The sequence below is a fragment of the Megascapheus bottae genome, chromosome 25 (genome assembly GCF_031878675.1).
Source record: "Megascapheus bottae isolate mThoBot1 chromosome 25, mThoBot2.hap1, whole genome shotgun sequence".
NCBI classification, from domain to species: domain Eukaryota; kingdom Metazoa; phylum Chordata; class Mammalia; order Rodentia; family Geomyidae; genus Megascapheus; species Megascapheus bottae.
Window position 1 is genome coordinate 948,113 of NC_143533.1, and position 66,510 is coordinate 1,014,622.

The following is a 66,510-nucleotide window of genomic DNA, read 5'->3' on the forward strand; positions in this document are numbered from 1 at the left end:
ATAGTTTGTAAGCATGCCTTACTAATGCCCGTGCCTTTCATAACTGGGCAGGAACTTGTCAATCTTCTGTGATAGTGGGTAGTTTAAAGTCCTAATTGAGCGAACTTTTTATTTGACACCATCCACAGTTTGTGGATCTGGGGCTTGTGTCTCTATTAATCTGTTTAGATCTGACAACTGAAGCATTGTTAAGGTTGCAGAAATTTAGTTCCCCAGACAATCAAGAAAAAGCCTTTGCAAATGGGTGCTAAGTAAGTTACACTATTGTAGCCAAAGATGGTTTGTGCAGTTGTTAAATGTTAAATATGATCTCTAGTTTGGAGTAAATTATTGTTCCTGATATCTAATCCTTGCAACCCCTTGATAATACAGGCTAGGCTTCTTAAGGTCCCTGGTCAAGCACAGAGACAACGCCCCTGAGTCAGCTTGAAGAAGTCACAGAAGCTGAATCTCTGCCCATCAATCCCCGTTAGATGAAGGTACCAGAGTCATTTTTGGAAAATGTGACAGGATAAATTAGAGGTATAGGAAAGAGTAAAAATTGCACTTGTGTTTCTTTTAAAATAAAAACGGGGGGGGGGGGATATGTTGGGAGCCAGAGTGGAATCAAACTGTACCTTGATTTGCATCAGACAATGGCTTTATTGTCTTATTGTTTTATGGCCTTATTCTGTTTAAATGACCTGAGATTTACCATATGAATGTAACAGCTGGAAGTTCCCTGGTTTCAAGAAGGGATATAAGCCTGGAGTTGACAATAAACGAGGGGCAGTTTTTGCCTGGGCTGCAGACCTCCCAGACCCGATGTGTTTGTCTCTCTTCTATTTTTTCCAGTCCCTGCCCCCTATTTCAGGAACCCCAATTTGCTGCCGGTAGTCCCCGGCAGTCTCTTAGGGATTTTTTTTTTTCCCTCAAGTCTAGTGCTCTACCACTTGAGCCACAGTTCTGCTTCTGGTTTTCTGGTGAATAATTGAAAGACTTACGGATTTTCTTGTCCCTGGCTGGCTACTGTGATTTTCAAATCTCAGCATCTTCAATAACAAGGATTAAAGGCATGAGCCATGGGTGTCTGGCTGCTGCTGGAAGAAAAGCCGTGGCTTAAGTAGTAGAGCACTAGCCTTTAGGTAAAAATCTCAGCACCAGACCCTGAGTTCAAGCCCTAGGACTCACACCAAAACAGATTAAATAGATAAACCAGGTGCTAATGGCTCAAACCTGTAATCCCAGCTACTCAGAAGTCTGAGAACTAAGGGTCACAGCTCAAAGCTAGTCCATGCAAGAAAGTCAGAGAGATGATTATCTACAATAAACTACTCAGAAAGAGCTGGAAGTGGGCTGGGACTCAAATGGTAGACCGCAAGCCTTGAGCATAAAGCTCAGGGACAGCCATTCAAGCCCCATGACTTGCAAAAATATTAAATAAAATAAATGGACAACACCAAGGGTTATTAAGAGCAGAGATAGATACTTATCTTAAAATAAATTTTAAGTCAGATCCTGCCTTAATATAGCTCTGATGTCAAGGAGCTCAGAGTCTCCCTTTGAATAAGACATTCAGTCCATCAGTGTCTCCTTCTGTTTGCTTGCTTGCTCACTCCATCAAGTTCTTTCAAGTTTTCTTACCATTGTGACCTGCCCAGACATTCTTAATCAAAGTCGAGGACCCCAAGTGGAAGGTCCCTGCTTCTAGAAAGAAACTTCACAAACCCTCATCTAGAATTAGTATCAATTACAGGTAATGAAATAGAATTATTTTTCCTTGTGCTTTTTAGTCTTTTAAAATGCATTACATGAGCATGTACATATTGACTATGTATGCATTATATGCATATAAATATTAACAAGCACGTATATTTAAAAGTAAAATCTTGTGAGAAAAAGGAAAAAAAAAATTACCTCGCCAACTCCAAATCTACATTCACAGTAAAATAATACTTCACATTACACACACAAACATAAACTATTTTCTATGGAAAACCATATAACTATACATGATATATGTATATGTAATCGTATATGTAATCATGTAAAACGTAGTATATGCACATATTTATGCATCTAATTCACATGCATATATGTAAATATATTCATGTCTGTTCTTAGAAATTGTCAGCAAAGATGTGCAAGGATTTATCTTCAATTGATCATGACATTTATCCTGCGGAGAGGAAAGAGGGGGATTTATGTGAAAATTTTAGACACAGTTCGTGTGTAACTGTAACTGTAGGCACCATTTTCCGGTCACGGCCAGTGTCATCTGCCCCCCTCCCCCCACCCCATCCCCCGACACCCCCAGTCACCCTGCTGGGTCCTGCGGGTAAACCAGCTTCCAAGTACAGCTTTTCCCTCGAAAAGCCACTTGGGACGAGGTGGGATCTAAACATTGCAGCAAAATATTTAATTGCGTCCACATGTCATATTGCAAATTCTACCCGGATCCGGGAAGACACAGGTGGAGAAGCTCGAGTCTAAAGAAGGGACATGCTTACAAAACCATTAAGGAGTATCTTAGAAGCAGTCTCCGCTGTTACGGTAGCGTGGCCGAGCGGTCTAAGGCGCTGGATTAAGGCTCCAGTCTCTTCGGGGGCGTGGGTTCGAATCCCACCGCTGCCAAGTGCACCTTTTGGTCTCGGCTGCTTGGAGGCCGCGGCGTTTTTGCCTCGGTACACGAGCGCCCCCTGTCGCGGCGTCCGGGCGGAGGCCGCCGAGACGGCCGGCGGGGGGCGGGCCCGCGTGCGCGCCGGGGCGGGGCATTGTGGGTAAGAGGAAGCGCGAGGGCCGGCCCGCTCCCCCCACGTGTCCGCCGGAGTTTCTCCACCAGCAATATGGCCGCTCCCTGAGAAGAGGTTCCGGCCGCCGCCACCTCTGCAGCTGCGGCTCCCTGGGCCGTTGTCGCCGTCCGCGCGCGGCCCCGGCGGAGAGGTGAGTCCGGCACCGGCGGCGGCTCGGCTCGGGGTCGGGCCGCCGCCCTGCCGAGGCCGGATCAGGCCTGGGCTTCCCGAGTAGGCCGGGCGAGGCCCGCGAGGCGCCGCGTCGGTGGGGCTGGGAGACGCGGCGGCCGGCGGTGACTCCGGGCGCTCGCCGCGCCCGGCTCGGGTCGCCCTGCGGAGGGGCGCTGTCCCCGGCTGCGGCGGCCCCGGCGCCCGGCGGCCGCAGCGCGCGGGGCGGCGGGCGTGGAGCTCGGCCTCCGGCAACGTGGCGGACGTCCGCCCCGGCCCGAGCCGCTCCTCCCAGCCGGAGCGGACCCGCCAGGTCCAGCCCAGGGCTGCCCCAGGTACCCCCGGCCCCCGCGGGCCGGAGCGCGGAGAAGCGATCGAGGGATCGCTGCGACCGAGAGGTGGGGAGGATCGCATTCCTGTCCGCAGTGCCGAGTGGATGGAGAAGCTTCCTGCGCGGCCGGATCTCCTCGTTCCCCGGGAAGAAAACAGGTTGCCACGTCGTAACAGTCACAAGCCTTCGCCCTAGGTGCTGTCTCTTCCCCCCTGGTTCCGGGGGAGCCCTGGCGTTTTTTTATTTTGCCCGTGTGGCGCATGAAAATAGGAAAGGAGAGCAAGGTCCGGTAAGGTAGCGCCGAGCAGGCCTCCCACAGCGCTCCACAGAGGCGGGACTTGAACCCGTGGAGTCGGGTTCTCGAGCCCACGGTCTTATCCACTAGACCATAGTGCCTTTTATCGGAGGTGCGTGCAGCTGTGTGGTTAAGAGTGTGAGCAAGGCCGGTGGCCATCACCTAGACCTTGTGACTGGTGTCTTGATTACAGAATTACCTTGGGCACTTTATTCTCGGAGCCTTGGCATTCTCCTTTTTTAAAGGAGAAGGTGGTGGTAAGTCTTGATTTATATAGCTAAGAAAAGGCTTAGGTGTAAAGTTTCTTGGCATCAGGCATTTCCAGGTGTTGGGAGAAGAGTGAGTTAAAAAAAACAGTCGTCCAACCACAAACCTGATGATGTATATAATTAGTGTCTCTTTGTGCATACGACTGCAAGCTCACGCACAAGGACTTGAACTCAAGGCCTCCTGGTCTGACTTGGCTTTTCCAGGCTCTACGATTTGAGCCACACCCCTGCTGAAGGCTTTTTGTTGTTAATTGGAGATTGGAGTCTCACAGACTTTCTCCTGCCTGGCTTTGAACTTCATTCCTCATACGGAGGCCTCTAGACTAGGTAGAATTACAGGCTCTGTGTCTTGGCTCTTATCTGTGCTGGAGGAAATGGCAAGCAGAAAGAAACCAGTTTAGATTCTAGTGCTACAGACCAGGAACCTCCAAGTAAATACACAGGGAAGTTCGTGATTGTGATAAGAACCACTCAGGAAATAAACAGGCTTTGGGTGTGGCTAGAAGGGATTGGTTAGGGGTTCAGGCCTGGAGGGTTGATGGTTACAGCTAATAACCAGGAGTCCTCTCCAGGAAAAGCCCTGGGGAAAAAGGTGACTGCTGTGCCCGTCCTGTGGATGTCAGAGCTTAGCCTGTTGGAGGTCTGGCAGGTGGCTTGACTATCAGGCTGGGTAGAAATGGTTAACAGGTTTTTAGAGGGCTCTGGGGACCACGGGGGGGGGGGGGGGGGGGAGATAGTTTACATTGTATTTTCAGGCATAGAGGAGAGGGGGTGACTTGCCTTATAAGGACTGGCCTTTGCTGAATTAAAAGTAGGAAAGAGGATCTTAGGGAAGATGATGAGATCATGATTTATTAGTGAAATAGGCAATCACTTAAAGGGATCACCAGCAATTTCTGTGGGGGGTGTGGAGAGTGTGCCAGTCGTGGGCTTGAACTCAGTGTCTGGGCACTTATCTCTGAGCTCTTTTTTGCTCTAGGCTAGTGCTCTACCACATTGAGCCAGAGAATTACTTCTGGTTTTTTGGTTGTTAATTGAACTTTCCTGCCCAAGGCTGACTTTGAACCCCAATTCTCAGATGTCAGTTTCCTGAGTAGTCAGGGGTCATCTTGATCCATCCCATTCTGGCCTGGTTTTTTGTTTTTTGTTTGTTTTTGCCGGGGGTGGGGTGGAGAGGTAGTTTATTGGAAGTCATGTCAGCATCCTGTGTAGGGGTGAGCCACCAGCTCCCAGCTAGCATTTTTATTTTGAATGAACAGTGGTAGAAATGGCGTGGTGTGTGTCCAGGTGGGCAGTTGTGGGTGCTCTCGTGAAACCTTGCGTCAGGCATACCCAAGTGTGCTCACCCTTGATACGAACTTTGCTATGCCCAGTCTCACGCTGAAAAGTTGGAAGGTCACTGAGTTGGATCTTGTTGGCTGGGAGACTAGAAATGATCATCTTTAATTTTCTTCGTGTGTGTGTGTGTGTGCACTGGAACTTGAACTCAGGTCTCACTTAGCTTTTTCCAGTCAAGACTGGCACTCATCTACTTTGAGCCACTACTTTACTTCTGGCTTTTTTTTTTTGCTGATTAATTGGGGCTGAGGGACTTTTCTGCCCCAGCTGGCTTTGAACCTCCATCCTCAGCTCTCACTCTCCTGAGTGAGCCACCAGATAGCCTAAGATGATCACCCTTGCCGTGAGTCAGTCAGGTGTGGGATCCAGAGGGAGGCACAGTAGCCCTCTAGCCAGAGGGCACTCCTGTCCCTTGCCTAGACTGGCCATACCCTTTCCATGTGTGTGCTCAGTACCCTGGCTCACTTGGCCACAGGGCCAGCTGCAGAAAGGAGAGGTGCTTGCTCTACAGATGGACATGGAACAGGGCGAGCCTTCCACGCTCCTGTGTCCTCTCTGCCCCAAACTGTCCATCTAATGGTTCAAAGTTCTCCAGCCCTTCATTGCAGGTGGTTGTGATGGCTGTTCCCCTCCAGTCCCAATTTTTTCCTGCTCCGGGTTTTTTTCTTCTCTAAATCCTCCCACAGCATACCCATGCTCCACCTTGCCCTAACAAGTAGGCGCATGTGCTAGGCATTGGGGCACAGCACAGGACAGAGGAGACCAAAGTCCCAGCCTGTGTGCAGCCCTGGTGGTGACTTGTGTTTTGGAGAAAGGCAGAGCAGAGGAGTGGGGGTTGTGAATAGGGAGGTTGAGGTGGTCTTTAGGGACAAGGTGACATCTGAGCAAAAGTCAAGGAGATGCAGGAGGGATCCAGAAGGTTTTCCTCAGACGCAGAGGTGTTGTAGGAGGGGACAGGTCTGAGGGACAGGGCGGAGGACTGCATGGGCCACATGGGATTGGATGGGGCCTCCAGGATTCTCAGAGGAGAAAAGTTAAGGGTGATACCATGGCTTTGGTCTGGGGTGTATCTGTGATAAAGAAGGTCTGGGGGGGCAGCTAAGGTGACACTGAACTAATCCTGTGAACATCAGGGGTCAGGGCATTCTTGTGCAGACGCTGAGGGGTATGGACTGTGGGGGGTTAGGGGTGCGCGGCTGCCTTCCTCTGTTATATACTACCACCCCATGCCCTGGGCCTCTCCCCTGTGGGGACGCCTGCAGCCTTCCTTCCTGCAGGGCTGGCCACTGCCTGCTCAGCCCTCCTCACTCTGCTGTCTGCTTTGTCCCAATGCTTCCCTCCCCTGAGCAGCCCATGCCCCTTTCTCTGAATCCCCACTCAGTTGTCACCCCAAGACCTGCACTTACGGGTCATTGGATCATCCTGTACCGTCAAGCCACCTCACAGATTCCTCACACCAAGTTCCTGAAAGTATGGGCAAGCTTGACAACTCCCCTGTCTCTTGTCCAGCCTGGGCATGGAGTTTCTTGCCCGGGCTGGTTTTGACCTCTGTCCTTTGATCTCAGCCTCCTGAGTAGCTAGAATTACAAACCTGTGCCCCTAGCACCTGGCTGAATCTCTTTGCTTGCACCCACTGCGCGGCTGTGTGTTTCCTTCCCTCCCCTTCCCTTGGTCAGTGGAAGAGTTTGCAGTTGGCTGTCCACTGACACAGGAGCTGGTCAGTGTTGGTCTTGGGCCCCCACTCCCTATGCAGTGTCCAGCAAAACAGGTGGCCCAGCAGTACCGACTGGCTGACCCCCAGGTCTCTTGCTCTGCTTTGCAGATAGAGGTGAGGACTGCGAGAGGCGTGGCTATCTCTAGTATGGCCAATGAAGAGGATGATCCAGTCGTACAGGAGGTAACCGCTGCTGTCCACCCAGGGCCGTGGGCAGTGCTCCGAGCCCTACCACGTGTCCAGGCCAGTGTGGGAGCTGTTGCTATCCTAGTACCCTTAGTCTCTACCTGTGTAGCTGAACACTCCTTTCCAGGTCTCTAGTTCACTGTCCTTACCGCCGGGGCCTCCCTGGTGGCCCTGACTTGGACTCACTGGTGGTTCTGCTCTGTGCCAGTCTTTGAGCACTGTGGCTGAGCTCTTCCCTTGGTGCTTCGGGAGGTCAAGCCCACGACGTCTGGAGTCTGGCTTTGGGGTGGAAGTCTTAGACACGTATTCCGTGATTCTTCCTTATTTGGGGCTATTGCTTACTGTTTTTTGGATTTGAATTATGCATTTTAGCTGCAGCTACACTGTAAACACCAAGCTATGATGGGGGATGGGGACACTGGGTGCTGGACAGAGGGGCATCCGGGAGATGGAGAGCAGAGCCAGCCCTGGCATGCCTCTACTCAGATGCTCTCCCCTGAGTCCGTAAGGATGGCCCTGGGCATGTATGCAACTTGGTCTAAGTGGAAGGAGGAACAAGTGCAAGAGCCCAGGGGTAGGAGAGGGAACGGACCACATCTGTAGCTGGGAAACAGAAAGGAAACATGGGTGGGCTTGGTCAGGCAGGTCATGAAGGGACTTGCAGGCTGCTTTAAAACATGGTGACAAGTTGATCCAGAAGGGCAAGGGGCGGGGATCTTATTTTGGTGGGTGCTTTCCTAGCTTGGAATGAATTTGCTTGGCAAGTGACTCTTGTCCTGGTTACTGAGCACTGTCAGGAGGGAGGACTTCACGTGCCTGCTTGAGACCTAGTTCTCTTTATTCTTGGCTCTCTCTGAGCCACTACCCCTAACTGAAGTTTCAGGAGTGCGTTTGTGGCCACGGCTGGGGCCTGATGCTCTCTGCCCTGTGCTCTGGCTGAATCTTCTCCCCTTGTTCCCAGATCGACGTGTACTTGGCCAAAAGTCTGGCGGAGAAGCTGTATCTGTTTCAGGTAAACGTGAACCTCAGAGGTGACAGGGGAGCCAAGCCAGCAGGCTGGCCTGGGAAATCCGGGCCTGTCTTGGAATTCTCCACCCGAGTACAGTGTAGCTCCCTTCCCAAGTGGGGGGAGGTGGGGGGGGGGGGAGGCTGGTGTTGTCTCTGTGGGAGGCAAAGCCAGCAGCGCTCACATCTCAGACTGTACATCCAGCTGCCTTGGAAGTTTCCTGAGCTCAGGTGATACCTGCGTCAGGGGATCCTGTGAGGACGGGGCAGGGGGAAAAGCCACAGTGGGGGGGCCACAGAAGGTACCTCAGTCCTACCCGTCAGTATGCTCTCCTTTCTGGGCTAGTAACTTAGAGTGGTGAGTGGATTGCTTGATTGATTGGTTATCAGTCAGTCACGGGCTTTGAACTCAAAAGTGAATTTGAGTACTTTAATCCTGTGTTGCAGTAAGAGCAAGGGAGGCTCATGGCTGCCGTGGGCTGGGACAGACAGGTGGCAGTGATGGCATCGGCTTGTGCTAGGGAGAGGTCTGAGGTTTTGACTCATAGCGTAGTGATGACAGGGACGTGTGGGTCCTGGGCTGGTCACATGTCTACACCCCTGGCTGTCCTGGGAGCAGGACAGGGCAGAGGCCTGCCAGCTTCCAGAACCTGTACCCTTCCCCAGGGCCTGCAGCCCAAAGTTGTCGGAACTCTTAGCAACCTTCCTCGGGCCTTCTGTGTGGTAGGAGAAGGGCCTGCCCGCCCAGTGCTGGTCTTTCTCAGGGCTTCTCTGGACTCTAGCTTGTCACAGCAGCAAAGATGCCCTCACACCTGCTACCTGCCCTGTAGCCGTTGAGGGAGCTTGGAGGACCAAGAGGTAGCAGAACCCCAAAAGAAGGCACTTATACTCCTGGTTCCATGTGTCAGGCTCCCTAGAGGCTGGAGGGTGGGGAGGGACAGGGACGGCCTGCGCTCCAGCCAGCCAGCTGTGGCTCATCTCAGGGTGTGAGCCGTTTGCATAAAGCCAACTTTACACAGGGCATGAGGCCCAGGGAGGGTGTGGAATGGGGCTGGTGAGTAGGGTGCCACCCCCCTCTCCCCAGGCTTGATGTGGAGAACATCACATAGGTGTGATGGGGTCGCCAGTGGCCCAGGCCTGTCGTCAGTTCAGGGAACACGGCCAGGCCAGCCTTGTTTTCTGTCTCTCCTCCCTAGATGTTCCCCTTCTCCCAGTACCTGTAAATGGAGGGACCTTGGCCCTGGCTGTGCTGTTAACTCTTAGGCCCTTGGCTACCTGGTACCTATTTAACTGCTGATGCGGGGACAGGTCCCTCAGAAGTGAAAAGCACACTGAAATGGCTCTGCAGAAGGTGGCTGAGAAGACCCAATGCCATGGGGCCGCGGGTGGAGGTTTCAGGGTGCTTCCTGTGAGCCCTGGGTACTCTGGACTCTGTTAGAGTGACTTTCTTAGCCAGAGCTGCTGGCCAGACAGGATGGATTGATGGCTTCCTTCGTGCCCTTCCATCCCCAGTACCCCGTGCGTCCAGCCTCGATGACCTACGATGACATTCCACACCTCTCGGCCAGGATCAAGCCCCGGCAGCAGAAGGTGGGCTGCCCTCGCCCCCGGGAACAGTCAGGAAGGCTTGGGAGGGGGGTGAAGGGGCTGATGAAGCTGAGAACAGCAGCTCTGCGGGGAAAGACTGGGATCCCAGGAGAGGGGGGAGCGGATGGGAGGGTACAAGCTCAGGCCCCCTGGGCAGGAAGGGTGGGAGGAGGTGTCCTGGCTGAGCAAAGTCTGACCACCACCAGAGGGATGGTGAGGAGACCCGGGCTCCTTTGTCCTCAGAGTGCATGGCGAGACCTTCTCCCAGTGGTGCCATAGCAAGTTCTGCTTCTTTTCACCTAAACTTGGAGATGGGGTGTTTCTGAGGAATCCCCCCGAGTTTTAAACATCGGTGCCTGATTCACATTTTTGGTATGGAAAAGGCTGTGAACACCCCCATACACACCTCCAAGAAGTCACTGTGATGTTTCTGCTGCAGTTTGAGGTGGTGGCCTCTTTTGTGGCTTGAAGCCAGGTGCCCACGAGGTGGGGGCGTAGGGGCCTTCTGGGCAGAGGCCAGGCTGGGAATTCCTGTTGAGCTGTGCATTGGGGTCCTCACAGGTGGGGGTGGTGTTTGGTATTCCCAGGTAGAGCTGGAGATGGCCATCGACACCCTGAACCCCAACTATTGCCGCAGCAAAGGGGAGCAGATCGCACTGAACGTGGATGGCACCTGCACCGATGAGACCAACACGTATTCCTCGTGAGTCCCCAGCCTTCTCCTCCCCACCCCCTACCCCCAAGTCCACTGGGGCCAGATCGGAGTCTGGGTGAGGCCTCAGGGATAGATTGCTCCTCTATCACCACCCCTCCACGGGCGCAACACTGTTCCCAGCTCCTTAGCCAGCCCTTAGAGCCTCTGCCCACCACAAACAACGCTGTGGGCTTTGCTTGCTTGCTTGCTTGCGTTCTTGCCAGTTCTGGGGCTTGAACTCAGGGTCTCTGGATGCTGTCCTTGAGCTTCATTTATGCTCAAACCTAGGGCTCTACCATTGGAGCCATTGCCCCTTCCAGCTGTTGTGGTAATTTACTGGAGCTGAGAGCCTCATGGACGTTCTACCTGGGCTGACTTCAAATCACGATCCTCAGAGCTCAGTCCCCTGCGTAGCTAGGATGACAGATGTGACCCTGGTGGCTTCTGGGTTTTTCTATCTATTGACTTGCCGTCCAAGGCAGACAGGGGCTGCCCTTAGCCTTGGTGCTAGTCCGTGACTGGTGCGTTTCCTAAGGTGGGCTGGGCCCTCCAGGCCCCTCTGGAGCTTGACATCATCCTCCCTGTGCTCCCTCCCAGGAAGCTGATGGACAAGCAGACCTTCTGCTCCTCCCAGACTACCAGTAACACGTCCCGTTACGCAGCTGCGCTCTACAGGCAAGGTACGGGGCAGGAGACCTCGTCCAGTCTGGTGTCTGGCACCAACCCCCCCTGAGCTAGACCCTGCAGAGCCAGCCACTTAACCAGGGCACTGACAGGGGCTACGACCTCATAGGGCTCCAGGCTCATTCCTCTTGGGCACAGATACTTGAGAGCAGTGTCGTATTAACTTTGAGGTTAGGTGGTAGAATTTTGTGCAAGTTATTTATGACCCAGCAGCTCTGTTCATGAGAGCCCCAAAGTGGGAACAACCCAAAGGTCACCAGCCTGTGAAGGAGTAAACACAGCAGCAGCATTAGCTGGCCTGTGCCATCCTGACACCCTGGCAGCCCTGAACTCGGTGGACGAGGCCAGGCTCAAGAGTGTACACCCTTTTTTGTGCGAAATGGCTAGAATAAGCAGAACCCTAGAGACAGATCCACTTGGCTTACAGGCTGGAGGGAAGGGTGAAGTATGAACTGACTGGTTCTTTATGGGGTGATGAAAATGAGCTAAAATTGGCTGGCACTGCTGGCATGGGTGTAAATATATTAACACATCCAGTTGTACACTAAATAAAACTATTGTGACCCCCAGGAAGTCAGAATAAAATCAAAAGCAGGATCATGGAACTATAGTCATGGCCTTTTCTCTTCCTCATGGCTACCTCTCCACCACGTGAGCCATAGCTTCTCCTCTGGCTTTTCGGTGATTAGAGATGAGTCCCAGGGATTTTCCTGCCAGGGCAGAGTACCCCTCCTCAAATTTCAGCCTCCTGAGTAGGAATGCAGGTGTGAGCCACCGGTACCCAGCTTAATCTTTTATTTTGAACTATGTATCAAGGTTGTAGATTTTTAGAGCTACATTTTCTGTAGTCAAAATCACACACTCTTGCACAGTTCTCTAAATGGGCAAGCACTTCTCCAGCCTCATAAGCATTCCCAGATAGATTTCTTAGGAAGATGAGTAGGAGAGAGAGAGAGAGAGAGAGAGAGAGTGTGTGTGTGTGTAAGTGTGAGTGTTATGGTGCTTGAACTCTGGGCCTATGTGCTGTCCCTAAATTCTTCAGCATAAGCCTACCACTCTATCACTTTGAGCTACAGTGCCACTTCCAGTATTCTGGTAGTTAATTGAAGCTAAGAGTTTCAGGGACTTTCATGCCCTGGCTGGCATTGAACCACAATCCTCAGACCTCAGCCTCCTCCTAAGTAGCTGGGATTATAGGCATGAGCCCTCAGTGCCTGGCAATGGGCAGGCTTTGGGCAGGTTAGGTAAAAGGATGAAAAGGCAAGGAGCTGGGTGACAGTGGCTCACACCTGTAATCCTAGCTACCTGAGAGGCTAAGATCTGAGGATGAAGTTTGAAGCCAGCCCAGGCAGGATAGGCCATTGAGATTTTTCCACAAGAAAACCAGAAGTGGAGCTGTGGCCCAGAATGGTAGAGTACTAGCCTTGAGCAAAAAAAGCTCAGGGACAGTGCTCAGGCATAGAGTTCAAACCCCTCGACCAACATATAAATAACGAATGAGGGCTGGGAATGTGGCTTAATGGTAGAATACTTGCCTAGCATGCACAAAGCCCTTGGTTGCTTTCTCGGTACCACATAAACAGAAAAAGCAGAAAGTGGCACTGTGGCTCAAGTAGAGTGCTAGCCTTGAGGAAAAGAAACTCAGGGACATTGCTCAGGCCCTGAGTTCAAGCCCCGGGACTAGCAAGAAAAGAAGAAGAAATCCATTTCCACGTGGAGTGGGATAGTGGGAGGTATCTGGTGAGGCTTGAGGGGGAAAGTGGGTGAGATACCCAATAAAACTGGGACAAGTAATTCCAGGAAAACAGGGGGGACTGGTTGGAGGTAGCCCTGCAGGAAGTGGCTTTGAGCAGGAATTTTTAGGAGGCTGTTTGGCTGTGGGCCTAGGCCTTCTGGACTTGGGTGACTTGAGCCAGCTGGGTGTGTTGGCTTTGGTTCCTAGAGGCAGATTCAAGCCCATCTTCCTCTGCCAGGTGAGCTCCACCTGACGCCTTTACATGGCATTCTACAGTTGCGGCCTAGCTTCTCCTACCTGGATAAGGCAGATGCCAAGCACCGTGAGAGGGAGGCAGCCAATGAGGGTGAGCCCTGGCTTCCTGCCTTGCTGTCTGTCTTCTGCCTCTGGTTCTGGTGGGTTGGCTTGGGTCAGATTGGGGACATGCTTAACATCCCTCTATCCATGTTGAAGAAACCCAGAAGTCTCCCAGTCCCATAGGACCTGGGGTAAGGACTGTCCTCGAGACTGCTGTTTAGATATCTGCCTGGGATGATGGCTGATGAGTTCCAGGCTCCAGACAGCCTCCCCAGGGCAGGGCGGTCCTGGGGCTGGGCGGGGCCAGCAGAGCTGTGGTCAGTGGCTGCCTGCTTCCCTTGCAGCTGGGGACTCTTCACAGGACGAGGCGGAAGAAGATGTGAAGCAAATCACGGTGAGCTCTGGCCCTGGGCGAGGGAACAGCTTGCACTGAGGGATAGTGAAGGGCCCCTGCTCTGGGTGGGCGGACAGTCCTTCCTGTTGGCTGGCTGGAGGCCGGCTGAATCATTGCTCTTAACAGAGCAGCCTTGTTCTGTGTGGGAGGGCTCGAACTCAAGACCTGAGCTGCTTTTTCTCAAGGCTAGTGCTCTGCTGTTTGACTCACAGTTCCACTTTGGGCCTGGACTTTCCCTCCTGAGCTGGCTTTGGATTATAATTCTCAAATCTCAGCTTCCTGAGTAGCTCGGATTCCAGGCATGAGCCACTGGTACCAGGATCTCGTGGTCTTAAGTAGGAAGTCATGCCCAGGGGTCCCCTTGTTTATTACCTGTGTGATCCCACTGTGCTCAGTGGTGCCGGATGATGAGTCACCACCTTCATGCTTATTACAGCCCTTGAGAAGATGAGAACGTCAACCTCCTTAAGATATGTTTGAGTGGCTGTAGGTTGAAAGAGTCCCAGGTCCTTTTGTGCTTGGGCTGGCTTTGAACCTCGATCCTCAGATCTCAGCCTCCTGAGTAGCTAGGATTACAGGTGTGAGCCACCACGCCCCACTTGCCACAAGTTTTGAAAGAGAAATATTGTACAATACTCAAGAGGCTGAACCTGTGCCCTGGTTCATCTTACGGATGGTGTTGGATGGTAATGAGGCTGCAGGAATCTCGTCCTCTCCAGCAGCTTGTTGGGTGTCCCTCCATTGTGAACCCCGTGGTCCGTCAGCTAGAGTGCTCTGACAGGACAGATGGAAGCCAAGGTCACTCACTGGCTCTGGCCTGTGTGAGTGGCTCATAGACAGGGACGTGTTTGCCCGTGTGAGGAAATGAAGAGCAAGGAAACGTAAAAATGCCCTAGTGTGGGGCTTCCCAGTCTCCTTGTCAAAGGCTGGGACACAGCCTAGGGCAAGCGACAGGTGGAAGGCATGGCAGCCCCTTCTCCCCCCAAGGTGCGGTTTTCAAGGCCGGAGTCAGAGCAGGCTCGCCAGCGGCGTGTGCAGTCGTATGAGTTTCTGCAGAAGAAGCAGGCGGAGGAGCCCTGGGTCCAGCTGCACTACTGTGGCCTGAGGGTGAGCAGCCCGGCTCTAATACTCATTCTGTGCTAATGACATGGCGTGGACATCACACTTAGCATGTGCCAAGTGTGGGGCGCAGAGGCCAGCCTGGGGTTTCTGCTGGGGATTCTCCTTCTGGGGCCCTGTGGAGTGGGAACAGCTTGCTGGGCTCACAGCGGGGCTAGTGTTTGGTTACATATTTTTCTCTTGGCCCCGATCACAGTCCAGGAACCTCATCAGGTGCCACAGTAGAGAATCTGCCATCTGTCGCTGGCCTCAAGGTTCACTGCGCCCCTTCCCCGGGGAAATTTGCTCTGTGCTCAGTTTTCACTGGCTCTGGAACCTTCCCTTGAAACTGCATGGGAGGCAAGCAGTTGAAAACCATTAGTTCCCATGCTTTCTCTGGAACCTTCTGGAGGAGGCTTTTACTGACAGAGCCTTGACTCACGGTCAGATTTCCTACTGTGTGAGTGTGGGCAAGTTACCTAAACTTCCCTGCGCCCTGTGGATGGTAAAGCTAGGTAGAGTTAACTGTGTGACATGAGCTGAGCCACTGGAGCGGCAGGAGCGTGGAGCTCCGTGGCTGAGCTAGGGTGTGGCCATTGCTGCTTGTGTTTCTTCTGCATTACCATGGGTGTCAAGCAAGCTTGGCCTGGGGTGCTGGGCTCAGGGTGGATGGGGCCATGACTGGCCTTGGAGCAGGAGACTAGAGTGGGAGATAGGGCAAGGGTGAGGACAGGATGGGAGAGAGGCCGGGGGGGGGGGGGGGGGCATTGCCTGACCGCCCTGTCCCATTCCTCCCCTAATAGGACAGCCGCTCGGAGCATGAGCGGCAGTACCTGCTGTGCCAGGGTTCTGGTGGGGTGGAGAATACGGAGCTCGTCAAATCACCCAGGTGAGACTGGCCAATGCTGGGACCCTAGCCCCCTGTCTGCGGAGGGCAGCGGAGGAGGGGCCCCACCTGTCCTGCATTAAACCTGGGGCGGCCTTGGCCCATGCTCGTGGGGAGGGGTGGAGCCTCTGATCACAGCCATTTCCCTGCAGCGAGTACCTTATGATGCTGATGCCACCCAGCCAGGAGGAGGAGAAGTGAGTAAGGGGCTGGGGCTTCTCCCTCCCTTCCCACCCCTCTTCATCCCCACCCCCACCAGCATCCTCTAACCCGTCACTCACTCCCATGACAACAGAGATAAGCCCGTGGCCCCCAGCAATGTTCTGTCCATGGCCCAGCTGCGGACACTGCCCCTGGCCGACCAGATCAAGATTCTAATGAAGAATGGTAGGTACTGGGTTGGCCCAGTTCTGCCCAGCATGGCTGCAGACATGAGTGTGGCACAGTCTGAGGTCCCAGGGCAAAGCCTGAGGCCCTGCTTTCTAGAGTGCCCTGCTCTGCAGCTCCATCCTGGGCAAGGGCGCAGGTTCAGCTCCCTAGTGCAGCCCTCCTTACCACATCCCTACTGTGGGAACCTGCAGCAGGCGACCTGACCTGAGCCTTAGTGTGTCTATGAGAAAGCTCTCAATTGGGGCTGGGAGTTCTGCCTAGTGGTAGAGTGCTTGCCTAGCATGTAGACCCGGGTTCCATTCCTTGGTACCACAGGTACCGAGTTTGAGTTCTGGTTGTGGACCTAACAGAAAGAAAGGAGCTCACGATGCTTGGGGGAGGGTTCAAGGATCAGGCTTCCTCCAGGGTTGCTGCTTGCCTGCAGTCAGCCAGCAACAGCCATCCCTGTTCTGGATGCTCTGTTGCTCATTCTGAGGCTGCTAAGGTGCCTGGGGCCTGGTAGGCTGAGACCAGGAGAGGGGAGGACCAGGCCTGTCTCCTCGGTCTCCTGAGCCCTTGTTATTCTGTGTCCACTTCAGTGAAGGTCATGCCTTTTGCCAACTTGATGAGCCTGCTGGGCCCCTCAGTGGACTCAGTGGCTGTTCTGCGTGGCATCCAGAAGGTGGCGATGTTGGTCCAAGGAAACTGGGTGGTGAAGAGGTAAGCTGCTCTGGTTGATCCATTTAAGTTTTGTGTAACTGGTGATTTCTTGGGTCTAAACCCTGTCTTAATACTTTGTGTATATTCTGCCTGTATTTATTTTTTTTACTTTTTTACGTAAAAATGTTTTTAAAAAATTGAGCAGTGCGCAGTGGCTCGTGCCTATAATCCTAACTTCTCAGGAGGCTGAGATCTGAGGATGAGGGGCATTAAAGAACATGTGACTCTTATCTCCAATTAATCACTAAAAAATGGGAAGTGGGGCTGTGGCTCCAGGGGTGGGGTGGTATCCTTGAGCATTAGAGCTCATGATCGACCAAAAAAAAAAAAGAAAATTGTATGGAGAATGTTGTTTTTATTGAGAGACATTTGCCAGTCATCTTGAAATATTTCCCTACCCTCCAAAGAAAAGTTAGGGAAAATTCTGCAGGCCCTCAGACCACTCCAGTAGGATGCAAGTAACGTCTTATATAGCCAGGTGACCATATTCCATCTAATAGAATAATGTTCTGCCTGAAGCATGCTTTGGTGCACATCTTGGTTTTCATTTTATCTGAGAACGTTTGTTTTATTTGTGTGTGTGTTGGTACTGGGGCTTCACATCAGGGCCTGGGTGCTGTTTTTTAGCTTTTTTGCTCAAGGCTGGCCCTGTACCACTGAGTCACACCTCCACTTCTAGCTTTTCACTGGTTAAATGGAGGTAAGAGTCTCCTGGGCCTCCCTGCCTGGGCTGGCCTGGAATCACAATTCTGGGATCTTAGCCTCCTGAACTGTGATTACAGGCGTGAGCCACCAGCACCTCGCTTGCTTTTCTTCTTGAAGAATGTTTTTATGGAGCATAGAATTAATTCCTGAGGTGATTATTTTCCATTCCACAGGAGGATTTTGCTGTGTTCTGGCTTTATTTTTTTATTAGAAGTCCACTGGCCATCTAATACTGGCTGAGTTGAACTTCGGTCCTTGTTTACCTTAGGTTGTTTGGGAGAGTTTCTCTTTACTTCCTGCCGTTTCCTTACACCATGTGAAAGAGTGGATTTCTTATTCCATGGCCTCTTTGGGCTCATTGTTCCTGAGTTGTTTGTTTGTTTTGTTTTGCCAGTTCTGGGCCTTGAATTCCAGGTCTGAGCACTGTCCTTGAGCTTTCCCAAGGCTAGAGCGCTACCACTTGAGCCACAGCACCCCTTTCCGCTTTTTTCTATGTATGTGGTACTGAGGAATCAAACCCTGGTCTTCGTGTGTACTAGTCAAGTACTCTACCACTAGGCCAAACTCCCGGCCCTGACTGGCGGTTTTGTGGGTGTAGGAACACTCCCCATCTCATGTTCCTCGTGCCCACTGTGACTTCTGGCACACACAGACCCTTTAGTAAATATTGGGTGTCGTGGAAAATACATCGATAAAAACTCCCCCCTTTTTTTTTTCTTGCCAGTCCTGGGGCTTGGACTCAGGACCTCAGCACTGTCCCTGAGCTTTCTCAAAGCAAGTGCTCTACCACTTGAGCCACAGTACCACTTTTGGCTTTTTCTGTGTATGAGGTACTGAGGAATTGAACCTAGGGCTTTATGCATTCTAGCGCATGGGTCCTAGATGGCTGTTAGCCAGGACTGTCCCACTGGAGACCCTCTAGCCTTTATCCTGAAGTCCCCAAAATCTGCCCAGGCTCAACCTCTGATCTGAGGCTTCAGGTGATGAAGGCCTTTGTCTCTCTGTCTCTCTCTCTTTTTTTTGCCAGTCCTGGGCTTGAGCTCAGGGCCTGAGCACTGTCCTTGGACTTTCTCAAGGCTAGAGCTCTACCACTTGAGCCTCAGCACCACTTCTGGCTTTTTTCTATGTATGTGGTACTAAGGAATCAAACCCTGGTCTTTGTGCATGTTAGGCAAGCACTTGACCACTAGGCCAAACTCCCGGCCCCCTTTCTCTCTCTGTAACTGAAGTTTATTTCGTATCTGTAAGTAGTCCTGCCAAGAGGTTTTTGTTTGGTTTGGTTTTTGCTGCCAGTGGTGCTGGTCCTGAGCTTTATGTTTCAAGTCTGGCATTCTGCTGCTTGAGCCACAGCTCCACTTCGGCTTTGTCATATGGCTTTCCCCAGGAGCCCTGGGTCCCTTGAGGGTCCTGGAGCAGCATTCTTGGGGTGCAGCATGGCATACTGCCCCTCCCCATGAGGAGAGGAAAGGATCGAGGACAGGAACTGACCAACTCCTCCGTCCCCTTGTCTGGCAGTGACATCCTGTACCCCAAGGACTCCTCCAGCCCTCACAGCGGTGTCCCTGCCGAGGTGCTCTGCCGAGGCCGAGACTTCGTGGTAAGTAGCAGGCACGGGTGAGGAGGCCGAGCTGCGAGCCCTACCCTCAGCCTTTCTCCTTCCTCAGACGCTGGCTCCAAGCCAGGCAGTGCCTTAGTCTCCCCGGCATTGTGGATGTGAGCAGATGAGAGTGGGTGGAGGAAGAGATTTCTCGTGGCCCCGTGGGAAGTAGGGGGGTGGGTCAGGGGTGAGAATTGCCAGGGTGTGGCACTTCTGGGAAGTGGCCCCCTAGAAAGCTTCCCATGCAGTGCCTAGGATGGGCCAGACCTGGAGTCCCCCACCAAGTCACCACAGTGTCAGGAGGCACTGGCTGGGCAGAGCCTGGCCTGCGGGGGGCGCTCGGGTCCCGGTGGGGTAGGAGACTGGACCTGGCACCAGCGGAGGGTGGGTGGAGGCCTCGCCCGTGGCCGGGGCAGAGGTGTGCGGAGCGCTGGGTCCGTGTCCCCAGGGTCAGCACACCGCCTCCGGGAACCTGCTGCCTTTCTCCTCCAGATGTGGAAGTTCACGCAGAGCCGCTGGGTGGTGAGGAAGGAGGTGGCAACAGTGACCAAAGTAAGTGACGTCCCCCGAGGCCCGGCCGCCTGTGGAGGCCCCAGGCTGGCCGCCTCACTCGCCCCTCCGTTCAGCTGTGCGCGGAGGATGTGAAGGACCTGCTGGAGCACATGGCTGTGGTGCGGATCAACAGAGGCTGGGAGTTCGTTCTGCCCCACGATGGGGAGTTCATCAAGAAGCACCCGGATGTGGTGCAGCGGCAGCACATGCTGTGGACCGGCATCCAGGCCAAGTACGAGCGTGCGGGCGGGGTGGGAGAAGGCGCCGCAGCCCTGCTCAGTAGGGATGACCCCAAACCCTCCCATGTGGTCATCACCTTCTCCCCCCCTCACTGCTCGGTGACCGCAGCACCCCAGCTTGAGGGCTGCAGCAGATCAAGAGGCAGTGATCGGGGTTGGGGCTCAGAGCTCAAATGATCTCTTTTCTTCCAGGTTAGAAAAAGTCTATAATCTCGTCAAGGACACCATGCCAAAGAAGCCAGATGGACAGGCAGGTGTGTGCGGCTGTGGGCTGGCTCGCTCAGTCCTCCCAGCCCAGAATGGGTCCAGGTGGGGATGGGGCGCCCTGGAGGCTTCTGTCGGGACTGGCCGTGGGCTCCAAGGCCTGCAGGCCCTGTCCAGCCGGGAGGGACCTGTGGGACTTGACATGCCCTGACCTTCCTTCCTCATTGTGGGGTCACCCAGTTGCACCCATACCAGCAAGGTGTGGAGGGAGAAAGACAGCCCTTGGCCCCTGGCGTCACCCCGTCCTCCTCACAGGACCTGCTGTGCTCATCTCCGGGGACCAGCGAGTCCAAGTTGCCAAAAGCAAGGCCCAGCAGAACCACGTACTCCTGGAGCGGGACCTGCAGCGGCGGAAGGAGCAGAAGCAGGGCCCTGCGGGCCTGGCGGGTGTGCAGATCAAGCAGGAGCCCCTGAGCGAGGAGGGAGAAGACGAGGACGAGCCCGACGCCCAGGAGGAGGAGGAAGAGGAGGAGGAGGAGCCCATGGACACCACGCCAGGCGGTGGTGGCAGTGGCGGTGGTCCTGGCAACAGGCTGGCTAATGGGCTTCCCACCGGGCGCGCTGCTGCTGGGGACAGCTTCAACGGGCACCCGCCCCCTGGCTGTGCCAGCACCCCGGTGGCCCGGGAACTCAGGGCCTTTGTGACGGCCACCTTTCAGAGACAGTTTGTGCTCACGCTGAGCGAACTGAAACGCCTGTTCAACCTGCACCTGGCCAGCCTGCCGCCCGGCCACATGCTTTTCAGCGGCATCTCGGACCGCATGCTGCAGGACACGGTGCTGGCCGCGGGGTGCAAGCAGATACTGGTGCCTGTAAGTAGAGCCTGCGCCTGCGCACAGCGCGCCGTGGGGGGAAGGGTGAGACCAGCTTCTAGTAGCTGCACGTGCGCGTGGGCAGCTTCCTGGGCGCAGGTGTGGTGGCCGTGTGCAGGCCTCTTGGGGGCTCCACATCCTTCTCTGAAGTGGGGTGCTACTGGATTTTGTGTCACAGGACTTGGGGAGGGACCACGTAGACCTGAAGGGCCTTGCTGGTGGTCTGACCCGTGTTGAGGGGTACAGGACCCAGGTCAATTCTTCCTGCTGCTTCAGTGACCTGAATCGAGTCTTCTCCCCAGCTTGGACCTGGGTCCTGGTGGGCCGTGGGGTCCCGGGCTTCTGTCCTCTCAGCCAGGCAGCCTGTGATGGCAGCAGGGCATGGAGCCATGTGTGTTGTTATGGGCGCCCAGATGTAGGTGAAAAGAGACGGTGGCGGAGGCTTTGTCTAGGGGGGAGACTGGCTGCCGCCCAGACCAGAGAGCACTGACACGGCCAGTGCCCGGGTCAGGTCGCCCAGGCCAAGGCTCACACATGTCCAGCAGAACTAGGACAGCAGGCCCTGTGGGTCCCGGGCCGGCTGGCCGCCTCCAGGGACCTGGCGCTATTGGCATGGAGCCTCCTTGGCAAGGTCTCTAGACGGTATTGAGATCCAGGGCCCCTGGACCCCCAGTAGGTGGGTCAAGTTCTCAGCCAGCCTTTCTGTGTGTGCTGAGCGCATGAGGGAAGGGCGTCAGGCTGACGTTGGTGAGGTGAGGTGCTGGGATGGGGGGGGCCTGCAGGTCCGGGACCTGCAACGACCAGGCCTCCTTCCTCCTCGTAGACTGCTCGCTGCAGGGAGGCCCTGGGCCTTGACTGGCCGAGAGGCCTCAGATCCAGTCCAGCCCAACGTTCTCTCTACACGAGAGAGGAAGCCTAGGGAAAACACAGAGACACCAAGTTTAAGCTGAGTGTGCCAGCCGTGCTTGTGACCCCAGAACTCTGGAGCTGGACGCAGGGAGATTGTGAGTTGGAGGGCAGTCTGGGCTAGAGAGACCCTTCTTAACGAAACATGTGGGGCCTGGAGTTTGGCCTAGTGATAGAGTGCTTGCCTAGCATGCACAAAGACCCGGGTTCGATTCCTCGGTATCACATACCTAGAAAAAAGCTGGAACTGGCACTGTGACTTAAGTGGTGGAGCTCTAACTTTGAGAAAGCCCAAGGACAGTGCTCAGACCCTGAGTTCAAGCACCAGGACTGGCAAAGAAAAAAAGGAAGGGGGGGGGGGGGATGTGTGCCAGTGGCTCACCTATAACTAGCCGGCTACTCAGGAGGCTGAGGTATGAGAGTTGAAGTTGAAAACTAGCCCAGGCAGGAAAGTGAGGTATTTGTTTTGGTTTATTTTAGTTTGTTTTTGCCAGTCCTGGGACTTGAACTCATGGCCTGGGCACTGTCCTTGAACACTTTTTGCTCAAGGCTGGTGCTCTGAACCATAACGGCATTACCTGCCTTTTCTGTGTATATGGTACTGAGGCATCCAACCTAGGGCTTCCATGCATGCTGAGCAAGCACTCTACCATTGGGCTATGCTCCTGGTAGAAAGTGAGATTCTTATCTCCACAACTAAGCATCACAAAGCTACAAGTGGGAGATGGGGCTTCAGTGGCAGAGTACCATCCTTGAATGGAAAAAGCTCAAGGACAGCACCCAGGCCCTAAGTTCAAACCCCAGTTCCACCAAGAAAAGAAAAAGACTAGGCTATTCTTTGTCGCCCGCCTGGCCATGGCTTACTTTTCTTTTTGGAGATGTGGCTTCATGTGATTAAGTGATACCCTATAAAGCCCACATCAGGGTTTCCAGAAGTGCTGCTAGTCACTGTAGGACCCCCCTCCCCTTTTCCTTCTCCCCTCTCTAGGTCTAGAGCCCCTCTCCTGGTCCACCTGTGGACCCCGCTGAACCAAGTGGCCTGGCTCTGGAGTCAGGCAAAGCCTCTGTGGTCCTTGGGGAGACGCCGCCATGATGGTGGAGTCTCTGCTCTGGCCCTTCGGGGGAGAAGAATGTAGGCAGGGTTGAGCTCGTGACAGCTGGTGGGAATCAGAAGCTGGCTCCCCCTGTCCACAGCCCTGGGGGGGTGCCAGGCTCTCCTGGCAGCCAGTGAGTGGACAGTGCTGGGCCGGGGTGGTGGGCAGGCCAGGCAGCGGGACTGCGAGGCAGATAAATGACCAACTCACACCTGGACCCGGCCAGTTTCCCCCCCAGAGTGCCGCTTCCCCGGACGAGCAGAAGGTGTTCGCCCTCTGGGAGTCTGGAGACATGAGCGATCAGGTGAGGTGACGTTGCCTCTGTCTTCCGGGAGTGGGGGGCCGGGCTGGGCCTGGGCGCTGGACGCAGTCACACCGTGGCCACTCTTGTCAAGAGTCACGAGCAGCAGAAGTATATTTGCACAACTGCAGTGTTTTCCCGAGATGCCCCTGGTGTTCAGCAGTGGCTTGCACACCCATAGGCTTTGCACACGGGAGCAGAGAAGTGCCCCGTGGCCTCTGGCTGTGCGATTCCTAAGCATTCCTCACCAGGTCCCAGGCCTGGATTTTAAGAACAGTTGGTTCTTTACCTCGCTAGCTCTTGGCAAGGGGAGGGCGTCGGGTGTTTAGGGAACAGAAATGTGGACTAGCCCTGAGGTTCTCCTTTTACCCCCATAAAGTTTTCTTGATTCACAGACTTTTCTGAACTTGAAAGTTAAACTTGGATTGCTAAAGTGCCAGGTGGGCTGGGGAGATCAGTATTTTATAGTCCTAAGGAGGGGCGTGTGTGCGTGCGCACACTCGTGTGTGCCAGGGCTTGAATTCAGGGCCTGGGTGCTGTCTCTGAGCTCCTTTTTGCTCAAGGTTAGTGCTCTCTAGTTGAGCCACAGCTCCACTTCTGGTTTTGTGCTGGTTAATGGAAATGAGTTTCCTGTCCGGGCCGGCTTTGCACTTTTAGATCTCAGTCTCCCGAGCCACTGGTGCCCAGCTCGTGTTTTGGTTTGATTTGGGGTAGAAGGCATTTTTTCAGCCTTGGTTCTGAGAAGCAGTGGCACTGTTTCATGCCAGGACTTTGAGTGAGGTTGATGGATTATTCTCAGCTGCGGTGGCAGCTGCCCTTGCTTCTTGAGACTCCTCTCACCCTGGGGTTGGTTCTAGAAGTCTGTGCACTGCACACTGCCCGTCCTCCGAGTCCTCCTCTCGTTCCTGTGTGGAAACCTTGATCAGGGGCTGCAGCAGGGGCACTCGGGAGACTCGCCCAGTTTAGGCAGAGGCGGCGGCGTGCGGGGCGGGTCGCTGTGTGAACACAGCTCCTATAACAACTCGTCTCTACTGCTAAAGCATCGACAGGTTTTGCTTGAAATTTTTTCCAAAAATTACCGTGTGCGCCGGAACATGATCCAGTCTCGGTTGAATCAAGAGTGTGGAGAAGATCTAAGCAAACAAGAAGTGGATAAAGTGCTGAAGGTACGCCCGTCACTTGTGCACTGTCACACCCGTGACCCCGGCTCTGATCACGGGCAGCACAAGGCTGCCAGCTGTGTGGAAAGGACTGGAGTTGGGCATCTTACCTCCTGCTGGGTGTGCGTCGAGTCTGCTGAGTGACCATCTTCCCCAGCTGCCAGTGCACTGAGTGTGGAAAGGGTGACCCACTACCTGCACTGTGTGCAGAGCTGTGGGTAGTAGGTCACCCTCTCAAGACACATTCATTAGAACCCAAACTCCCATTTTTTCCGCCCTACCCCTGGGCCTAGGCGCTGTCCCTGAGCTCTTCAGCTCAAGGCTACCACCCTACCCTTGAGCCAAGCTCTGCTTCCCGTTTTCTAGAGGTTAATTGGAGACAAGAGTCGCCTGGCTGGCTTTGAACCTTAATCTTCAGATCTCAGCCTCCCTAGTAGCTAGGATCATATATAGACCAGAGTCACGAGTGCCATCATAGAATCCTTTTTTGTGTGTGTGCCATTCAGAGGGTTTGGACTCCACTTGTGGCTCTTTGGTGGTTAATCAGTAATCAAGAGTCTCACAGGGGCTGGGAGTGTGGCCTAGTGGTAGAGTGCTTGCCTAGCATGCCTGAAGCTCTGCGTTCAGTTTCTCAGTACCACATACACAGGCAAAGCCCACGGACAGTCAACGCCTAGTCTCACAGACTTGACTACCTGGGCTGGCCTTGAACTGCAGTCCTTACTTAGGTCACAGCCGTCTGAGCAGCTGTGATACACTCGTGAGCCATTGGTGCCTAACTTTCGTCCATGTATTTTGACCTGTTACCTAGAACCCTTAAGGCATTGGATTCTGGCTAAGTAAGGTCTTTGTTCTGGTTAATTTAGCAGTATTTGGGGTTTACAGAGCCCGTGTATTTTATAGTTCCTCTTAAAATATCCCAAGACGAGGCCCAGGCCCCCAAGCCTCGAGGAAGAGGCAGCTCTTCACGTGTCACATTTATTCTGCCCAGCAATCACATCTGGCCGATCAGTCTGGAGATCACGGCCAAGCTTCCTTTTCTGCTAGGATCTGTCCTTTACCCTGCTTCTCTTCTTTCCTGTAGGACTGCTGTGTAAGCTATGGTGGCATGTGGTACCTTAAAGGGACAGTACAGTCTTGACAATAGTAGCAGACCACAAACCCAATGAATCCAAGCCAAGGAAGGGTGGCGGAGCCGGGCATCGTCTCCACTTGCCTGAGAAGACACAGCAGGAGGCACTGCCCGCCTCGTGCCCTGCGGCCGTGCCCTGCCCTGCCCAGAATAGCGGAGAGCAGTGGGGTCAGCTTCGGTGAGATCGTGCCAGCACACAACTGGACCTCTGCAGTACCATTTGAAGTTCCTCATGTATTGTGCTTACTATTTGGTTCATTCTCCTAATAAAGACAGTGTATACTGACTGACTCACGCAGGATGTTGAAAACCATGCTTTCCTATTTTCTTTTTCAAATTTAATGCCAACAAAGTCAAAGTTATGTTTACAAGATGAAGAGAGAGAGAGAGAAAAAAAAAACTTCAAGGTTTTTGTATTTAAAAAGCCTACAAGCCAATATCTAATCTTGCTAAGACTTCTGCCAATTTCATTATACCAAATTGAATGGTTTCCTGGTTGGGTTTTAGTGACCGTGTTACCTTTTATGACACCTACTTTAACGTCGCACTCTCAGCTGTTTACAAAATTAGGATCAGACCCATCTCCTCGTAATGTTTGCACAAAGAAGGAAACAAAACCAGGTAAGTGTGGAGCAGTGTAAAATGAGCTTATCACACTTCAATGTAAAAAAATTTCTATTTTGTGTATTTTTAAAATAAAATACTAAACACTAAATTAGCATCTTGGTGCTGCTGTCATTTTGGGGGTGCCCTCAAAGCATTAGTGTATATGTATAATGCATAACACAAATATATTATTAGTATATTATTATTTTGTCCATACCTCGGGCTTCAGCTCAGGGCCTGAGCACTGTCCTTGGGCTTTCTCAAGGCTGGAGCTTTACCACTTGAGCCACAGCACCACTTCTGTTTTTTTTTTCTGTGTATGTGGTACCAAGGAATCAAACCCAGTCTTCATATAAGCTAGGCAAGCACTCTTATCACTAGACCAAACTCCTGGCTCCATTGTTTGTATATTATTGAGGGCACGCAGACCACAGCAAAGAACTGGTCACATTCACATGTGTTTCAGTCCCAAATACTGTTTTTGCATTATTGCTCCTTGTGTGAATCCTGCAAGTGGACCATTTGTGCCAGACTCGTGCTAGCATTCCTGTGACATCCCAGCCACAGCATTCACAGGCACCTGCCACCAGCACAGCTTGGGCTCCTGGAGGCCTCCTGCTGAGAAGAAAGCAGTGAACACTCAGGGCTGGGAATCTGGTTTAGTGGTCGAGTGTCGATTCTTAGTAGCACATAAATAGGAAAGGCCAGAAGTGACGCTGTGGCTCAAGTGGTAGAGTGCTAGCTTTGAGAGGCACGGAGACAGTGCCCAGACCCTGAGTTCAAGCCCTAGGACCGGGGTGGGGGTGGGGGTGGAAGATCTAGCTACTCAGGAAGCTGAGATCTGAGGATCAAAGCCAGCTCTGGCTGTACAAAGCCTAGAGACTTACTCCAATTAATCACTAGGAAACGGGAAGTGGGGCTTGGCTCAAGGGTAGGGTGGTCGCCTTGAGCTGAAGGGCTCAGGGACAGGGCCCAGGCCAGAGTTCAAGCTCCATGACCCACTAAATAAATAATGAGCCGGAGCGTTGAACTGGGGGGATGAGTGCAGAGCCCGAGGTTATCGCTTGAGACCTAACCTGTAACCACCAAAAGGGCAGAAGTGAAGGTGTGGTTCAGATGGTGGAGTGCCAGCTGTAAAGGCATCTCCACACAGTTCAAGAGAGGGAGTATTATGAGGGAGAGCGCCAGCCTCCAGCCACACATCATGGAGTGGGGCGGGGCAAGAGAGCTTCTGTCTTAACGGGAGAGTCTACAGGGAGAAGGGGGTGTGGCCATGGGAAGCGGAAGTGACTTCAGAGGGTGGGGAAATGACTCAGTCTGGGAGACCTCCCACTGCCCCTTCTCCCCCATGCCAGTTACCCGAGCTGTGGGTGCTGGTTGCGGACTTGCAGGGTGCAAGGGGAGAGTCGGGAAGTGGCCGTTTCTCCTGAGTGGACCTAACAGGCACTGAGTGAAAATGCTAAGTGAGATCGAGGCCTCTGAGTTCTTGACACAGCTAGCATTGTGCAGCACACCTTCGAGTATGTATAAAACAAACAGGTACTCAAAGCTAGAGCCATTGCGAAGCCCTGGACCCCCCAAAAGAGGCATATGCAAAGTGGAAAATGGATAGAATAAAAGATGCTCCATTCCTTGACAAAATCTGTGTGTTGGGTGTGGGCCTTGAACTTAGAACCTAGGGGGCTGAACCCTGAACTTGTTTGCTAAGGCTGGAGCTCTACCACTTAAGCCACGGTTCCTCTGTTAGATGTTGAGTATGGAGAGTCACAGAGACTTTACTGACCAGGCTGGCTTAGAACCTTGATCCTTAGCCACTGGCACCTGGCTTGACATGTTATTAAAGAAGGGCTGTTTTGTTTTTTTTTTTATTTGCCTGTCCTGGGGAGTGAACTCAGGGTCTGAGCACTGTCCTTGGGCTTTCTGAAGGCTAGTACTCTACCACTTAAGCCACAATACCACTTCAGATTTTTCTATGTATGCCAATACCAAGGAATTGAACCCGGGTCTTTGTGCATGCTAGGCAAGCACTCGGTACCACCACGCCAAACTCCGGGCCCCATAGCGGAGATATTCTTGATAAATAGGACCAAGAAAACATGTTTACTCTCACAGCCACTACTGTGGATATACCACAGTAGTTAGATAAGGATTGTAGGGTTCGGGAGTTTGGCCTAGTGGTAGAGTGCTTGCCTAGCGTGCACAAAGACCAGGGTTTGATTCCTTAGTACCACATACATAGAAACAAGCTAGAAGTGGTGCTGAGGTTCAAGTGGTAGAGCTCTAGCCTTGAGAAAAATCCAAGGACAGTGCTTAGGCCCTGAGCTTAAGCCCAGGACTGGCAAAAAATGAACAGTAATAGAGAATCCAACAAGATACATGGACCTGTAGCTTACAGCTTTCGTATACACAACTAGCTTAGATGTGAAAAGACTTGTTTTTGTGTGTGTGCAAGGCTGGAGCTCTCCCACTTGAGTCATGACTCCACCACTGACTTTTTGCTGATTAATTGGAGATCAGAGTCTTATGGTGTTTCCTGCCCCGACAGGCATCAAACCTTGGTCTTCAGATCTTTCTCCTGAGTAGCTAGGACTACATGTGTGAGCCAGTGAAGCCAAGATCTCTTTATGAGAGGTGTTTGAAAATGAAAGACTCACAGGCTTTAAAAAAAAAAAAAAAAAGACAAGCCCCTCTTTCTGGGTAGAAGTCTATATATGTGTGTTCTTATTTTGATCTTTTTTTTTTTTTTTTTTGCCAGTCCTTGGACTTTCTCAAGGCTAGAGCTCTACCACTTGAGCCTCAGCACCACTTCCGGCTTTTTTCTATGTGGTACCGAGGAATCGAACCCGGGTCTTCATGCATGCTAGGCAAGCACTCTACCACTAGGCCAAACTCCCGGCCAACCCCCTTAATCTTTTTTTTAAAAAAACATCTTGAATCCAAGTACAGGTGGCTTCTCACTAGGCCAAGATCTAAGGACCACAATTTGAGGCCAACCCAGGCAGAGAAGTCCATCAGACTCCTGTCTCTAACCATAAAGCTGCAAGCAGCGTGGTTTCTGTGGTAGAGCAACATCCTCGAGCATAAAAGGTCAGGGACCCAGGATAAGAAAACGAGCCAGGCACCAGCGCCTCATGCCTGTCATCCCAGCTACCCGGGAGTCAGACCTGAGGATCTCACCCTGGGCACGACTCCAATTCACCAGCAGACGCGGCAAGTGGAGCCCCAGCCCCAGTGCTGTCAACAAAAACGAAGATGGACTTCTCAAAGGAGGCGGGTGCTGGACCGCCCCGGGAGTGGCGGCGGCCTGTAACCACCCTGAGACCCAGCCGTTCATTTCCATGGTCAGCTTTATTGGGCGTTTAGAAAAATATATACACTAACCAGAGCCTGTTTTCTTAAATAGTCTTAAATTAAAAGTGTGCGGGAGCGGGGCGTCCTGGCGGGAGTTACGGGAGCCGCAGCCCCAGCCCCGGCCCCCTCGAGTCGGGGAAAGGAATCGGACTCTACGCGCTGCGGCTCCGGGTTTGCTTTGGGGCCGGTCCTGGGGCTCGAACTCGGGGCCTGGGTGCCTGCTCTGCGCGGGGTTCACAGTGTGCGTAGGGCGGGCGCGGCTAGACGCCGGGCTGCGCTGACAGCGCGCGGTACTTGGTTCTCTGCTCGTCGATCTCCTGCTTCGTCTTCTTGATGCAGCTGAAGATCTCCTTGAACAGCGCCTTGTACTCGGGGGGCGAGCTGGGCGAGCCGGGGGTCGGGGAGCCGCCGCGGGGCTCCGGGGCGCGGGGCTCCGGCGGGGGGCTGGCGGCGGCCGCTTCCGGGCCCGGGGCCCTGGAGGTCTGCACGGCCTTGTGCGACAGCGAGTCCGGCTCGGGCTGGCACCTCCGGAGCAGCGCCTCGTACTTCTCCTTCAGAGCACTGTACTGCGAGTCCACCTCGTGCAGCAGGGAGACGCCGCGCCGCGTCACCGCCCGGGCGCGGCGGATGCAGGTCTGCTCGTGGCCGCTCACCAGGTCGGCGCCCGCCGCGCCGCTGAGGGTCGTCTCGCTGCTGCTGCGCTTGAGCGGCTTGCGGGGCGCCTCGGGGGCCCCCAGGAACAGCTCCTCCAGCAGGCTCTGGCTGGGCTCCTTGAGCGGCGCGAACAGGGCGTCGGGGACCAGCTTCTCGCCGCCGCTCGCCAGGCGGTGCTCGGCGCGCAGGCGCTGCCGCATCTCGGCCACCTCGGCCTCCAGCTCGAGCGCGCGTGCGCGGCAGGCGTCGGCGCCGCGCAGGCGCAGCTCCAGCTCGCGGTTCTCGGCCAGCACCAGGCCCAGCTCCTCCTCCAGCGCCGCGCGCCGCCGCCGCTCCGCGCCCAGCTGCGCCTGCAGCGCCGCCGCCGCCTTCTTCAGGTGCGCGTTCTCCTCCTCGTCCGGGCTCTGCTGGCTCTGCAGGGACGCGATCTTCTCGGCGAACACGTGGTCGTACACGAAGTGCCTGCGGGGAAGGGGGAGGGCGGGGGCGCCGTCATCCCAGCCGCGGCGGGAAAGTCCTCTCCAGTTAACCATGAAATGCGGCGAGCGGAGCTGTGGCTCAAGGGGCAGAGCCCAGAGCGGAAACCCCATCACCGCCACCGCCATCAACCAAAAAAAAGGCTGAAAATGGAGGTGTGCCTTCAGTGGAAGGGAGAGAAGGCTAGGCCCGCGTTCAGGCGCGGAGCTGTCACTCACACACGAAGACCCCCGCCCCCGCCCCCGCCCGTCCTGGGCCTTGAGCTCAGGGTCTGGGCACCGTCCCCAAGCTTCTCCAGGCTAGCACTCTAACCACCCGAGACCCAGCACCACGTCTAGCCTTTCCTGTGTATATGGAACTGAGGAATCGAACCCAGGGCTTCATGCATGCAAGGCGAGCACTCCCGCCGGGCCACGCTCCCAGCTCAGGCCGCGCGCTCTTACTGGCGGAGGTCGTACAGCTCCTTCAGACACGGGAAGGCGGGCTCTGCCCTCTCCTCCCTCGGCCTCTGCCTCTGGTCTTGGCTGGAGGTCTTCAGCTCCTCTACTTGGCCCTGGAGGTGATCGATGTTTGTTTGCAGGCATTCGATCGTTTCTGTCAGGCTGTGAGGAACAACACAAGCGGATCGGGGCTAGTCATATTAAATCAAGAGCAGAAGCAATGAGGACAGATTAGCTATAAGCCGCTCGTGACCGGGCTTTCCTACTTGGCAAAGGCTCCTATTTAATCTCCATTCTCTCAAGGTACTAACTTCAATCTCCACCTCCATGGACCCACGACCTCTGCAGCCAGGTTCAGGCCCAATGACACTAAGTTCCTTCCGTTGTACCCACTGAGGCTGGTGCCCTCGGGTCTGCAAAACCAACCTCAGGATCTTCTGCTGCGAGGCCTTGCTGTCAGCAACCAGCTTCTGATTGGTCTCCTCCAGGTCCCTCGCCGTGACGTCCAGCTGCTCGTATACCTTGGCGTGCTGTTCATTCATCTGCCGCAGAAGCTCTACCTGCTTGCTTAGATACTGTAAGACATGAGGGAAAGCTGTGAGGTGGCCAGGAAAGACGTCATCTTCTGCCTCTCCAACATCGGCCTGCTCCCAGCACAGTGGCATGTGCACCAACCCCAAAAGGCCAGGTTCAAAGCCAGCCCAGGCGGGAAAACTGGGAGGCTCCAACTAATCATGAAAAAGCATGATGCGGAGCAGTGGTTGAAGTGATAGAGTGAAAGCACTAAGAGATAGCACCCAGTCCTGAGTTCACAAGCCCCAGGATTCACATTCACACACACACACACACACACACACACACACACACACACACACAGGAAAAAGTTTTACTATAAGCCAACTGTGGTAGCACATGCCTATGATCCCAGTTCAAATGCTCAAGGCATTACATTCCTAAAGTGTCCACAAAGACAAAAATCACACAAAGAGAGCTTTACTGCACAGGCACTGATGACAAAAACTCAATCCCCAGAGGCTACGGTGAGCAGGATCCTCTAGTGAATCTTGCTCTTACCACTCAGAAAATTCCACAAGTTTGGGAGCTCAATGCTGGGAATCAGGACAAAGACCCAGGAAGCATGTAATTTTGAGGGTGTGTATGTGTCTTGAACTCAGGGCCTGGGGTGCTATTCCTGAGCTCTTTTGTTTACGGCTAGTACTCTACCACTTTAGCTACAGCTCTACTTTCCTCTGTGTGTGTGTGTGTGTGTGTGTGTGTGTATTTTTATGTTTTTTCCAGTCCTGGGGCTTGAACTCGGGGCCTGAGCACTGTCCTTGGACACTCTTTGCTGAAGGCTAGCACTTTGCCACTTGAACCACAGTGCCACTTCCAGCTTTTTCTGTGTATGTAGTTCCAGGGAATCGAACCCAGGGCTTTGTGCATGCTAAGCGAGCACACTACCACCAGGCCATGCTCCCAGCCCCTCAAATATATATTTTTATTCTTTGACATCAACTCGTTTCTTTTGAGAAAAGAACAAAATCACCACAGACTGGGCACAGTGGTAAATGCCTGGAATTCCAACTACAGGAGAGGTGGAGACTGGCTGGGCCAGGGTTCAGTGACAGGCTGAGAAGAAAGTAAGGCCTTACCTGAAAAATAACTAAAGCAAAAACATCTAGGGGGTATGGCTCAAGTGGTAGAGTACTTGTATAGCCAATGCAAGGCCTGGAGCTTAATCTTAGCCCAGCCAAAACAAAACCAGGATTCCCAATAAAATTATTTTCGATCTTCCTGGGCAAGGAGCTCAACAAGCCAGCCCTGATCAGCTTACAAAGCACACAACTCTAACCTCAACAGAAAAGAGATTTTTGGGTGTTGAGGGAGGGGATACTGAGGGGCCAGAGCACAATTCAACTCACCAGGGCAGGTTGAGAATGAGGTTTCAAGGGAGAGGGGGTAAAGTATGGAAATGTCACAGTGAAACCCCTCATGTTACAAATTTATGTCAACTAGAAAAGAAAAGCAGATGTGCCAGTGCCTCACGCCTGCCACCCTAGCTACTCGGGAGGCTGAGATTTGAGGATCGAAGTGCAAAGCCAGCCCAGGCAGGAAAATCTGTGAGACTTCTCGCCAATGAGCCACCAGGAAACTGCAAGTGGCACTGTGGCTCAAGTGGTAGAGAACTACTAGCCTTGAGCTACGAAGTTCAGGGACAGTGCTCAGGCCCTGAGTTCAAGGCCCAGGCCCAATACCCACCCCACACACAAATAAAATAAAACAAAACCAAAGTTAAACCAAAATACCTTTAACAGAAATAAGGACTGAAGTGGAGAGTTCCTGATTAATTTTACTTGAAAATATTCCTTTCCTCCCCTCAGTGAGGCGTGCTAGGCAGATGAAATATGGATGCAGGGGGAATTTTCCAGAACTCTAGAGGCGATAGAGGACTAACGCTGGTCTGCACCTGCGTGGCGGGATGCTAACACTATAAAGGTGTTTGAATCGCAGGTGTGTCGGGAGCTGTTTTGCCCTTGGATGTCCTTGGTTTTTTCCCCTACATCACTTGCTCCAGTAGAACACGTGTTGCTAGTCCCCACACCATGGGGTATCTGTCTTGGTGAGGTTTTGCTTTTGGTCAGACGTGGGGCTTGAACTCTGGGCCTGGGCACTGTCTCTGAGCTCTTTAGCTCAAAGCTCTACCACTTGAGCTACAGGGCTACTTCCGGTTTTCTAAAGGGTAAGTGGAGATAAGAGCCTCATGGACTTTCATGCCCGGGGTGGCTTTGAACTGCAATCCTGGGATCTCAGCCTCCTGAGAAGTTAGGATGACAGGGGTGAGCCACCGGCGCCCGGCAGAGTTTTGCCTTTTGAAGCAGAGCCCACTTGTTTACGCCCCTCCCTCCCCAGAAACCTGTCACGTGGCTCATTCTAAGCCTGCCCCGTGCTGTCTCCAGGGCAGTGGTAAGCTGCCCTGATGCCCCACTCTGCTCGGGCCACCTGAAAGCCATTCCCAATGCCAGCCAGGCCTCTGTGGACGGACACCCCCGCCACAGAGAAGAGACACGAGGCATGCGCATTACTGAGTCACTCGAACACACTTCCTAAAGTGTTATGGAACTCTGCACTCGCAGTGACAACGGGCCCTCTGTTTTGTTTGTTTTGTTATGTTCTCAGAGCAGGTCTGAGGATGCAGCGCACACTGGCTCCAAGGCACCACCTTCAGGCTGTGGAAATCAATATACAAGTGAACTCTTTTAAGACTCCACTAAAATACAAAAAAAAAGATCTATTTCAGAAAGTTCTCTTGTTTAAGATATGAACACTGTGATAAAAATACAATGAACATGGGGTGGGAAGTTTTGGCCTAGTGGTAGAGTGCTTGCCTAGCATGGACAAAGATCCAGGTTCAATTTCTTGGTACTACATACATAGAAAAGGCCAGAAGTGGTGCTGAGGCTCAAGTGGTAGCGCTCTAGCCTTGAGAAAGCTCAAGGACAGTGCTCAGGCCCTGAGCTCAAGCCCAGGACTGGCAAAAAAAAAAAAAAAATACAATGGACTCTTTTCAGAACTTGTGATGTTGTGGTCTTAGAGGACTTAGCTTTCCAGATAATCTGAAGAATAGCAGGGAGCCTGTTTCACCTTGCAGGAGTTATAATCTTATTATATTAAACCAAAACTAATTGTAAAAGCCTTTTCCAAGATCCACCAAGGGGCTGAACTTGGCTGCTGACTGGAAAAGCCACCGCTGTGTGAGCAAGCCCGGAGGAAAGGGCAGACGCAAGCTGGCCCTCTGGCTCGGCCTGAGTCAGACAGGCCGAGCAGTTTTCTTCTCTCTTAGCTCAGAATCTTTGGCAAACAGGTTCAAAGGAATCTGCCCTCTGTCCTGAGGAGGAAAAGGAAACAGTTCAAACCTAACAGTGGGGGCAGAAGAGGGGTGTGAGGCAGCAGAAACACAGAAATGCTGATGGCATGGCAAGATATCGAAGTCTAGAACTTCAGCAGCGTTCTGTGTAGAATCCCAGCTACTCGGGAGAGAAATAGGAAGATGGAGGCTCAAAGAAACCCAGGTAAAAGGTAGTTTGATCCTATCTCAATAAACTAGCTGGGTTAATGGCATATGCCTCTGGTCCTCGCCATTTAGATGGAGTGTATAAATCTAGGTCTGAGGGAAGCTGACCAAAGGCTCAAGACCCTTTTTGAAAAACAAACTAAAACTTGAACTGAGGATCTGGCTCAAGTAGCAGGGCAACTGCCTAGCAAGCAGGACGCACTTAGTTCAACCTCTAGTCCTCAGAGGACTAGGGGAGGGGAGGAGATGAAATTTGGATTATCTTTACAACAAGAATTAAAAAACCCCAAATCGTCTGAACTCAGAATCAACATGAACTCCACAACAGTGAAAAAACTTTTCCTATACACTTTGAAAGAAAACATCTCTTTCCCCTGATTAAAGTAATATTATTTTTCCTGTAGGAAATCTTAGGGGCAGGGGAACATGACTATGAAAATAAAAGTCACTTGCAAGGGGTTGGGGGAGAGAAATGGGGACAAAAAACATGAGACGGGGTATCAATCCATGTGTGAGAAGTAATACACCTACTACCTGATGAATGTAACTGTAACCCCTCCATAAATTATCCCAACAATTAAAAAAAAGAATTGTTATCATAAAATAAATATAATTTGGGGGGAAAAAAATAAAAGCCACTTCTAATCCCAATCACACATGGAAATTCTTCCAGCTATTTGCCAATAAAATTGAGGGCTTGTGCCTAAAACTCCTAACTCATACACCAGTGCTCCAGAAAAATCTCCAGGGGAAAAAGCCCACCATTGAGGAGTAGTTGGAAGAGTTTTGTAAACTCTCTATCCAATGTTTTCAACAAGTTTTTGGTGTGTTGTTGAGACAGGGTCTTACTATGGCTGGCCTCAAACTCAAGATCCTCCTCCTTCAGGTTCCTAAGGTTACAGGTGTGTGTCCCTGCACCCTGTGAGGGTCTGTCAATTACCTACTATGTCCAAAAAACCCAGGAATAAACGCTGCAGCAGCTCTCAAGGTTGTGATAGGGAGAAAGCAGATCAAGGAAGCGTTGAATGTTTTAGAATTCCCAGAAAGTTCCTTCAGGAAGTCTTGTGTAACCTGGAGTGCAACAGGAAACCTGGAGGGACAAAGACCCTGCCAGGTTAGCAGTCTGGAGTTGCAGCCTCTAACTCAGGCAAGACAGTCTCGGGGCTCAGGACTGCCCACTCCCAGCCTGGGCTCCAGATCATACATACATACATACATATATATATATATATATAATTGTAATTAATAGAAGGGTTACATTATATTCACCAGATAGAAGTGGGCTCCAGGTCTTATGATCTTATTCTGGATTCTTTTGTGGTTGGTTGGGGGGCTTGAAGTCAGGGACTGGGTGCTGTCCCTGAGCTCTTCAGCTCAAGGCTAGCCCTCTACCACTTTCAGCCACAGCACCACATCTTGTTTTCTGGTGGTTTGTTGGAGATAAGAGTCTCATGGATTGTCCTGCCCAGGCTAGCTCAATGATCCTCAGATCTCAGCCTCCTGAGTAGCTAGGAAGACAGGTGTGAGCCACCAGTTCCTAGCTTCTGACTCTGGATTCTTACAAACAAAACTCAAGATGAATAAATTAGCCTTGAATAAAAGACAGGAACAGGCTTCTCTGAAGCCAGGAGATGATTTCTTTCTTTCTTTTTTTTTTTTTTGCCAGTCCTGGGGCTTGACCTCAGAGCCTGAGCACTGTCCTTGGGCTTTCCTCAAGGCTAGTATTCTACCACCAGAGCTGCAGCACCACTTCCAGCTTTTATCTATGTATGTGGTACTGAGGAATCAAACCTGGGTCTTTGTGCATGCTAGGCAGGCACTCTACCACTAGGCCAAACTCCCAGCCTCAGATGATTACTTTCAGTGGGTTATTTCAGCTTTTCCTTTTCATGTGTGCTGGTCCTAGGGCTTAACTCAGACTCCACTCAAGACTGGGTGCTCTACCACTTGAGCCACAGCTCTACTCCAGCTTTTTGGTGGTTAATTGGAAACAAAAACCTCACAACACCTTCCTGCTTAGGCTGGCTCTGAACCTCAATCCTCAGAACTCAGCCTCCTAAGTAGCTAGGATTATAGGCATGAGCCACTGGTGCCCAGCTAGTTTTTTTTTTGTTTGTTTGTTTTTTCTGCTCAAAGCTAGGACATTACCACTTGAGCCACAGCCACTTCTGGCTATTTTGGTGACTAACTGGAGATCAGTCTCACCAACTTTCCTGCCTAGATTGGCTCTGAACCTCAATCTTCAGATCTCAACCTCCTGAGTAGCTAGGGTTTACAGGCATGAGCCATCAGTGTATTACTTTTAAAAGACGACAAATACCAGTAAGCATTCTAGAAAGTAAGTTTAGGGCTAGGGCATAGCTCAGTGACAGAACATGTACTTAGACTGTACATGTCCTTGATTAGCCATCAGCACCAAAAAATTAAAGTGTTCATATAAAACTTGTTTGTCTACAGGTCCAGGAGTTTGCCCTAGTGGTAGAGTGCTTATCTAGCATACCACATAAATATTCTTGGTATCACATACATAGAAAACGCTGGAAGTGGTGCTGTGGCTTAAATAGTAGAGCTCTAGTCTTGAGAAAGTCCAAGGAGAGGGCCCTGAGTTCAAGCCCCAGGCAGGACAAAAGAAAACCTCAAAAAACCTAAAAACAAAACAACAATAAAACTTGTAGAAGGACTGGGAATGTGGCTTAGTGGTAGCGTGCTTGCCTAGCATGCATGAAGTCCTGGATTCAATTCCTCAGGATTACATACACAGAAAATGCTACTCAAATGGTAAAGCACTAGCCTTGAGCAAAAGAAGTTCAGGGGCTGTGCCTGGGTCCTTAAGTTCAAGTCCCTAGCAAAAACAAAAATAAAAAACAAAAAACAAATTTAAAAAAACGTGTACGATTTCACTTATGTAAATGAAGTTCAAAGCAGGGTGTCGGTCTTGGCATGCAGGTGGGGGGGGGAGGGCAGTGGCTGGCTGAGCTGATAAATGTTATCTGGGTACTGGCTGCATGGGTGTTTACTTTGTAAAAATTTACCAACTGGACACTTAGCATGTACCTTTTTTGTATGTATGTTATGGCTGGTGGCTCACACCGGTGATCCTAGCTCCTTGGGACTGAAATTGAAGAGAATGGGTTCAAAGCCAGCCTAGGCAGGAAAAGTGGAGTGGTACTTAAGTGTTAGGGCACTAGCTGGAAGTACAAAAGCTCAGGGATAGTACCCAGGCCTGGAGTTCAAGTCCCAGGACTGGCACACACAAAGGAAGTTTTAAGCAAAGAAGAAAATAAAAATGAATCTACGGTCTATATGAAGAAAAGGACCTTTATAAAGTTTAAGAGGGGCTCTGAAGATGACAGCAATGGAGGTGTGTGACTTGAGGTCCCCTGTACACAGTGACTGTGACTCCTGCACAACGTTCTGTCCCAGGTTATTGGAGAGCCCAAAAATCCACACTGCACCAGTGTGAACAAGCTGGCAGTGAGGGGCGACTCAGGGGTCCCCTGACTAAACGGGTGCAGTCAGAGAAGCCACCATGCTTCATGTTGTAGCCCATGCCTACTGTTTTCTTTTGGGCCAGTCCTGGGGCTTGAACTCAGCACCAGGACACCATCTTTGAGCGTTGGTTCTCTACCACTTGAGCCACAGCGCTACTTTCGGCTTTTTGTGGTTATGTGGAGATAAGAGTCTCCTGAACTTTTCTGCCCAGGCTGGCTTTGTACCGTGATCCTCAGCTCTCAGCCTCCTGAGTAGCTAGGATTACAGGCCACCAGCGCCCCGCTAAAGGGCTACTTTGAACCCCAAGTGACATAAGACAGGCCTTGCAGTAGCAGCATACCATACCTGAGTACCCAGCCCTCTCTGCAAGAAGTAATTACCTCAATTTCCTGCAGCTGCTCCTGGTTGGTTGTGAACATCTGCTGCAGAGAATCCTCCAGCTCTGTGTTCCGATCCAGCAACGTCTTCCCAAGCTCGGCAGCAAGCTGGAGATCTAGCACAACACGTGACTGTTAGAATACCAGCAGCTCACATCACCAGCTCACTCAACTGAGTTCGAAGCACAGCCCAACACCGGGACCCAAGACGATATCCAAGCTCTACTTAAAAGGTGACTCAAGTGGAGCCACTGGCAGCTGAATACTCTTTCCTGTTCTTTTTTGTTGTTGTTTGTTTTTGCCAGTCCTGGGGCTTTGAACTCAGGGCCTAAGCACTGTTCTTGGGCTTTCTCAAGACCCAGGTTCGATTCCTCGGTACCACATACATAGAAAAATGCCGGAAGTGGTGCTGAGGCTCAAGTGGTAGAGCTGTAGCCTTGAGAAAGTCCAAGGACAGTGCTCAGGCCCTGAGCTCAAGCCCAGGACTGGCAAAAAAAAAAAAAAAAAAAGAATCTTCCAGAAATCTCTGAAGTTTAGAGAATGAGCCTGGCTAATGGGAATGCAAGCGTATTGGCACCAACACCCACTTCAGATGCCTCCGGAGAAATCCCAGGGATGATGAAAAGTCAATGTTGTAATAACCTGGCAGGGATATCACAAATGTCATAAATATTTTTTATAAACTTGTGAAGACAAGCTATCACTACATGATTTTAGTCTCTTTTCTTTTTTTTGTTATTGTTATGGGGCTTGAACTCTGGGCCTGGACACTGTCTTGAGCTCTTCAGCTCAAGTCTACTGCCCTACCCCTTTACCCTTGGCCTGTGCATTGTCCCTGAGCTCTTCAGCTCAGGGACATTTCTAGTTTTCTGGTGGTTAATTGGAGATAAGAGTCTCATGGACTTTAATGCCTGGGCTGGCTTTGAACCGTGATACTCAGATCTCAGCCTCCTGAGTAGCTAGGATTATAGGTGTGAGCTACCTCGCCCAACTTTTAGTCTTTTTTTTTGGGGGGGGGGGTCAGTCCTGGGGCCTGAACTCAGGGCCTGGGCACTGTTCTTGGACACTTTTTGCTCAAGGCTAGCACTCTGCCACTTGTGCCACAGCACCACTTCTTTTTCTGTGTATGTGGTTCTGGGGAATTGAACATAGGGATTCATGCATGCTGGGGGAGCTAGGCCATACTCCTGGCCCTTTCAGTCCATTTTTAAAGGCCAACCAACAAGGTTTAACACCTAACCAGATGGTAAAATTTAACCTTGAGTGACAGAAAAGCAGAAAGTGTTACCTAGCAACGTTTAGCCAAGTGGACCAGCTCTCCTCTACTTGGTCAGCTTTCACTCATTAGGAAACAAAGAGACAAAGTTCATCATCTTCCATTTGTTTCTTTTATATCACATACATCTGTCTGTCCATCAAAGTAGACAGGTAAGATGGATATAAAAATACATGTACGTTTTTTCTTTTTTTGAGATATTTGTTAAGTCTTCTTTAAAAAAGAAAAAGGGGGTCCAAGGAATTTAGTCTATTGGTAGAGTGCTTGCCAAGCATGCATGAAGACCCAGGTTCGATTCCTTGGTATCACATATATTGAAAAACTCAAGCACATTGCTCATGCCCTGAGCCTGAGCCCAGGACTGGAAAAAAAAGAAAAGAAAGCAGGCCAGGAGTTTGGGATAGTGGTAGAGTGCTTACCTAGCATGCATGAAGACCTGGGTTCAATTCTTCAGTACTACGTACATAGAAAAAAATCCAGAAATGGTGCTTTGGCTAAAGTGGCAGAGTGCTAGCCTTGAGGAAAAGCCCAAAGACAGTGCTCAGGCCCTGAGTTCAAGCCACAGGACTGGCCAAAAAAAAAAAAAATTGGGGGTGGGAGTGGGGGTGTGGGGCAGAGTATAAGAGCATGGCCTAGTGGTAGAGTGCTTGCCTAGCATGCACAAAGCCCTGGATTCAATTCCCCAGTACTATATACACAGAAAAGGCCGGAAGTGCTGCTATGGTTCAAGTGGTAGAGAGCACTAGTCTTGAGAAAACTCAAGGACAATGCCCAGACCCTGAGTTCAAGCTCCAAGACTGGCAAAAAAAAAAAAAAAAGACAAGGTCTTGTGAAATATATATATAGATATATATTTTTTTGACCTTAAAAACCCCTTGTCTTATCCTTCCCAGCAGCTGAAGTTACAGGTATAAACTATTACACGTGGCTCACTCACATTCACTTAGATATTACACCAGGTACTGTAGCTTATGTTTATAATTCTAATGACTCAGGAGGCTGAGATCTGAGGATCACAGTTCAAAGCCAGCCCAGGCAGGAAAGTCTGTGATGCTTAGCTCCAAATAACCACCAGAAAACTGGAATTAAAGCTGTAACTCTAAGTGGTAGAGCACTAGCCTTAAGCAAAAAGAACTCAGGGACAGAGCCCAAGACCGGCAAAAAAAAAAAAAATTCACAACATTTTGAATAATGATATCGGTATGGGTTCAATACTAACAATATTAAGACAGCATGTTTTGGGGGCTGGGAGTTTGGCCTAGTGGTTAAAGTGCTTGCCTAGCAAGCACAAAGACCCAGGTTCAATTCCTCAGTACCACATACAAAGAAAAAAGCCAGAAGTGGTGCTGAGGCTCAAGTGGTAGAGCTCTAGCCTTGAGAAAGTCCAAGGACAGGGCTCAGGCCCTGAGCTCAAGCCCAGGACTGGCAAAAACAAATAAACAAACAAAATAACCCCCCAAAACAACAACAACAACAAAAACATTATCTTTTTTAAGTACATGATTTTAAACTACATGATCGCTGCTTTATTAATATACAGCTAACAAGTCAATCAAATTCCATTTTGTATTCAAAACATGAGTACAAATCCAAAGCATTAGAGACAATACTATTTATCCATACCATCCATCCATCTATCCATCTTATCTATCTATCTGTCTGTCTGTCTGTCTATCTCTCTGAGCAGGTACTGGGACTTGAACTCAGGTCCTTGGACTCTGATAGCCTTTTCCTTGCAAGGCCAGCACTCTAGCACTTGAGTCAGGTCTGTAGTCCTTAATCTTTCCATCTTTATAAGCCATTTAGCCTCACTTTGTAGATGAGAGGACCTGAAGCACAGAGAGCTGCTGAACAGCGAGACCGAAACTACACGGTTGAGTCACAGGCAAGACAGAAACTCCTGGGGCCACAGGTTCCAAGTCTCCCTCATCACGATCTGGCTGTCCACACGTGCGTGCTTGGGAGGCACCTGGACCAGATGCCCACACACCTGCTTTATTCCCAGTAGAGGACACAAAGTTCTCTACCTGAGGTACTTAGCCTTGCAGTGATGAGACGCTACAGTCCCATTAGTTGGCTGTTTAGAGGTGGCACTGCCCCCGCATGCACACGCAATCCAGGCAAGGTTTGCGTCTCCCACTCACTAGTGAGAGAGTGAGGTGTTATGGGTGAAGATGACAGCATTATTTTTGCATTCATAGAGTACACAATGTATATGCAGGAATCTACTTGGAAACTTCCGTGCTACTTTGAAGACAGAGCAATACTGATTATAGATGCATAAAAGCATTGCCTGTGCTTAAGGTTTTCTTTCTGGTCATTTCTATATTGGAAATGGTTGGTTTTTTTTTTTTTCTTTCTGTGTATGTCAGTCCTAGGACTTGAACTCAGGGCCTGGGCACTGTCCCTAAGCTTTTGTGCTCTACCACTAGAGGCACAGTTCCACTTCTGGCTTTTGGTGCTTAACTGGAGATAAGATCCTCACAAGCTTTCCTGCTGGGGCTCTTTTTCCAACTAAGATCCTCGGATCTCAGCCTCCTGAGTAGCTAGGATTACAGGCTTGAGCTACTAATGCCTGGAAAAACTTGTTTCTTATTTACTGGTTTGTTTAGTGGCTTGGGGGATTCAACTCGGGGCGTTGAGCTACTACTTGAGTCACACTAGCAGTGAGATCATGAGCTGATAGATACCTCTTCGGCTGGCTTGAGGTCACCCTCCAACACTTTCAACCAACCATCGAACTGCTTATGCTGCTCAAAAGCAGACTGGCCATCTCTGCTGCTTCTGCAATGCAGAGAGGAGGGGCCAAGTGGGCGCTGCTCCAGCAGAGTGAATAGAAAAGAACTTGACACTTATCCTTATGTCCATCCATCCTCCTTTCCAGTTCAATCAGGCCCCACCTGGCTACGGAACCGGATCTCAAAAGGCTCCTGCATATTTCATCAGATGTTTAGAATTCTAGCAAGTCAAGTCTCAACTACAAGAAAGGGCCTGTGAAGTTACACTGTATAATAGGATATGACTTCATCTGTTAGTTTAAGGACTACGGACTGTTTTGAGGCTTTAAAAAAAGAAAAGTATTTCCTGTTGTGTAGCATCTGGCTTCCATAACCAAAAAGAGCCGAAAGCTGGCACTAAGCCAACAAGGTTTTCTACATAATTAGTAAAGGGAAGAGGAGAAGGCTGAATGTCCTTTGTATTTTCTAATTAACGCACAAAAGAAAAGGAAAATGATAGTTTGAAGGTCTGGCACAGCTGTTCTCTATTTGACAGTAAGAATTTTCATTCAGTTGTCTTTTCTAAATCTTATTAAACTGACCTAGTTTAGGAGACATTAAAAATATCGATTTTTGGGCACCGGTGGCTCGCACTTGTAATCCTAGTTACTCAGGAGGCTAAAATCTAAGGATCTCAGGATTTTGGCTGTTTAAAGTTATCCAAAGCAGAGAAAATCCCTGAGACTCATCTCCAATTAGTCAGCAAAAAGAGCTGCAGGTGGAAATATGGCTCAAGTGGTAGAGTGCCAGCCTTGAGTGAAAAAACTAAGGCCCCCAGTTCAAGTCCCAGAAGGGTACGTACGTATGTGTGTAAACACACACATGCGCGCACACACTATGGATTTATCACAGGCCTGAGAACTGGAGGTCAGTATCCTCATATGTCAGATGTATTCTTCCATTCATCAATCTTCGCGTGTATGTATGTTCTTCAAACATGCCAGGTAAGCTCTGAACTACAATCCTTAGCTGTAATATTTTAACAATGTAAACTGTTAGTTTTAAAAAGATATTCACTGAGTCTTATGCCTTAGGTAAGCATAATAGCAGTAGCAGCTGAGTGATTTTCTAAAAGAAAGTTTAAAAAGCTTAAAATTCCACGGCTATTATCTTCTTATTTTCCTTCAGCTTCTTAAGAAAACTCCAGGGACAGTGTAAGCGGTAATTCAATAACAGCAAGGCTGAAAGCTTTTCCTATTACAAAGTCAAATGCGTCATTTGTGACGCTTCTGTTTCACTCGTTGCCAAGGTTACTATGATTGGAAAGCAAAAAAAAAAAAATCTGAATATAAACATTACAAAAAATAAGTGTCAGTTTTGTTTTGGTCCTGGGGCTTGAACTCAGGACCTCGTTGCTATTCCTTGAGCCACGGCTCTACTTTTGGCTTCTTGCTGGTTCATTGGTGATAAGCATCTCAGAGATTTTCCTGCCTGGGCTGGCTTCGAACTGTGATCCTCAGATCTTCTAAAGTAGCTTGGATTCCAGGTGTGAGTCACTGGTGCCCGGCATGCAGTCAGTTTGAATACCTCTCCATACAGTGATTCGGCAAATTTAGGCACAGCCAAAAAAAGATATGAAGATGTTTGAAGTGAAATGTTACGATTTTGAAGATTTCATCTGTGAATTCATATACCTGAAACTCAAATCCTTATTCTGAGATTGCAATGCTCACAAAATGACAATTACAATAGTACCTGTCCTAAAAGAAAATGCAGTCTCTGAAGATGATCCATTTTGTTCTCAGGGACACATTTCAAAGCAAACGCAGCATTGCCCACACAGAGGACTCTGCTGCTCCAGAGAAGAACCTATCAGCTGTGAGTGACTCTGACCATTCCCACCTTGCTCTGAAGGCAAAGAAAGGGCTTCCCCCACTGCCTTCATACCAGGGAGAAATGGGACAGCGGAACCTGCCAAAGCTTAGAATGGTCCAGCAATTTTGATTTTTAACAAGAATGCCCTTCCAAGGTTTGACACAAAGACAAATCTATTTAGATAACAGGGTATATTGCTAAGAAAAAAAACCACAGCAGCTGTAAGACTTTGTGAAAGGGATCTTTTAAGGTTGTTTTAAGAAGCCCGATCTGTTGTGGATGGCACACATGTTTAAGCCCAGTGCAGCTGAGGCAGAAAGATCCTGCCTCATGTTTTAAGCATCTTCCTACAAACAAGCTTCCCTCATTAGCAGTGAAAATGGTCAAAACACAAGCCAACAAAACAGACTACACATGGATGAAAATTCCAGTCAAGCTGGGAATGTGGCTTGGTGGTAGAGCACTCTCCTAGCATGCATGAAATCCTACGTTCCATTCCTCAGTACCACATACACAGAAAGAGCTGGAAGTGGTGCTGTGGCTCAAATGGTAGGGTGCTAGCCTTGAGCACAGAGACTCAGGGACAGTGCCCAGACCTTGAGTTCAGCCCCAGGACAAGGAAGGGGAGGAAAGGGGAGGGGAGGGGAGGGGAGGGGAGGGGAGGGGAGGGATTCCAGTACACCTGCTAATCTGTCAACATGAAAGGACAGATCTGCAGCCAGTTAGTAATATCCACTGCAGACCTCCAAAGTGCCAGGTACTGCAGTGGGCACATAGCAAAAAGGGGCATGAGGCTTCTCAGGTGGACAGATTCCTAAAACTCCTAGCCCATGAGACAGGAGTCCTAGCTGCCTATCCCATCCTGTGGCTGGCCAGGCACTGTGGTCCCTAGATGAACAACTGGCTTATAGGAGTTAACATATCCTTGAAAAATGAATAAGCTTTAAAATCTGTTAAGAGGTTTAGCTTCAGGAGCAACGAGTATCTGAGGGAGACAAGGCTTGCCGAGCATGCGCACTCGCTCGTGTCAAACCTTGGGACAGTGTTTATTTCCTTAACAAACTGGGGAAAAGATGCTCCTTTCTCTATGCCGCCACTGTCATTCTTTGAGGAGCATATTCACAAGCTTTCCCCCCCACCCTGTTTTCTTTTCTTTTCCCTCCCTCCTTTCTTTCTTCCCCTCCCTCTGTCAGTTGTGGGCCTTGAACTCAGGGCCCGTGTGCTGTCCCCGAGACTCCTTGTGCTCAAGGCTAATGCTCTACTACTTTAGCCACCATGCCACTTCCAGTTTTTAAATGGTTAACTGAAGATAAGTTTCACCAAGACTTTCCTACCTGAGCTAGCTTCGAACCGCAGTCCTTAGATCTCAGCCTGAGTAAGATAACAGATATGAGCCACTGGCATCTGGCTCTTTTTCTTTCTGTCCTGAGGCTTGCTAGGGCTTTGTACTCTCACTTGGCTTTTTTTTTTTTTTACTCAAGGCTGGTGCTCTGCCACTTGAGCCACACCTCTGCTTCCAGCTTTTTGCTGGTTAATTGGAGATAGAGTCTCATGAACTGTTCTACCCTAGCTGGCTTAGAACCTAGATTCCCCAGATCTCAGCCTTGTAAATAGCTGTGACTGTGGGAGTGAGGCACCAGCACAGGCTTTTCACAAGCTTTCACAAGAGTGGAACTTCCTATCTACTAAGTCAAAGTCTCCCTTCCACCTCACTGTTGGTTGCAATATAAAGGGTTCTGGCAAAGTCCATTATGATAATGGATAATGGGTTGCAAACTCCAGTTACACACTGGCAGTAAAGAGGTTCAGAAGTTCACTAATATTTTTTCAACCTCCAGATCTGATGACTCCCCTTTGATCAGAGGTGAAGAATTCCACATGTAACCCCAACTGAACTGTCATGGTTGTGCCTGATAAGGGGAGGGGCCGTGGGTAGAGAAACCCCATGCATTGCAGCACCTGAAGGAAGAGAGCCATGAACACTATAATCTTGCATGAGTGCTTCAGTTCAAAAAATACTTAAACAGAGCTCCTATTAGGATAAGTATTATATGCTAAATGTGGAAGATCAGAACAAAAAGGTTAAAGATTTTGTATGCTTCTTTAATACAGGTGAGAAATGGATCCAATCTCGATGATAGAAATTGCTTTTACGAAAGCAAATGTTGCAAATTGAGGGTGTTTCATTAGTCCTGAATTAAGTATCAAAGTAGGTCATCAATGCTTCTGGGGACAAGGCTAAAGTATGCCTGTTGGAATTTATGACAAAGAGGAAGACTGCACACTGCCTGCCCTATGTTGAACTGACAGAACCGGCGTCACCTTCTCCCTGACAGAGGGGCTTGTCATTTGTTTTTGTCTTTTCAAGTATGAGTCAGTCACTCCAGCCCACATTTTTTTTTCTTTCTGCCAAGTTCAAGCATAGCACGAATAAACACTGAGCTAGATGACTGAACAGTGAACTAAATGAGATGGTACTTTCCACTGCAAGTTCATACTGTAAATAAAACCGATGCTCACAGAAAAGTTCAAGCAGAAGACCCCTAAAAAATGTGCCTGAGGATTGAGTACCAAGACAGCTCTAGACTCAGAAGTGAAATGTTAGCTCCTGGAACAATACCTACTTCTACCAAGAATAATTGTTGGATTGTCTAACTGTCATCTGTAATACTTATTGGGAGAGAGGGGTATTAAATGGGCATCTGTGGTATGAATTTGTGTGCGGCACATGGGGAGGGAGGGGTTTCCACAAATTCCCTCTAGATAATATGTCAAGGGGAGGAAGGAGGGTACTGGCTCCTGACTCAGAGCTGGAAGACACCAAAAGCACATCAAAGTAGGCTGATGTGTGTCCAGGTGCACATGCACCAGTACTAGGGCTTGAACCTGGAGACTTGCACGCCTTGCTTGGCTTTTGATCCACAGGGTCTCTTGGATTTGTCCACCTGGACTGGCTTCCAGCTTGACCTTCAGATCTCAACTTCCTGAGTAGCTAGGCTTTACAGATGCCCAGCTCAGGCTAATTTTAAGTGGTTGAGTCAGAGATGCCAAATTAAAGGAGGTGCCCTTAAATCATTTCATTTGCCCTCTGGTGAAGTAATGCACAGCGATGAAAAGACAAGTTTAACATTCCACTGAAAATGCAGGCCGCTGGGATGGTCAGAAAGAGAAAAGGGGAGTGAACAGAGCCCACAGCTCCCCCGTTCTTGGAGTGTGGGGCCAAGAACACTTGATCCCCACATTTGTTTTAAGCCGGCAGCTTAGTCATTGAGTCTCCACGTTCTTCCTCTGGGAAATGGGACAACCAAAGTTACTTTTCCCTAGAGTGGCCGGTGTAGATCAAGGAAGACCCTGTAGGACGCCCTACAACCACCCCGACTACTCCCATCAAACCACACTGGAGTGCCAAGCGGGGGCACCCGCCTTACCTCTGCCGTGGCATCTGGAGAGGGTATACGGGTTCACCCCCTCTCTGCCTCCCGAGGCGCGCGGCGGGGCTTCAATGGACTCAATCTCAGAAGAGGGGACTGAAAGCAGGGCCCTGAGCACGCTCGCCCGGGGGTGGCGGGCGCATTTGCGGTGGTTCGGGATGCAGCTTGAAGGCGCATTAGCGCTGGTTTAGGGGTGAATGCGGTGGTTTTGGGGTGCAGCTTGAAGGCGCATTCATGACAGTCCAGGGTGAATGCGGTGGCTTGGGGTGCAGCCCGGAGGCGCATTAGCGACCGTCTGGGGGTGGATGCAGAGGTCCGGGGTGCAGTCTGGAGGCGCACCGGCGAGGTTGCGGGTGCGGCCCCGCCTCCCGGTGGGCGCGCTCCGGTCCCCGCACCGCGCACCCGGACGCCGCGGATAAACGCGGCCGCCCGGCCCCCCGCCCTCCGCGGGCGCCGGCGCCTCACCTTGCTGGAGGTCCCGGTGGTCGTACCACGGCTCGTCCTCCTTCATCTCGAACTCCTCCACCAAGTGGTCCGCCAGCATCCCGGCGGGCTCCACGGGGGCAGCGGCTGCCGCCGCCGCCACCACCTCAGTCGCCGCCGCCTCAGCCGCCGCCCCGGGCCGAGTCCCGGCCCCGCCGCCTTCGGCCAGAGCCGCCCTCGGGCGGGGCGCCTCGCCCGCCCGGCCGCCCCGCTCCGCCGCTGCCGCCGGTGGAGGCTTCCCGCCTCGCCGCAGCGCCGACTGCGCGAGGAGCCCCGAGCCGGCGCCCCTCCGGCGCCCCACCGGCGCCCCGGAGCCGGCTCCCCTCGCCGCAGCCTGGCCCCAACGTGGCACTTTGGCAGAACCCTCCCCGACCGGGGCTGAGATTCAAACCCCCGGCGACGCCTCGACCAATCGCGAGCGGGCCGCTCCATGACCGGCAGCGATCTTGTCCAATCGTGTCTCATCTCAGACCCGCGGCTCCGGAGCCATTAGCCAATGGAAGCTCGGAAGGAAACAAAGAAGGCGGGGAAAGAGGGAAGGGGTGCGGTCAAGCGCCCGCCCCTTCTGTCGGGCGGGTTTCTTTTCCCTGTGAGTTTGGGGTTCCCACGTGAGGGAGCGGCGGTCGCTTCCCACCCCCCCCCCCCCCCGCCCCGGCCGCCCGGCCCGTCGACGGAACTTCCCGGAGCGGAGAGGTTGAGGGTAACACAAGGGGTGGGCTTCGAACCTGGGTTCTCAGATCTCAGCCTCCCGAGTTCAAGCCCGAGGGCTGGCGGGGGCGCGCATGCGCACACACTCACACACATTCACACACTCACACACATACTCACACACACACCCCCACACACATACACACACTCACAAACTCACACACTCACTAACTCAACACACTCACACACACTCACACACACCCACACACTCACACACATACTCACACACACACACATACACACACTCACAAACACACTCACACTCACTAACTCAACACACTCACACACTCACACACACCCACACACACACACATCCACACACACTCACACACTCACACCCACACACTCACACACACCCACACACACCCACACACTCACACACCCACACACACCCACACACTCACACACTCTCACACTCACACACACTCACACACTCTCACACTCACACACACTCACACACACTCACACACACCCACACACTCACACACTTTCACACCCACACACACTCTCACACTCTCACACTCACACACACTCACACACACTCACTCTCACACACACACTCTCACACATACACACATACACACACTCACTCACACACACTCACACTCAATCACACACACTCTCACACACACGCACTCACAACACTCACGCACACTCACACACACGCACACTCACAGACTCACACACATACTCACACACTTACATAGTCACACTCACTTACACTCTCACACTCACACACTTACACTCACACACACACACACACGAGGCTGACACTTTAAAACGAAAAGATGATGTTCACAACAGAGCTTATAACTCGGAGAAAATGAGAGGGGAGAGGAGTTGGTTAAATACCACCTGTCACATCACGGAGTCCAAACACATCCCCCTCACCCCAAACGTGGCAATTCAGTAAATCACAATTAAGGAGAGCGCTGCCAGAACGAAGCTGAGAATTAAACGTTTGCTTAAACAAACTCCCTGGCGGCTGGGAGTGTGGCCTAGTGGTAGAGTGCTTGCCTAGCATGCACAAAGCCCTGGGTTCCATTCCTCACTACCACATACACAGGGAAAAAAAGAAAGAAAGTGGTTCTGTGGCCAAGGACAGTGCTCAGGCCCTGAGTTCAAGCCCCAGGACTGGGGGGAAAAAAGAAAGAGATGAAGGGGTGGAGGAAGGGGAAAGAGAGAGAGAGAATGGAAAAAAGAAAATCAGGCAAAGGGAAGAGAGGAGAGCTCAATCTGACAGCCAAGCAATGTGATATTTTAAACATTCTAGCTTGGGAATTTTGCCCCTTGAGCTTTGTCATTTCCACATGAACGGTGCTATGGAAAGAAGGAAAATAAATGGCTTTTTATGAGTGTGTACTTTGACTTAGTCAGATACTTGAGATTTCTGTGGGAGAGCCAGGTTTCAAAACACTTGGCCCACAGCCTTCAGTCCTGGAATTCCAGGGTGCTATAAAATTCCACGGTCATTAAAAAAAAAAAAATTCCATGATCATGACTGTGATGGTAGGTGGCATATTCTCCTCAAAAAAAACAAATAAAAATCCTGGGCATTCTGGTTGGTAGATGTTTGAAGAACTGAGATTCTTCCCCTGAACCTAAAGATGTCTCCTCAGCCATAGCTTAAACAAACCTGTGACCTGACTTTCTACTATTTTGACCATGAAATCAAAAATCTCTTACAATCTCTAGAGAGTAAGGGGTTAAATTATTCTGGAAATACTTGTCCCTGTTTGCCAACATTCACAAATATTTAAACCATTTCTGGTAGCAGTAATTCTAAAGTGTTTTAAGGGTGGCCTTAATTTATTATACTATTAGAGCTTGAACTCGGTGCCTGAGTGCTGTCTCATAGCTCATGGCTGGTGCTCTGTACCTTGAGCCAGAGCTCTACTTTCAGCTTTTTTATTTTTATTTCTGATAATTATTTACCTATAAGAATCTCATGAAGTTTTCTGGCCAGGCTGGTTTCAAATTGTGATCCTTAAGATCTCAGCCTCCTGAGTAGCTAGAATTACAGATGGGAGCCTCCAATGCCCAGCTCCTAATTTATTAAACCAATTGAAAAAAAATTTACTTTTCTGCTATAACTTCAGATTTCCAGGAGTCTCCGTCCAAGAGCTTAACAAGTGCCAATGGCTGTGCCAAGCTCTGAATGCTCTGAGTACCTTACTTCTTGAATATGCACTATGTGGCTGTGGCCCCTGGCTCAGGCCTGTAATCCTACCTACTCAAGAAGCTGAGATCTGAGGATCAAGGTTTGAAGCAAGCCTAGGGAAAAAAGCCTGAGATTCACCTCTCCAACTACCAAGCAAAAGGTGTGGCTCAGGGGGTAGGGTACTGGCAGGCTTGAGCAGAAAGTCTTAGAGACAGCACCCAGGCCCTTCCTTTAAGTCCCAAGACAGACCTAAAGTGCAGTCACTTTGTGAATGAATGAATGCATGCATGCATGTATGCATACATACACGTGCTGTGTGCCCATCATATATTTGGCAGTGGAAACCAAATGGAACTTCTGGTTTCTTGGAAGAGGCCAAGCATGGCATCTACATGGTGTCTACACAGTCACTTGTAGCTTTTTGCTCCTGTGGAAGTCAGCTTTGTGGATCCTGACTCTGGCTATTCCAGAAGCTGAGAACTAAGGATTGTGGTTCAAAGACATTTCTGGGCAGAAATGGCAAACTTTTATCTGGAGCTAACTAGCAAAAAGCTGGAAATGGAGCTGTAGCTCAAGTCGTACAGTGCTATCCTTAAACAAAAGGAGCTTAGGGACAGCTCTCAGGCCCTGAGTTCAAGACCCAGGACTAGCAAAAAAAAATAAAAAAGAAAGAAAAGTGGGGGAGAAGAGTGAAGGAGAGAGGAAAGAAAGAAGGAAGGAGGGCCGGGAGTTTTGCCTAGTGGTAGAGTGCTTGCCTACCATGCACAAAGACCCGGGTTCGATTCCTCAGTACCACATACACAGAAAAAGCCAGAAGTGGTGCTGTGGCTCAAGTGGTACAGCACTAGCCTTCAGGGAAGTCCAAGAACAGTGTTCAGGCCCTGAGTTCAGTCTCTAGGACTTGTGTGTGTGTGTGTGTGTGTGTGTGTGTGTGTGTGTGTGTGTGTGTGTGTGTGGAGAGTAGTAGTACTGAAGTTTGAACTCAAGACCTCATGCTCTCACTTTGCTTTTTTGTTATTGTTGCTCACATCCTGGGGCCTGAACTTAGGACCTGAGGGTTGTCTCTAGCTCCCCCCATATCCCCAAAAGCTAGCACTCTACCATTTGAACAACAGCTCCCATTGGAGATAAGACTCTCAGGGACTTTCTTGCCCAAGCTGACTTTGAACCAAGATCCTCAGATCTCAGCCTCCTGTAGCTAGGATTTATAGATGTGAGCCACCAGTACCCGGCTTATATCTCTTTAATATATTAGACACAAGAATAATAAGTCAAAGCTAGTGCATGCCTTATGTGATGGAACCTAAACAATGGAGGAATGGGAGGGAAGAGGTCAGGAGGAAGAGGCATGGGTCTTGCTCAGTGATAGAACCCATTTATTTATTTTTTGGCCAGTCCTGGGGCTTGAACTCAGGACCTGAGCACTGTCCTTGGCCTTTCTCAAAGCTAGAGCTCTCCCAGTTGAGCCACAGCACCATTTCTGGCTTTTTCTCTGTATGTGGTACCAGAGGAACCATCCTGGGTCTTCGTGCATGCTAGGCCAGCACTCTACCACTAGGCTAAACTCCCAGCCCTGAATCCATTTTTTTAAATTAATAAAGTCAGAGAGCTAAGGAGGAAAAGAAAGAGAAAGAAAGAGGGAGAGAATGAACACATAGCTGAATTTTTGGCAAAGCTGGAATTAAAAACTCAGTCACATAATTTTAAAACCGTGTATTTTTTTTTTGCCAGTCCTGGGCTTGAGCTCAGAGCCTGAGCACTGTCCTTGGACTTTCTCAAGGCTAGCACTCTACCACTTGAGCCTCAGCACCACTTTTGGCTTTTTGCTATGTATGTGGGGTACCAAGGAATCGAACCTAGGTCTTCGTGCATGCTAGGCAAGCACTTTACCACTAGGCCAAACTCCCGGCCCCAGTGTATTTTCTTTTCTCTTCCTTCCTTCCTTCCTTCCTTCCTTCCTTCCTTTCTTTTTTTTTCTTTCTTTCTTTTTGGTCTGTCATGGGACTTGAACTCAGGACCTGGGCGCCGTCCCTGAGCTCTTCAGCTCAAGGCTAACACTGACACTTTGAACCACAGAGCCACTTCTGGTTTTCTGGTGGTTCATCGGAGATAAGAGTCACATGGACTTTCATGCTTGGGTTGGCTTTGGGCTGGCTTTGAACTTTGATCCTCAGAACTCAGCCTTCTGAGTAGCTAGGATTACAGGTATGAGCCACCGTGCCTGGCTAAAATCATGTGTTTTGTTCTGCTTTGCCACATTGTTTTTTTTTTTTCTTCCCTTCCTTCCTTCCTCCCTTCCTCCCTTCCTTCCTTCCTTCCTTCCTTCCTTCCTTCCTTCCTTCCTTCGCTCCCTCTCTTTCTCCCTCCTCCCCACTCCTCTCTGGTGCCAATCCTAGGACTTGAACTCAGGGCCTGGGTGCTGTCCCTGAACTCTTTTGCTCAAGGCTAGCACTCTACCACTTGAGCCACACCTCCACTTTTAGCTTTCAGCTAGTTAATTGGACTTACGAGTGTCACAGGTAGAAAATGCCTCGGCTGGCTTAGAGGTGCAATCCTCAGTTCTCAGCCTGTTGAGTGGCATGGATTAAAAGCACGTGCTACTGGTACCAGACCTGGCATATATGTGTCACAGGACCATTTCTTGCATATATATGAGTGAAATCTGGAGAAGCTGCAGCTTCATTTCTGCTAATCTTTCACAATTTCTCTGCTAATCATGATATAGATGCATGCGCCCAGTGGAAATTTCTCAACTCTAAACAGTGTACTGTTGTTTTCTTTTATTACTGAAAACAGAGTGTTTTGTCATCTTTGTTAATGTATATTTGGGTATTTAGCACAAACTCTGTAGTCTGAAACAATAACGTTTTTTAGTGGTAACAAGAAATGCAGACAAAAGACAATAGAAGTCTAAGTTCACAACATGAATTCATTAGAGCTCTGGAAATATATAAGGTTAGAGCAAGGCACATGGGTAAATATATATATATATATATATATATATATATATATACATGGTTAGAGAGCTACATGCTGACAGGGTAACCAGCAAAAAGCTGGACTAGAAGCATGGCTCAGGTGGTAGAACACCAGCCATGATCAAGAAAGCCAAGTAAGACTCTAAGGCCCTGAGTTTGAGCCTTGGTATTGTGACACACACACAAAGGAGCATCCATTTTAGCTCTTCGCTGATGCATCTTGATTTGTTTAAAATTATTAGCAGAAGCCAGGTCCCCACTGTCCTAGCTCATACCTGTAATCCTAGCTACTCAGGAGGATGAACTCTAAGTGTTGTGGTTTGAAGTCAGTCCAGGCAGAAAAGTCTGTGACACAATTACCTTCAATGAACCACCAAAAATGCTGGAAGTAGAGGTATGGTTCAGCAGAACGCTAGCTTTGAGCAAAAAGTAGTCAGGGACAGTGCCAGGGCCCTGAGTTCAAGCCCTAGGACCAGCACTTACAAAAAAAAATGCACCATCAGACTAGACACGTGCAGATTGGAACCCAATTTTATCAGCGTCGCTTACTAAAAAGGCTTGTCTTTCTCCAATGTTTTTTTATTTTTTCCCTGTCCTGGGGCTTGCACTCAGTGTCTGGGCACTGTCCTTGGACAATTTTTGCTCAAGGCTAGAGCTCTGCTGCCTGAGCCACAGTGCCACTTCAGGCTTTTTCTGTGTATGTGGTGCTGAGGAATTGAACCCAGGGCTTCATGCATGCTAGGCGAGCACTCTACCACTAGGCCACGCTCCTGGCCACTCTATGTTTTTCATGAGCTCTGTAAAAAATTGCTCCTCCCATTTCTTCAGCCTCCTTCTTTTCCACTCATCTCTTCATGACTCTGTCATGACTTCTCCTCCTCCAACTGGCCTATTTCAAGGCTCATCTTCTCCAATGTGCCCTTTGAACTGTGCTCACTGCTGTGAAAAATGGCTCCCCATCTCTCTCAAGTCAGAGACTTGAGAAGTTGTCTTTGCCTCATGCCTCCTGCTTCTTCCTCCTCCTCCTCCTCCTCTTCTTTTGCCAGTCCTGGGGCTTGAACTCAGAGCTTGGGCACTATCCTTGGACTTTCTCAAGGTTAGAGCTCTACTACTTGAGCCACAGCACCACTTCTGGCTTTTTTCTATGTATGTGGTACCAAGGAATCGAACCCAGGTCTTTGTGCATGCTAGGCAAGCACTCTACCACTAGGCCAAACTCCTTGCCCAACTCCTGACTTTTCTTTAACACCCATAATCTCTAGACACCCAGTCAGTGACAGTGTCCTGTCCAGTGTCAGCGCTTGGCACTCTTCCTCTGGCCTCCCACAAGGCCACTCCAGCCTCTTCTAGATTAGCAAACCATTCAAGAATTTTTGTTCCATAGACTCGTGTGTGTGTGTGTGTGTGTGTGTGTGTGTGTGTTGTGTGTGTGTGTTGGTCCTTGGGCTTGAACTCAGGACCTAGGCTCTGTCCCTGAACTTACTGACTCCAAGTTAGCACTCTACTACTTGAGTTACAGCTCTACTTCTAGATCTCGGTAGTTCATTGAAGAGTCTTGTGAACTTTCCTGTTGAGGTTGGCTTTCAACCTTGACCTTCAGATCTCAGTTTTCTGAGTGGCAAGGATTACAGGCATAAATCCCTGGGGCCTGGCCTCACATGAAATTCTTTTTGCCCATGCTCCCCTTAACCTTGCTAATCTCCACATATCCAAAAGCCTAAGATTATAGGCTTGAGACCCTGCACCTGATCGTTTCCTATTTCTTTAGGATCACCATAGCTTTTTTTTTTTTTTGCCAGTCCTGGGGCTTGAACTCAGGGTCTGGACACATTCCTTGGACTTTCTCAAGGCTAGAGCTCTACCACTTGAGCCTCAGCACCACTTCTGGTTTTTTTCTGTGTATGTGGTACTGAGGAATTGAACCCAGGTCTTCGTGCATGCTAGGCAAGCACTCTACCACTAGGCCAAACTCCCAGCCCAAGATTGTCATACCTTCTCTCCTCTGGCTCACACAGGCTGAGCTGCTCAGCCTGTGGGGCGAGAGCTCAGGTGCCCAGGAGAAATCTCAGTTCATTTTATCTTCCGTACCTTGTAAAGAAGCACAAGGGTAAGCAGGCGACGTGACCGTTGCCCTCGGACCTCTACTCTGGGAACTTTGTTCTGGGACGTTGCAAGAATGAGAAATCAAGGTCCCTGGGTCCTTTCATTCTTGAAAAAGCCCAAGCTTTTCAAGAGGCTTTGTTCTTTGCTATGGTTTCTCCACGTTTTAGGTCAGCCCTCAAATCCTCTTGGCTGACAGTATCTTCTTTTAGGTGGGTCCTATTTGATGGATTAGACAATGTTATTGGAAGACAAAGGAATGTTCTTTTTCTTTTTTAGCAAGAAAATGTCTTAATTTTATACTCAATTACAGTTCCTGAAGCATTTTTTTTGCCAGTCCTTGGGCTTGAACTCAGGGCCTGAACACTGTCCTTGGGCTTTTTCTCAAGGCTAGCACTTTACCACTTGAGCCACAGCTCTGCTTCTGATTTTCTGGTAGTTAATTGGATATCAGTCTTATGGACTTTATTGCCTGGCCTGGCTTCAAACTAAGATCCTGAGATCTCAACATCCTGTAGCTAGGCTTACAGGTGTGAGCTACTGAGGCTTGGTTTGTATGGTCTTCTTGAAAAACCCAAGTTAATGTCTGCCATCTTAGCTGTTCAGGAGGCTGAGATCTGAGGATCATGGTTCGAAGCCAGCCAGGGCAGGAAAGTCCATGAGACTCCTATCTTCAATTAACCACCAGAAAACTGGAAGTGGAGCTGAAGCTCAAAGTTGTATAGTGCTAGCTTTTATCAAAAAAAGCTCAGGGACAACACTCAAGCCCTGCGTTCAAGCCCTATAACTAACAAAAAAATAAAATAAAAAATAAAAAACACAGGAGGGGGGTAGGGGGAGGGAAAATGGGAGAAAAGCATGGGAAGGGGTAACAATGTTCAAAAAGTAATGTACCCGCCAGGAGTGGCGGCTCACACCTGTGATCTTAGCTACTCAGGAGGCTGAGATCTGAGGATTTTGATTCAAAGCCAGTCTGGGCACTAAAGTCTGTGAGACTCTTATCTCCAATTAACCACTAGAAAACTGGAAGTGGTACTGCGGCTCAAGGGGTAGGGTGGTAGCCTTGAGCTGAAGAGCTCAGGGACAGCACCCAGGCCCAGAGTTCAAGCCTCTCAACCGACAGACAGACAGATAGACAGACAGACAGACAGACACACACACACACACACACACACACACACACACACGTAATGTACCTGATGGATGTAACTGTAACCCCTCTGTACATCACCCCAACAATAAAATTTAAAAAACAAATGAAAAACAAACACAAATTAAGGCTGGGAAGGAGGTTTAGTAGAGTGCTTGACTAGCATGCATGAAGCCCTGGGTTTGATTCTTCAGTACCATATACACAGAAAAAGCCAGAAGTAGCATTAGGGTTCAAGTAGTAGAGTACTAGCCTTGAGCAAAAGAAGCTCCGAGACAGTTCCCAGGCCCTGAGTTCAAGCCCCAGGACTGACAAAACAAAACAAAACAAAACACAGGGGCCAGAAGTTTGGCCTAGTGATAGAGTGCTTGCTTAGCACGTACAAAGATCAGGTTCAATTCCTCAGTACCACATACATAGAAAAAGTTGAAATGGTGCTGTGGCTCAAGTGGTAAAGCTCTAGCCTTAAGAAAAGTCTAAGGATAGTGCTAAGGACCTAAGCTCATGCCCAGGAATGGCAAAAAAAAACCACACACACACACACACACACACACACACACACACACAAAAACCACGCTTTCACATGTTAGTACAGACACATGATTATGTCCTATGTGTTCTAGCTCACCCTCTGCTCTGTGGATTTGACATGAATACTTTGTTTCCCAAACCCACTGTGTTGTTAACTCCCTGGGTAGCAGGGTGAGTTGAGCCAGTGCAGGTAGAGACACTCACGGGGAAGTAAAGGCCAGAATCTTTTCAGGTATAAAAAAGAAACAAAGCCAGATGCAGTGGCTCACACCTGTAATCCTAGCTACTCAGGAGGCTGAGATCTGAGGATCAAGGTTCAAAGCCAGCCCAGGCACAAAAGGACTTGAGACTCTTATCTACAATTAATATCTAGAAAATGGGAAGTTGGGCTTGGCTAAAGGGTAGGGTGGTAGCCTTGAGCTGAAGAACTCAAGGACCTTGCCCAGGCCAAGTTCAATCCCCATGATCCACAAAAAAAGAAAAAATAAATTAAAAAACATGATTGGGCTGGGAGTTTGGCCTAGAGGTCGATTGCTTGCCTAGCATGCACAAAGACCCAGGTTCGATTCCTTGATACCACATACACAGGGGTGAAAAAAAGGCCAGAGAGGGGGAGAAAGAGAGAGAGAGAGAGAGAGAGAGAGAGAGAGAGAGAGAGAGAGAGAGAGAGAGAGAGAGAGAGAGAGAAAACATGACCAGGGTGCTAATGGCTCATGACTGTCATCCTAGCTACGCAGGAGGCTGAGATTTGAGGACAGCGGTTCAAAGCCAGCCTGTGCACTAAAGTCCCCGAGACTCATCTCCAATTAATCACCAGAAAACTGGAAGTGGTGCTGTGGCTCCAGGGGTAGGGTGGTAGCCTTGAGCTAAAGAGCTCAGTGACAATGCCCAAGCCAAGGGGTAGGGTGGTAACCCTGAGTTGAAGTGCTCAGGGACAGCACCCAGGCCCTGAGTTCAAGTCCTACAACTGGAGAGGGAAAAAAAGCTATTATGGCAGCTGGGCACTGGTGGTTCATGCCTGTAATCCTACCTACTCAGGAGGCTGAGATCTGAGGATCACGGTTCAAAGCTAGCCCAGACATGAAAGTCCAGGAGACTCTTATTTCTAATTAACCACTGGAAAATCGGAAGTGGCATTGCGGCTCAAGTGGTAGAGCACTAGCCTTGAGTTGATGAGCTCAGGGGCAGCACCTAGGCCTAGAGTTCAAGCCCCAGGACTGACCAAAAAAAAAAAAAAAGCTATTATGGCTATCAAAAGGCTGAAATCTGAGGACGGTAGTTTGAAGCCAGCCAGGGCAGGGAAATCCTTGAGATATTTTATGGCCAATTAACCATCCATCAGCCAAAAGCCAGAAGTGGAGGTGTGGTACAAGTGGCAGAGTGCCACTTTTTTTTTTTGAGCAAAAAAAAGCTAAGCGAGAGGCTAAGAGCATAATCTAGTAGAGTGCTTAGCTTAGAGTGCACGAAGCCCTGGGGTTGATTCCTCGGTACCACATACACAGAAAAAGCCAGAAGTGGCAGTGTGGCTCAAGTGGCAGAGTGCTAGCCTCCAGCAAAAAGTGTCCAAGGACAGTGCCCAGGCCCTGAGTTCAAGCTCCTAATACACACACACACCCCAGTCAAGGGTGAAAGGGGGTAGAAAACCCTCAACACCTTGCATCCCCTCTCCTGGCATGGCTTCCCAATCTGTGTAAAGTAAAGGCAACAGAGGAAATCAGGAGTCTACTTCTTGTAAATCATCTTTGCATTTTCTGCGATCACAGAAACTGTCCATTTCTCCTCCCTGTTCTACACTAGAATCCCTTGGCACTTGAGTAGGCATCATGGCCTGGTCATACCCAGGACCAGTGAAATCCATCTCAAACAGCCACATCTTCCAGCTGCCCAATGGTGCCTGGAGACGCAGAGCCCGGGGTGAGGCTCCAGACTAAGTCTTGTTGACTGGGCAACATGACACGTTGGCAGATTCATTTCTTGTCACTGTAAGCACTTTTAGAGGGAGAAAGGCACACAGGGCAGTCAAGTAGCATTCATTCGCGATGATGATTATTAAACCTTGGTCTGCAGTGGCCTCACATGGCAAAGGCTAATGGGAAAGGACAATGAGGGACAGAAGTCCAGAGGCTGACTGCACGCTTCTCAGCATGTGATCTCATTATTAGGGAGGACAGAAGCTCCACTGAAGTCAAGAACTGGGCAAAAGAGCCCGGCGATGGTGGCTCACACCTGTAATTCTAGCTACTCAGGAGGCTGAAGTCTGAGGATCTTGGTTCAAAGCCAGCCTGGACGCAAAAGTCCATGTGACTCGTAGCTCCAATGAACCACCAGAAGACCAGAAATGATGCTGTAGTTCAAAATGGTAGAGTGGTAGCCTTAAGCAAAAGAACTCAGAAACACTAACCTGGAGCTGAAGAGCTCAGGGACATCGCCCAGACCCTGAGTTCAAGCCCCACAGTCAAAAAAAAGTGGACAAGAAAAAGTCTCTGATACTTGCAGTGTGTGTGTGTGTGTGTATGTGTGTGAGTGCTAGTACTTGGGCTTGAACTCAGGGCCTGGCAGTTTGACTTAGCTTTTCACTCAAGATTGGTGTTCTACTAGTTGAATCACATCTCCATGTGCAGCATTTTTGCTGTTTCACTGGAGTTTCATAGATTTGTCTGCCTCAGGCTGATTTCCAATCATGATGCTTAGATCTCAACCCCTGAATAGCTAGGAGTACGGCCCAAAAGAAGCTAGGAGGTGCTAGCATTGGGCCTGCATGTGCTTCATGATCTCTGCTTATTTATTTATTTATTTGTTTGTTTGTTTATTTTGCATACAGTCTACAGAACTATATAACCCATGGTTATTGCCTTTCTTCTTGCCATGTTCAAAAGAAATCATATGAAATATTGGTACCACGAGGACTATTTGACTGTATTTAATATAATTTTACTTTTTTTTTTTCAGGCACTAGGTCTTGAAGCAAGGGCGTGGACACTGTCCTTTAGTGTGTGTGTGCAAGTCAACTCAAGGCCTGGATGCTGTCCTTAAGATTTTTTTGCTGAAGTCTAGTGCTCTGCCATTGGAGCCATTGCTCCATTTCCAGGTTTTTGGTAGTTAATTGGAGATAAGAGTCTCATGGACTTTCCTGCTGTGATCCTCAGAGCTCAGCCTCCTCAGAAACTAGGATTACAAGAGTGAGTTATCAATGCCCAACCTCCTCAGCCTTTTGCTCAAGGGCGGCACTCCATCATTTCAGCCATAGCTCCACATTTTGATTTTGTTTTCTGGTTAATTGGAGATGAGTCCTTTAGACTGGCTTTGAATCATGATCCTCAGATCTCAGCCTCCTGAGAAGCTCAGATTACTGGTATGAGCCACCAGCCCCTGGCTAGGTCTTTACTTCTTAGTATTTCAAGCATATATACAAAGCAGGCAGTTTGTGAAACACGCAGGTATTATTCATGTAGATTTATAACGGGCACATCGGTTGGCCATGTACTCCCCTCTAATGAAATGGGATAAAGAACTTCATATAATGATGTTAGAAATACATCATCAATTCTTGTATACACTTAGCTCTTTGAGACATGAGGGCTAGGGGGTGTGGTTTTGTTGTTGGATTGCTTTCCTAGCATGTGTGAGGCCTTGGGTTCCATTTCTGATATCACACCCAGAAAAAATGCATTTTACCTGAAAAAAAAACCAAAATCATACACAGTGGAATTCTACTCTGTTATAGAACAACAAGTGACTCCTTCCACCTGGCAAACTAAAGCATGTTTGGGTTCTGCAAACATTCGTGGAGTGGGAGCTGGCAGAGCCTGTCTGCCCTTAGATGCTCACATGCACTATAGTGAGCCATGCAGAAGGCCAGTACAGGACAAAGAGCTAAGTCCAGCAATGAGAACAGAAGCCAGTGCCAAGGCAGTATAGATTGGGTGCTGGCTCTGCTGACTGGACGGCTAAAGAGCACATCTTCTTCCTGCCCACATGCCTGCTGCCTGCTAGGAGTTTCTGGAATTGGAAAATACATTGTCACCAGGGATCACAGCTGCCAGTTTCTCCTTCTTTCCCTCTCTTCCTTCTCTCTCTCTCTCTCTCTCTCTCTCTCTCTCTCTCTCTCTCTCTCTCTCTCTCTCTCTCTCTCTCTCTCTCAATCTTGGGGTTTGAACTCAGTGCCTTGAACTTTCCTTTAGATATTTTGCTCAAGGCTAGTGCTCTAACACTTGAGCTATATTATATTTTCTGGCTTTTTTTTGCTGGCTAGTTGGTGATGGAATCTTTCAGACTTTCCTGCCCAGGCAGGCTTTGAACTGGAAACTTCAGATCTCTCAGTCTCCTGAGTAGCTAGAAGGACAGGCATGAGCTACCAGCACCAGTGTGGTTCCTACTTTTATCATCAGATAACAAGTAGCTCCAGATCTCTATGGGCTGTAGCGTCCAAGGTCCTCATAGGACATCAAAGGTTCCCAGGTAAAGCCAGGTATCAATAAATCGTACCTGAAATCCTAACTATGTGCCAGGCTAAGACTTGAGGATCCTAGTTCAAAGCCAGCCCAGGCAGAAAAGTCTGTAAGACTTATCTCCAGTTAACTACCAAAAAAGCTGGAAGTAGCACTGTGGCTGAAATGATAGAGTGCTAGCCTTTAATATAAAAGCTCAGGGACAGCACCCAGGCCGTGAGTTCAAGCCCCCCCCATCACATCCCCAAGTGGACACTGACCAAGTACAGTGTGTCATCATTGACTAGAGGAATACATTCCTCCAGGCTTGTGTCTATGAGGATAGGAGGGGGTTGTCAGGCTTCACCCAAATCTTAGGGTCTGAAGCAGGCTTCCGGTGGAAGGTTTGAGCATTGGGGCTCACATTCGCAATCCTAGCTACTCAGGAAATTAAGACCTTGGAGGTTGAGGTTTGAAGCCACCCTGGGAAGAAGAGTCTACAAGATTTCAGCCTCAAAATAACAGCACAAAGCTGGGCTGGAGGTATGGCTCCAATGGTAAAGCTGATTAAAAAAAAGCTGATTAAAAAAAAAAAAAGCTTGAGGCTGAGGTCGGGAGCATGGCCTAGTGATAGATGGAGTACTTGCCTAGAATGCATGAAGCCCTGGGTTCAATTCCTTAGTACCACATACACAGAAAAAAGCCAGAGGTGGTGCTGTGGATCAAGAGGTAGAGTGCTAGCCTTGACAAAGTCCAAGGACAGTGCCCAGGCCCTGAGCTAAAACCCCAGGACTGGCAAAAAAAAATCTTGAGGCTCCAGCAGAGAGAGAGTGGAGGGGGGAGCGAGGATATCCTAGGAAGACTAAGCACCATCTTTTCCCAAGAAATGCGGAAATGAGGCCAGTGAATGTGGCCCATGTAGACCTTGTAACCTCATGTTCAGATCACTTTTGGTGCCCTTCGCTGTTTCCAGTGGTTTCCAGAAGATGCAGTCAGATGGACTGGGTGGTCTAGCCTCTAACTCTAGCCCCTGTTTTTGCCTCTAGGTCTGAGAAGCAGTGCACAGTAGAGAATGAGGGCAGAAATTTTTTTTTTTTTTTTGCCAGTCCTGGGCTTGAGCTCAGGGCCTGAGCACTGTCCTTGGACTTTCTCAAGGCTAGAACTCTACCACTTGAGCCTCAGCACCACTCCCAGCTTTTTCTATATATGTGGTACCAAGGAATTGAACCCGGGTCTTCCTGCATGCTAAGCAAGCACTCTACCACTAGGCCGAACTCTGGCCCCCCAGTCATTTTCTAGACTCATATGCAAAGCATATTTACCAGGAGTGTTTGAGTAAGAGCTGCCCTCTGCAGGTGCCACCTATTACCTGAGAGAAGAAACTTGTAGAGATAAAGACTGGCATTTTGCTAGTTACTGAATGCCCAGTGCCTAGCCCAGGAAGAATCACAAGATAGCTATTCTTCTGTAAGTAAATAAATGGTATGCAAGTGTGTGTGTGTGTGTGTGTGTGTGTGTGTGTGTGTGTGTGTGCAGGATCTATGGCTTGAACTCTAGACCTGGGTGCTGTCCCTGAGCTTTTTCACTGTATGTTAGTGTGCTACCACGTGCGCTACAGATTCACTTTCAGTTTTTTTTTGGAGATAAAATGTCTTATGGACTTTCCTGCGCAGGCTGCCTTTGAAATGAGATCCTGAGCTGGGGATGTGGCTTAGTCATAGGGTGTGTGCCTAGCATTCATGAAGCCTTAGGGTTTGATTCCTCAGTACCATATAAACAGAGAAAGCAGGAAGTAGTGCTGTGGCTCAAGTGGTAGAGTGCTAGCCTTGAGCAAAAGAAGCTCAGGAACAGTGTCTAGGCCCTGAGTTCAAGCCTCAGGACTGGCAAAAAAAAAAAAAAAGGAAAAAGAAAAAAGCAGCAAGCTCCTCAGATCTCAGCCTACTGGAGTAGCTAGAATCATCCTTGTGAGTTACCAGTGCAAGGCTTCTATCTTAACTTTTTTTTGCTCAAAATTAGTGCTCTATCCCTTGAGCGACAGCTCCACTTCCAGCTTTGATGCGTTTAATTGGAGATAAGAGTCTCAACTTTTTTGCCTAGACTGGCTTCAAATCGCAATCCTCAGAGCTCAGCTTCTTTGAAAGCTGGGATCACAGGCATGAGCCACCCCCTCTGGCTCCTAGAAGGGAATTTATGCAATTCAATGCTTACATTAGAAAAGGTTCTCAAGGGCCAGGAGTTTGGCCTAGTGGTAGAGTGCTTGCGTAGAATGCACGAAGACCCAGGTTCAATTCCTTGGTACCACATACATAGAAAATAGCTGGAAGTGGTGCTGAGGCTCAAGTGGTAGAGTTCTAGCCTTGAGAAAGTCCAAGGACAGTGCTCAGGCCCTGAGCTCAAGCCCAGGACTGGCAAAAAAAAAGAAAAGGTTCTCAAACAAGTGAACATTGCTTCTATTTTAGCTTAATGGTGGATCTGTTGCTTAGTAAGTGAAGACCCTAGCACTGGAGTGGGAGCACTGGAGTGGGAGGACTGGGGGAGGTGGGTGATATGAAACCAGAAAAAGAACAAATTCAACCCAAGGTAAAAAGAAGAAGAAAATAGGAAAGGTCATAAGTCTGGTAAGAATGGTAAAAAAAAAATATGCTTTAGACAAGTTCTTTGAAAACACCATGCAAAGCCATCAGCATCTAGGACTGGATGTCATGGCTCTTGCCTGTCACCCCAGCTACTTGGGAGGCACAAATAGGAGAATCGAGGTTCAGGTTGGCCCTGGCAAAAAAATGTGGGATCCTATTTAAAAAAATAAAAAGCAAAGGCTGGGAACGATGGCCTAGTGGTAGAGTGCTTGACTAGCATGCACGAAGCCTTGGGTTTGATTCCTCAGTACCACCTACACAGAAAAGGCCAGAAATGATAGGCCAGGAGCTTGGCCTAGTGCTTGCCTAGCATGCAAGAAGACCTGGGTTTCAGTCCTTGGTACCACATACATAGAAAAAAGCCGGAAGTAGTGTTGTGGCTTAAGTGATAGAGCTCTAGCCTTGAGGAAGGCCAAGTCCAAGGACAGTGCTCAGGCCCCAGGAATGGCAAAAAAAAAAAAAAAAGCCACAAGTGGCTCAAGTGGTAGAACACTAACTTTGAGAAAGCTCAAGGGCAAGGCCAGGCCTTGAGATCAAGCCCCAGGACTGGCAAAATAAATAAATAAAAAGCATGCTGGGTGATGGTGGCATGTATTTATAATCTTAGTTACTAAAGAAGCTGACATCTGAGGAAACTGAAGTCAGCCAAAGCGGGAAAATCTGTGAGACTCTCCTTTCTCTGTCTCTGTCTCTGTCTGTCTGTCTGTCTGTCCATCTGTCTGTCTTTGTCTCTGTTCTCTGTCTCATCAGTCCTGAGGCTTGAACTCAGGGCCTGGGCACTGTCCCTGAGCTTCTTTTGCTCAAGGCTAGCACTCTACCACTTGAGTCACAGTGCCACTCTCAGAGTGTACTGAGGAATTGAACCCAGGGCTTCGTGCATGCTAGGCAAATAATCTACCACTAAGCCACATTCCCAGCCTTTTTATACCTAACTAACCTACCAAAAAGTCAGAAGTAGACCTGTGACTCAAGTCACAGCCTTGAGTAGAAAAAGCTAAGGATAAGCACAAGCCCGGAGTTCAAGCCCTATTACCAGTGTTTGTGTGGGTGTGAGTGTGCATGCATGTGTGTGCAGGCACATGTACACACACCAACACCTCCACAAACAGAAAAACTACCAATTTCTTGCCAAATTTCAACAAAAGATGGCAGAAGAAATAAGTTTCCAATATCAGGATGAAAGAAGAGTCTGTTTCCTGACTCCACAGATCCACAAATGGTAATAAGGAAATATGAAATCTTTATACCAATTCAGCTGACAGTTT

The 66,510-nt window shown here is 50.0% G+C and overlaps 2 protein-coding genes and 1 non-coding gene across 3 annotated transcripts; 2 read left to right on the forward strand and 1 right to left on the reverse strand.

Annotated features, from left to right (window-relative positions):
• The first annotated feature begins 2,531 nt into the window (after positions 1-2,531).
• Trnal-aag (transfer RNA leucine (anticodon AAG)) lies at positions 2,532-2,613 on the forward strand. Its single transcript has one exon. It is a non-coding gene; the product is annotated as a tRNA-Leu (tRNA).
• A 195-nt stretch (positions 2,614-2,808) lies between these two features.
• On the forward strand, positions 2,809-26,018 carry Polr3e (RNA polymerase III subunit E). The gene is made up of 21 exons (XM_090357829.1): positions 2,809-2,922; positions 6,995-7,069; positions 8,034-8,084; positions 9,590-9,667; positions 10,252-10,367; positions 10,956-11,038; positions 13,016-13,123; positions 13,419-13,468; positions 14,456-14,575; positions 15,370-15,455; positions 15,605-15,649; positions 15,748-15,839; positions 16,421-16,541; positions 18,762-18,843; positions 19,336-19,395; positions 19,470-19,627; positions 19,827-19,888; positions 20,154-20,710; positions 22,937-23,014; positions 24,052-24,177; positions 25,256-26,018. The coding sequence occupies exons 2-21, from the start codon at positions 7,034-7,036 to the stop codon at positions 25,310-25,312; spliced, it is 2,166 nt and encodes a 721-aa protein (XP_090213955.1). The 5' UTR covers positions 2,809-2,922; positions 6,995-7,033; the 3' UTR covers positions 25,313-26,018.
• A 3,499-nt stretch (positions 26,019-29,517) lies between these two features.
• Cdr2 (cerebellar degeneration related protein 2) lies at positions 29,518-48,954 on the reverse strand. Its single transcript, XM_090357830.1, has 5 exons — positions 48,537-48,954; positions 38,776-38,888; positions 31,258-31,406; positions 30,835-30,993; positions 29,518-30,376 (listed from the first exon to the last, which is right to left on the reverse strand). Exons 1-5 carry the CDS (start codon positions 48,613-48,615, stop codon positions 29,521-29,523), a joined length of 1,356 nt encoding a protein of 451 aa, XP_090213956.1. The 5' UTR covers positions 48,616-48,954; the 3' UTR covers positions 29,518-29,520.
• Positions 48,955-66,510: the final 17,556 nt, after the last annotated feature.

Bases quoted from the DNA above. Each gene is read 5' to 3' on its own strand.
- Cdr2 (XM_090357830.1), bottom strand. From the start codon at position 48,615: ATGCTGGCGGACCACTTGGTGGAGGAGTTCGAGATGAAGGAGGACGAG. The intron at 31,407-38,775 runs GTAATTACTTCT...CATGTCTTACAG, and splicing joins AGCAGCTGCAGGAAATTGAG to TATCTAAGCAAGCAGGTAGA. The intron at 30,377-30,834 runs GTAAGAGCGCGC...CCTTCCCCGCAG, and splicing joins GAGCTGTACGACCTCCGCCA to GCACTTCGTGTACGACCACG.
- Polr3e (XM_090357829.1), top strand. From the start codon at position 7,034: ATGGCCAATGAAGAGGATGATCCAGTCGTACAGGAG. The intron at 8,085-9,589 runs GTAAACGTGAAC...TTCCATCCCCAG, and splicing joins AGAAGCTGTATCTGTTTCAG to TACCCCGTGCGTCCAGCCTC. The intron at 19,889-20,153 runs GTGTGTGCGGCT...TCCTCCTCACAG, and splicing joins GAAGCCAGATGGACAGGCAG to GACCTGCTGTGCTCATCTCC.